Source organism: Trichosurus vulpecula, chromosome 9, assembly GCF_011100635.1.
Source record: "Trichosurus vulpecula isolate mTriVul1 chromosome 9, mTriVul1.pri, whole genome shotgun sequence".
Taxonomy (NCBI): domain Eukaryota; kingdom Metazoa; phylum Chordata; class Mammalia; order Diprotodontia; family Phalangeridae; genus Trichosurus; species Trichosurus vulpecula.
In genome coordinates, this window is record NC_050581.1 from 139,554,265 (window position 1) to 139,624,722 (window position 70,458).

Below are 70,458 nucleotides of genomic sequence, written 5' to 3' on the forward strand. Positions count from 1 at the left end.
TACAAGCTGCTGGAGGCAGCAAGCTGGCTCAGTGGATAAAGAGCACTGTGCCTGGAATCAAGACCTGATTTCAAATCTAGCCTCAGACTCTTACCAGCTGTGTGACCCTGGGCAAGTCACTTAACCTTGGTTTGCCTTAATCCACTGGAGAAGGAAATGGCAAACCATTCCAGTACCATTACCAAGAAAACCCCACGGACAGCATTGTTGTGATATGGTCCACAGTGTGACAAAATGTCAGATACGACTGAATGACAACACAGGTTGATACCCTCCATCCCCAAGCCGAATAGAGTACAAGTTGCTGGTGGCTTTTGTGCTCCTGCAGCTTGGCCCATAGTAAGCATCTCAAAAATGCCTGTGGAATGAATGCATGAAGCATATACAGGAAGCCTCCAGTTCTAGGTGCTGCATTCTAGGGAGGAGGCTCAAGAGTGTCCGGAGAAGGGTAGTTGGGATGATGAAGGGCATTGAGGCTGGATCATCTAAGCACCACTTAAAAGACTGGAGATCTTTAGCCTGGAGGAGAGAAGACTTTGGGAGGCCAGGATAGCTGTCTCCATATATTTAAAAGACTGTCATGTGCAAGAGGGATTAGACTCAATCTGCTGCCCCAGAGGGCAGAACCAGGAGAAATAGATAGAAATTGAAAAAGACTCATCTAGACTGAGCTAAGGAAATTCTTCCTAATGATTAGAGCTATCCCAAAGAAGATAACTTGCATATATTAGAATGGCAATAGGGATATAGTGAAAAGGGTATGTATAGTATGTTATTGTTGTTCAGCGGTTTTTCAGTCATGTCCAACTCTTCGTGACTCCATTTGGGGTTTTCTGGGCAAAGAAACTAGTTTGCCATTTCTTTCTCCAGCTCATTTTACAGATAAGGAAACTGAGGCAAACAGGGTAAAGTGACTTGCCCAGGGTCACACAGCCAGTAAGTGTCTGAGGCTGGATTTGAACTCAGGAAAATGAGTCTCCCTGACCCCAGTCCCAGTGCTCTATCCACTTCACCACCTTATATAGTATGTAGTATTAAGAGATTGGCAGACCCAAATTCTACTCTCTTTTCATATCTTTGTTATGCTTCAGTCAATATATGATGCAGGCAAAAGTCAACCTAACCCTAGATGACCCCTGAGGTCCCTCCCAATTCTGGAATTCTGTGGCCCCTCTTCCCATTCAGGGCAACTTAATTTAATGCCTCTGTCTCCTACTTAAGAACCATTTTCAGCAAACTGCTTCCTATAAATCCTGCTCCCCAGGATGAGATCATGATTTATTAATATTTTTGTGTAAATTAGTTTAACTGTGTTAGCCCATGCCAGGAATATTTGAAATTCTCCCTTTGAGATAATTCTCCCTTGGAGTTTCTTTCCTTGTAGATACTGTGGTGCCCAAGTGGGGTGAGGTTTGGGGTGATTGGTCTTCCTGGCCTTCTTCCAGTCACCTCACACCCACAGCACTGATTCTGCCTACATACAAGGCAGGCAGCTTCTCTCATCACTGTCCATTGGGCATCTTTCTACTCCTACTGCCGAGATGCTAATTCAAGCCTGGATTGCTTCTCACCTGGATTAGAGCAATAGCCTCTGGTCTCACCGTTCAATCCATCCTTTACACAGATATGAAAGACATCTTCCAATTCTAACCTGAAGCTTTCTGGGGCTCCCAGTGGCTTACAGGACAAAGTCAAAATTTCTGACTCTGGTATTCAGGACCTTCTGTGATCTGGCTCTGATTGACCTCCCCTGACTCTCCTCACACACTCTGCTCTCCAGCCATTCCTTGAACATATGCCATGTTTCCCCATCTCCCTGTCTTTGCTCAGGATGTCCCCTTCCCTCCCCTCACATTTTTTGGTAGAACTCCCAGTGTGGAAATTCCTTCTACTAATGCAAATCTGCTACTTCTAACCTTCGAGCACTGTCTGGAGACTCTGAGAGGTTAGGTGACTTGGTCAGAATCACATGGCTGGTACTTGGCAAGGGCAGGATTTGATTCCAATTTGCTCTGAATTTGAGGCAGCCTTCTATCCACTACACTGTACTACCTCTTTAGGACATTCTCTTTTAATCCTGAAGTCCTATGATCCTAAAATAGCACACCTTTCCCACCACCTGTCATTATTTCTTGTCATTCTACTCTCTTCAAGGCCACTTCCTCCAGGAAGTCTTGGGTTGCAAGGGCCATCTGCCATATCTGATCTCAGTGTATTCACTTTCATATTCTTGGCACAGTGGATAGAGAAGGGCCTGGAGTCCGGAGGCCCTGAGTTCAAATTTGGCCTCAGATACTGACTAGGTGTATGACCCTGGGCAAGTCACTTAACCCCTGTTTGCCTCAGTTTCCTCATCTGCAAAATGGGGATAATAATAACACCTACCTCCCAGAGTTTTTGTGAAAATGTATTATAAATTAAAAATTATATGTAATTTAATATAAATTATATATAATATATATTATATTATATATATAATGTAAATTATATATATAATATATATTATATTATATATATAATGTAAATTATATATATAATATAAATTATAAAGTGCTTAGCACAGTGCCTGGCACATAGTAAGCGCTATATAAATGTAAGTTACTATTATTAATTATTTTACAAAATATCTTTGTATATATCCTATCATTTTGCCAAATTAGGAGTGAGAAATGATTTACATTTGTATATCCATTCCTCCATCCCCATCCAGTTCCCTGTACATAGTAGGCACTTAAAAATATTTGTTGGATTAACTAATATGAATAAATGGTACCCTGAACAGCTGGGGTAGGGTAGGGGAAAGTGGGAAGAGTAGCTGGTTCCCTCTTGCTTCCCCTTCCTCTCCCTTGCCCAGTAGCTCAAAGAAAACTGACCCTGGCTCTCTACCTTCACCATCACTGATTAGGAAGCAGCAGTAATGCTGGTGGTGATTGCTGTTTCCCAGCCAGAGACCATGGAAGACAGTCCGAAGTTCCTGGCTAGGGCAACCCAACCAGCTGTCCATTGGCCAGATAACAGTCCTGGCAGTAGCCTTCAGAGAAAGAGGCTGAACTGGTTCCCAAGGACCCTGAGGGACCCAAAGGCTTACTCTGTCTCTCTATCTTTCTTTGGTCTATTTCTCTCATCTATTCTTTTTCCTTCAGTATCTCTCTATCTCTCTTCCTTTGGGGTCTTTCTCTAGTCTGTATTTCTCTCAAGTCTATTCTTTTTCCCTCAATATCTCTCTCTGGATTCTTTCTCTCTCTATCTCTCTTCCTTTGAGGTATTTCTCTAGTCTGTATTTATTTCAAGGTTATCCATTCTCCCTCAGTATCTCTGTCTCTGTTTCTGTCTCTCTGTCTGTCTCTCTATTTCTCTGTCTCTGTCTCTGTCTCTGTCTCTGTCTCTCTCTCTCTCTCTCTCTCTCTCTCTCTCCTTTTGAGGTCTTTCTGTAATCTGTATTTATTTCAAGGCTATCCATTCTCCCTCAGTATCTCTGTCTCTCTATGTCTGTCTCTCTCTGTCTCTGCCTCTCTCTCTCTCTTTTGAGATATTTCTCTAGTCTGTAATTATTTTAAGGCTATCCATTCTCCCACAGTATATCTTTCTCTTTCTTGAACTTGTCGCTTTCTCTGTAGCATGTGGTTGTGGAAAGAAAGCACAGGTCTTAAGAGTCAGGAAAACCTGGGCTCGGATGCCACTTCGGACCCTGCTAATCTGTAGGGCAAAAAGCAAGTTACTTAACTTCCAAGGCTCAATTTCATTATCTGAAAAAAGTGGTTAGTATCACCTTTCTCAGAGGGCTGTTAAGAAGTTCAGTTGAGACAGTGTACACAGAGCGTTTTTCAAAACTCAAAGTGTTAAATGAGATGTCTCAAAAATCTAAGTGCCATTTTAGGTTTTAATAGTTTAATGCCTTGTATAGATGTCTGCCATTAGCATGATTATCATTATAAATCTCTCACAATGATTTGCCTATCATTAGGTCTTTCATCCAGTCTCTAGATAAGTCATCCTCAAGTTAAGGCAACCTCAGGTATAATTAAGGGCAAAAGGCAGGAGGGAGAAAGTTTGGGATGATTAAAATATACCACATGTAGAGCTAAGAGATTTCTCTAGCTGGTAGGACAGGAGCAAATAATCACAGAATTTGAGTTGGAAGATGCCTCCACCGCCATCTAGCCTAACCCATATATAGAAAGAATCTCCATTGCAACCTAACAAACAATCCAGCCTCAGCTTTAAGACCTCCAAGGAGGGGAAGCTACCAGCTCCTGAGGCAGCCTAGTCCACTTTGGGAGAGCTCCATGTCTTCAGAAGTTTTTCCCAACATCAAGCGGAAACGAGCCTTTTTGCAGTTTCCACCCTTTGCTCCTGGTTCTGCTGTCTGGAGCCAAATATAACAAACCTAATCCTTCTCTCACATACCGGTCCTTCAAACACTTGGACACAACTATCATGTCCTGTTCTACCTGGCCCCCAACACCCCAATCTACTCTTCTGCAGGCTAAAAATGCCCAGTTCCTGAAGAAACTCTGGACCTTAAGAACGGGTTTGTTTTTGTTTTAATCAAGATGGAGCTGGTAAAGAGGTAGCCCATCGTAAGCAATTCAAAACTCATTTCAATTCTTTGAGTATTTACTGGGTACCTAGGGCCATAGTGGATGAAAGACCTCGCCTTGGGGCCAGGAAAGCCTGAGTTCAAGTCATGCTTCTGACGCATACTGGTCATGTGACCCTGGGCAAGTACTTTTAGCTCTCCGTGCTCTTGAAAACTCTCTAAAATTATACACTTCAGAGAAGTTGCCTGTATGCATCGGTAGAAGGAATTTCCTCATCTGGAAGGTCCCCTATAGCAATGAAATCCTGGGCCCAATCTCTATTCTTCTCCCTCATGCAGTGGACTAGGAGCCAGAGGGCTTTGGTTTTAACAGTGGTTGTGCCTATTGTAATTTGTGCAAACTAGGGCATGTCACTTCACCTTGGAGTTATAGTTTCCTCATTTGCAAAATGAAGGAGTTGGAAGAGACAACTTAGTGAGGTAGAAAGGGTTAGAGAAGGAGTCAAAGGATGCGGGTTCCAATCCTGCCTCTGCAATCTACTACCTGAGTGATCACAGATAACTCACTTCACTTGGGGTGACTCAGTTTCCTCTTCTGTAAAGTCAGGGAAGTGGTGATCTTGAAGATCTCTTCCGGATTTTTTTCTATGTCCCTATAAAAGAAGACACAGTCCTTGCTCTCCAAGAATTTCTTTTAGGAAGACAAGACGATTATGCAGGAAGCAGAGAACCCTGTGAAACAGCATCTGGTTAAGTACCAAATTCTTGCCACAAAGCAAGGGAACTCTAGGGGAGCTGGAAGGAGGCAGCTGTCTTTGTAGGCTGGTGTAACTGGGGATTGTCTTGGGGTGGGTGTGTTTGCTGTCTTATGCCACTGTTCAGCGCATAACTGTGAAAATTACAAAAACATCCCTCAACCTTGAACTTTCTCTAGGCCCTGAGGAAAATCTTGCCCTGCCTGGCTCTCTGTGACAATCTATTCCCAGCTTGACTTTATACTTGGCAGTTGTTTCAAGGATCAATGTGACCTTATAATGAGGATCCCTGGTTGGAGGGGAGTTTGTTTTCTCTAATGCCATAGCCTTTAAAATGTAAATCTGAGATATGTTAAAAATCGGTTATTACCCCGCGTTTAAATGGTTTCCTCTCTTTAAGAAAGGAAAGAGGGGAAAAAAAAAACCACTTCTTTTTCCTTCTCTAACAAGGAAAAAAATCCTACTGAGCCCTTGTTGTTTCATTTCCAAAGCAAGATTTAAAACTGATATCAAAATACAGAATTCATCCTTCCATCTTCCTTGCTGGAAGTTTCTTTAGATATGTTAATACCTCTGTCCTGATTTTCTGGCTCCTCGGAGTAAGCTTGGCAGTCGAGGCTAAAATGCAAGTGTCACAGCTGCTGCTACTTACTTTGCATTCGGTTGCTTGGTTTTTTTTTTTTTGCACTGAAACTGAACAGGGTTTATACATTTGTATTTACTTTGCATTAACTTATTTATGAATAAATTGTCTCCTTTGATAGAACATAAGTTCCTCCAGGGCAGGGATGCTTTCATTTGTGTATTTGTATCCCGTGCATAAAGAATACCTGTAGCTTGATTGGTAATTGTCCTTCGTAACATTTTTTATACCACTTGTCCTATGAAAGTTGCCGCTTTTGGCCCCTATGAGAAGTTTACTTTTTTGAGATTTCATTTTACTGTCCTGGGGGATATTCTGCACCATAGTAGAGAAGAAGGGGCTATGCACGTGGAATAAGGCACATAAAGTCAGGTTGAGTCGCTGTGTCAGTTGGATGTGTTAACTCTTTGGTTGTTGTTGCTACAAAGAAGGATCCAGTGGTAGAGAGGGAGGGCAGGATTGCAGTTAAAAGCAAAAGCTGTTCAGTCATTTTTCAGTTGTGTCTGACACTTCATGACCCCATTTGGGGTTTTCTTGGCAAAGATAATGGAGTGATTTGCCATTTCCTTCTCCAGCTTATTTTACAGATGAAGATATTGACAAAAACAGGTCTAAATGACTTGCCCAGGGTCACACATCCAGTAAATGTCTGAGACCAGATTTGCACTAAGAAAGGTAAGTTTTTCTGATTCCAGGCCCTGTACACTATCCACTCTGCCTCCCAGCTGCCCTATTTTTCAGTCAGGTCCAACTCTTGGTGACCCCATTTGGGATTTCCTCAGTAGAGATACTGGAGTGGTTTGCCATTTCCTTCTCCAGCTCATTTTCCAGATGAGGAAACTGAGGCAAACAGGGTGAAGTGACTTGCCCAGGGTCACACATCTAGTAAGAGTCTGAAGCCAGATTTAAACTGAAGTCTTTCTGACTCAAGGTCTGGCACTGAGTCTCCTGGCTGTCCCCATGTTTCCACGTTCCCTGTACCATTGAAATCATAGGCAGGATCAAAAAGGAGGAAAAAAGACAGACTTTTTACCCATAACTACAGGAATATATGGTATATCCCAGCTAGGATTTTAGGGATCCAATAATAGATAATGAGTTGTTGACATTAACTGGGTTAAGTTTTAGAAATCTGCCCCGCCCAGCACCTCACTGCTCCCAGCCTACCACTAACTGGCTTTTGCTCATGAGTCTTACAGCCTTCAAACATTAATTAATAGGCTTCCTAAGGCCAAAAATAAACTCAGAGAGACAAATTAGCAGCCACAGCCCTGCTCTGACCTATCCTTTTAAAAGGACTGATATTTCACTTGTAACCAGGGCAGCAAGTAGGTAAGAGGTCACAACCAAGCAATCTTACCCTGGCATTTAGCCTCTGGGAATTCAGACATGATTATAATTTCACAGCCTCTAGGTCCCTCGAGCTGAATATTTGGCAGCCTTGTTCCTTGTTCTTCTACTTTAACAGCTTAGACAAATGTCCCTTCATTTCTCCAAATACTGGACACTGAAAATCTCTCTTCTATTCAAGGATTTCACTCGCCATCTTACAGATGTAGGCTATGTTCTCTGGCATCAGATGTGTCTGCCACTTCATGGTAAACACGGAGACAGATGCTCAATCTTCATGCCTTGATGAGCAAGGAGCTGGCTCTATGGGAAAGTAATCAAAGGGATGTTATAAGGGGAAAATATGCCCCCAAATTTCTGGCAAATGCTAAGATGATATTGGTGCCAACAGGAATAATTATATTTTCTTGGTGGTCGGACTAGGATTCAAAGCAAGGTCATAAGACCCCAGCTATAAAGCTAGAAGGATTTCAGAAGTCACCTCCTCCAACCTTTCATTTTCCATTTTCCAAAATTGTGGCTGAGAGAGACAGCTTACCCAAGATCATATGGGTAGTAAAATGCAGAGCCAGGGCCTGAACTCTGGTCTTCCAATGACAAATCCAGGATGCTGCTAGAAGAGGTTCTGGAAAGTTGTTCAAAACTTTTATATTTAGAACTAATCAGCTCTTTCTTGATTCTTTTTTTTGAGGCAATGAGGATTAAGTGACTTGCCCAGGGTCACACAGACAGCAAGTGTCTGAGGCTGGATTTGAAGTTAGGTCTTCCTGACTCCAAGGCTGGTACCGTACTCGATTCACCACCTAGCTGCCCCTCAGCTCCAGTTTTGTGTGTTGGTAGGAGTTAAAGAGTGGCTAAACAGAGCTAAGAGGCAGCAAGGTGACAGTGTGGATAAAACACACTTGGCCTGAAATCAGGAAGATCCAAGTTCAAATACAGCTTCAGATACTTATTGACTGTGACCTTGGGCAAGTCACTTAACCTCTGTTTGCCCCAGTTTCCTCAACCATAAAATGGGGATAATAACAGCACCTACCTCATGTAGTTGTGAAATCAAATGGGATAATATTTGTAAAGCACTGAGCACATAGTAGGTGTTATGTAAGTATTATTATTATTATATTGTCATCATCATTCAGTAAATGTTTCTTAGCCAGGAGGAGTCTCAAAGAGGTAGAGATCCCTGTGGATTGTAGCAGCATCATTTAAACTTGAGTTACTAATGAACTAAGTGGCGCCTGAGTTCAAATCCGGCCTCAGACACTTACTGGCCATGTGACCCTGGGCAAGTCACTTAATTCTGTTTGCCTCAGTTTTCTCATCTGTAAAATGAGTTGGAGGAGGAAATGGCAAACTGCTCCAGTATCTTTGCTAAGAAAATCCCAAATGGAGTAATGAAGAGTTAGACATGACTGAACAACAAACTAATGAGTTGGAAAATTTATTGGGTTGAATTCCATCTACTTCTTCAACCTGCTCTGTGCGTGCATGTGTGTGTGTGTGTGTGTGTGTGTGTGTGTGTGTGTGGTGGGGAGAGAATCCTACAGAAAGTTGCTAAAGTGATTCCCCTCACACACACTGAATATACGTTCTTACATGATAAATATATATCTCATGCTATTTAATGACTGTCAAAGGCATTGGCTGAATTCGACATGAATCAATTGGAGACACCTCATTGCCCCTTAGAAGACAAATCCCAACTCTGATGACTTTATGCATGAAGAGAACAAAGAAGATTCTGTGGTGGTGGGGTGCAGAGAAGTCATTACCCACTAGGGGGATCTGAAAAGGCTTCATGGGGAAAGAGTGGGAGGGAGGACATTCTAGATTTAAGGAACATGGGTAAAATCATAGAAGAGAGATAGCCAAGTAACAGGGGAGGGGGAGAGGTGTGGCACAGAGACTGCTCATAGGGTTATGGAAGCTAGAAGCAACCTTAAAGTTCACTTCATTCTATGGCCTCATCTTATCAAAGAGGAAACTTCAGTCCCAAGAGGTTGTGATTTGTCCAATATCACATAAGTAATACGTAGGATTCAAAACTGGATTATAGGAACATAGTTTAAAGCTAGAAGGGATGGACACTGAGTTCAACTGCCTCATTTTATTTAGGAGGGAACTGAGACACAAAGTTTAAATGACTTGCCCATGGTCCCACAGCTGGTAAACATCTTAGGTAGGATTGGAATTTGGTCTTCCTGACTCCAAGTTCAGCACTCTATTTACTGGGTCACCTAGATTTCTAGGACTAACAAAGGTCATCTAGTACAACTCTCATTTTACAGATGAGGAAACTGAGGCTGGAAACTCAAGCCATTTGAGACTAAGTGACTTGCCCAAGGTTGCATGGGTAGAAATGGCAAAACCAGAATTTGGTGCCCTTTCTACTCCCCTACTATGTTCTTCTAGTTCAGTTTGGCTTCTTTGTAAAATGTGGAGGGGAGTAATATGCAACTGGAAATGTTAGCTGGGCTAGACTATGTCAGTCTGCAGATACCAAGAACGGAGTCTGACCTTTACTCGGTAGGTGATAGGGATCCTTGAGCAGAGGCATGGCACAGCCCGATCTGTGAGTAAGAAAGATTGTGCTTTTCTAACTCTGCCTTCGGGAGCCTAGCGTTACCTCTATATTATGGGTATATGACCTTCATGAAGGAAGACTTGATCAAATACCATGCTAAAAATCCTTGCCATACAGTGAAAATGAGAGTGGGTGAGCAAAAGGAATAACCAGAACTCAAGTAGAAAACAATAGCTTCACAGAAAGGTGTTCTGAATACTTCTTCTCCCAAGACGATTCCCTTTTGCTAACCTACCCACCTACTGGGCTCTTTCCAGATATCTTTAATCCAAGTGGGAGTGGGAATATTCTTGTACCTTGTTCTTGTACCTCAAATAAAGGTGGCTTAGTCCTTTCATCTCCTTCTTCTCTTTTAGCTTTTTTGTGTTTCTGTCTTTAGCAGGGTTTGTTTATCATATTGTAAGAGGAAAGAAAGACACAAAGATAAAAGCCAGGAAGGAGAGTAGCAAGGAGCGACTAAAAGAAAATGCCTGGAAATGAAGATGAGAGGAGCAAGGCCCAGGGAAGAAAGATTATTGTAGCAACCGACCCTGGGCTTGTGGGAAGGACAATTATCTTTGCAAATGAGCATAAGGTTATGGGAAAGGTAAGGCAGTGGAACTTATTGCTAATGACACCTTACAAACATTCAGAGCTGGAAGATATTTTCAAGCTCACTGGGTCCAATCCCCTCATTTTTCTGGGATCCAGAGAGGGCAAAGGACTTGCTGGGGATCACACCGACAGTAAATAACAGAGCTGGGATTCAGTGGCCTCTAAGGTCCTTTCCAGCTCTAAGATCTGGCCTATTCCAGCCTAACTGGTCTTCTTACACATTACACCATTGGATCTATTTGTCCAGCCCGAATTGCTCTCCTGACCTCTAGTCGCACATCTCTGTTTTCCTGTTGAACATCTCAAACTGGATGTCTCATAGACATCTTAAATTCAACCTGTCTAAAACAGAGCTCATTATGTTTCCCCCAAGCCCTCTCCTCTTTCCGACTTCCTCTATGACTGTCTAGGGAACCACTATTCTCCTAGTCATGCAGACTTGCAACAGATACATCATCTTTCACTCCTCATTCTCTCTCATCTCCCATATCCAAGTTGCTGAGTCTAACTGTTTATAACTTCAGAACATTTCTTGCATAAAGCCCCTTCTTTCCTCTGAATGTCCAAACTTGCTGCAAGCTGTCATCACCTCACACTTGGACTACTGCAAAAACCTAGTTGGCCTCCCTGCCTTGGGTCTCCCCATTCCAGTCCATCCTCTTCTACAAAGCCTTTCCCCATGCTCCTTAACCTCAGCACCTTCCCTCTGAGGTCATCTCCAGCTTAGCCTGTGTGTATCTTGTTTGTCCACAGTTGTTTGTATGTTGTCTCTGCTGTAAGACTGCTACACATATGTAAGATATTTCTTTTTTCTTTTCGAATAGTATTTTATTTTTCTAATTATATGTAAAGATAATTTTTGACATTCATTTTTAACAAAATTTTGAGTTCCATATTTTTCTCCCTCTCTTCCCTCCTCCTTCCTAAAATAGTAAGCAATTTGATATAGGTTATATATGTGCAAACATGTAAAACATATTTCCATATTAGTCATGTGGTAAAAGAAGAAACAGACCAAAAGGAAAAAATATACAAAAAAGAAAGTGAAGATAATATGCTTCAATCTGCACTCAGAGTCCTTTAGTTCTTCCTCTTAATGTGGATAGCATTTTCTTTCCACCATGAATCCTTTGCAATTGTCTTGGATCGTTGCATCGCTGAGAAGAACTAAGTCATTCATAGGTGATTGTCATACAATGTTGCTGTTACTGTGTACAATATTCTCTTGGTTCTGCTCATTTCACTTTGTATCAGTTCACTTATACCTATGTTTTTCTGAAATCTGCCTGCTCATCATTTCTTATTAGGATCTTTCTTTCTGTCACTTACCTTCATGAAACAATGTGCTCCCTGAGTCAAATGGCATGGACACAGGATCACAGAACTAGAGCTGGAAAGAACCTGCTTGGACCAAAAAGTCCAATCCAGCTCCTTGACATATGAGGAGACTAAGGCCAAACGAGGTAAGTAACTCACTCAAAGTCATGCGTAGCAAGTGGCAGAGCTGGGATTCCAACTTGGATCCTGGTATCTGGCCTCAGACTCTGCAACTCTGAGCACAGTACTTTTCCCACCTGACCTCACTGCTTTTCAGTTCACTTGCTCCAAGTCACAGTCCTACCAACAGTGTTTGTTTCCTCTCATTATACAGATGGGGAAACCAGACTAGAGAAGTATTCAGCAACTTCTGGTCTGGGCTCTGGTCTGGGCTCAGTCACTAACCACCTGTGTGACTATAGGCAACTCCCTTCATCTATCTGGGCTCTTGGTTTCTTCCTCGTACAAAATAAAGAGACTGGAAGATCTTGAAGGTTGATTCTAGTTTTAACAGACTGTAGGTCTATTATAGTAACACCAATGAAGCTTTACATAGGGAAAGAGCCAGAGCAGTCACAGATTTGCACCATAATTAGTCATCATTCTTACTGGAAATTAGCCTCAAGGGAAAGGAAAAATAAAGCAAATGACTAATTCAAAGGCAGTGGATGGAGGAACAGGCCTGAAGTCAGGAACACCTGAGTTGAAATCCAGCCTCAGACACTTACTAGGAGTGTGACTCTGGACAAGTCACTTCACCCTGTTTGCCTCAGTTTCCTCATCTGTCAAACGAGCTGGAGAAGGAAATGGCAAACTGTTCCAGTATCTTTGCCAAGAAAACCCCCAAATGGGGCCAGGAAGAGTCGGAGACCACTGAAACAACTGAACAGCAATGACAACTCGAGGTCCTGAAATGTACAGAAGATTCAAATTCCTATGGAAAATGCCCAGGAGAGAGAGCCCTATAAAGTACACATTAGCAGAGGAAGAAAACTCTGCTGCATTGGCAGAGAGAGGTAGATCGGTTATGTTGTTACACAGGTCAACAATCATTAAACAAACATTTATTAAATAGTGTCTATTTATGTTGGGCACTGTGCTAAAGGCTGGGGATATAAATATGAAAAACGAAAAGCAGTCTCTGTGCTCAAGGAGGGAAGACAACACACAAAAGGAAAAGGATGGAGCAGGGGGAGTAAGGAGAAGGTATCCAACATGGAGGCTTGGTGGGAAAGTCAGAGAAGTCCCAAAGTAGTGCAGCCAGATGGGAAACGAGATGCCTGGTGCCTTGGGTTCAGATCCTCCAATATCATCTTTACTGCTACGTAGGAAACCGTGGATCATAGACCTAGCCCTCAAAGGGATCGAAGAAGACAACTAGAACAACACCCTTATTTTATATAATTGAGACCAAGAGAAGTTAAGTCCATGATTTGTCCAGGTGGAAGATCTGGGATTTGAACACACAAGGCCTCTTTCCACTCCATGTGTGCCATGAACTTATGACTTTACATTTGGACATTCAATCTTCAACAAGTTAATTCACCTCTAGAAACTGGGTTTTGTAATTTACTGGCCTGGCCAGTGACAGATGTGTTGGTTCATGGTCCAGTCTACAAGATCAATTCCATTTGAGCCATTCATATCCTACTAGGAGTTGGAAGTCCTTTTTTCCATTTGCAAGCTATTATCTTTGTACTAAAGATGAGGATTTAGCTGTCTGTCTATGAAGGGAATCTGTGGCTGCCAGGACACTGCCTAGTTTCTCCCCTGTGCTACCTGACAGAAGAACAAACTTCTGAGCTCTCAGTAAGAAAGTAAAAAGAGTTTGTGGTAAAGTACAGAACAGGTCTCTGTGTGTTGGCAAAGATTTAAGAGTCACCATAGATAGAAAATGAAATGGGCCTAGATTTAAACAGGAAGAATGGAACAGGCTGGAATGTACTTGGGAGAATGTACAGTGGTTCAATTGCCCTAAAATTTGCCCTGAAATGAAAACCCACCTTTTTAAAATACCAATATTGTGCCAATAGTTATGCAAATCATGAACTATCACATCCTGCAAGGAATTTAAATTGTTCCTGACCTAAAGGGCAATGGAGAGACAGATGGTGAGTATAAGGAGGGTACAGCTTATCACTTGCCAATGGCTAACTCTGTGCCAAAAGTGTTATTTATCAACCGATCCAGGCTTATTAACCTTTTTTTGGTTCCATGGCCCCTTGGACAGTCTGAGGGACATCTATAGACATTTCAGAAGAAAGTTTTTAAATATATAAAATAATATACACAGGATTATGAAGGAAGTAAATTATACTGAAATATTATAAGAACATTAAAAACAAAACAAGAACTAGGTTAAAAACCTATGATCTAGAGGCATGATGAGAAAAGGAGGTGAGTCATGAAGAGGCATAACAAATAGACAGGTAACATGCTGTACCAGTATCCACATCATCAAGGAGAAAGCCCCAGAACATTGGGTTGATCCCTAGCGGAGGATATATGGGAGAATATGGACCAGTCAAGTGGGATGAGAATTCATGAAAGGAACAGATTGCGTTCCTCACAACTGGTGCAAGGCTTCACACTGATGAGTTTGTGGAAGTAACCAAGCATTGAAGAATAAAACACAATCACTGAACCCCAAATCTGGAAAAGGGCCTCAGGGATGATTGATTCCAACCCATATCTGAGAGGGAATACTCTCAAAAATAGACCTGCGAAGAGAGCATCATCTTTTTGATAAAAGGGAACTCATTATATTAGTTATGAAAAGCACTTGGCAAACCTGAAAGTGATTTATAAATGTGAGTTATTATTACTATTAATTACTTCTAGAAGCAGTCCATTCCACTTTTGGGTAGGTCTAATCTTCCTTAGTAAGAATTTCCCTAATAACAAGCCTTTCTTGGGGCAGCTAGGTGGCACGGTGAAAAGAGCACCAACCCTGGAGTCAGGAAGACCTGAATTCAAATCCAGCCTTAGACACCGGACACTTACTAGTTGTGTGACTTTGGGCAAGTCACTTAACCCCAATTGCACTGCCTCCCCCCCAAAAAAACAAGCCTTTCTTTCTCTCCCGCCTCCTTTCTTTCTCTCTGTGCCCTCCTCTCTTCCTCCTCTGCTTCTCTCTCTTATTCATTGCACTCCTCCCCTTCCATTTCTCCCTCTCACTTTCATATATTGTTCTTAGTGCTGCCCTCTAGGGTCAAAGGTTCCAAGATTCATCCTTCTTCCACAATGGAACACATTCAATTCTACATCTTCCATATCCACATCCTTGCAGATGTTTGAAGGTAGTCACCACCTTCAGTTACCATTCCTACCTGAAGTCTTCTTATCTCTAAGATAAACAATGTCAGTTTCTTCAACTCCATCTTTTATGGCATGGTTTTGAATACCCCTCATGATCTTGGTTGGGAACCTCTGGATGCACTCCAACTTTTCAGTGTCCTTTCTAAAATGCAGGGTCCAGAACAAGACCCCAAACTGGAGATGTGGTGTGATCAGGACAGAGCATGTTCTGGTATGACACAATTCTACCTACCCACTGTGCCCAGGGCTGATGACAAAAAGCAAAACCATGACATCCTTAATCAAACCTTTTTAATAAGAAAAATTAAAAACCACCACTACCACCCCAGTATTGTTTTCTAAATCTGCCAAGAACTCTGAAATTCCCTCTTGGTGGCATTACATTGTGCCCTCTGCTCCTCCCAAGGGCCCCTCCTTTTTGGGATGCTGGCAGTACTTCTGGATTTCATCAGCGATTCCCAGGCAGTGCAGGATGCGTTTCTTCTCCTTGGCCAGATCCTCTGAGGACATTTGACCCAAAAGTTTCTTGACAAATATATCTTGGTCCCTCAGGAAAATATTCTTGTTTCCTTGAGCTGGAGGAGGGATACTTTCCAGGCGACCAGACTCAAAAAGGAAATTAATATGCCGCTCGCGTTTCATGCCAGGGCCTCTTTCTTCAATCCAAGTCAGTGGCCTGCTCAAAGAGAAAGAAATCACGGAATTAGACCTTCCGTGAGAAGCATCAGTCTGTTGGAATTCAACAGGCCGAACAATCGTTATGGTTCCTCTCCTTCTTCCATGACTGCATTTCTCTAAAACTTCAGGTTGGTTTGATCTTGCTGCTACCTGCCAACCTCCACAAGGACATGATTACCATTCCTGACAAGACACCCCTGTCAACTGGCACATTATTAGCAAGTTTAACACTCAGGGAAGAGAACTCATTCTTCCATTCATTCTTTATCAAATGCTGACTCTGCATAGTCCTAGCGAAAGATTGGTGTCATGATGAAGGCTGAAGAACACACATGTCCATATGTTCCCCAAATGACCAAACCTCACATTTTTCACTGAATAAACAACCGTTTCTCCTTCCTCAAACTTTTCCTCCATGCTCATCACTTCAGCTTTGTTCAGTCATTTTTTCAGTTGTGTCTGACTCTTCATGACTCCATTTAAGGTTTTCTTGGCAAAGATAATGGAGTAATTTGCCATTCCCTTCTCCAGTTCATTTTTACAGATAAGGAAACTGAGGCAAACAGGGTTAAGTGACTTGCCTGGGGTCAACAGCCAGTAAGTGTGTAGGGCCAGATTTGAACTGAGGAAGATGAGACTTCTTGACCCTAAGCCTGGTGCTTTATCCACTATGTCAACAGCTGCCCCACTTGAGCAACAAGCCACTAAAACATAGCTAGGAGAACACACACGAAAGACTTCGAGGCGGGGGAATGTCTTTCTTTGATACTACTTGCCAAACCAATCCAACAAATATTTATTAATTAGCTGCTACGTGCAAGATAGCCATGGCATAGTGGATAAAGACTTTGGATCCATGGATACTTGGGTTCAAGTCTTGCCTCTGACATATAATAGCCGTAGGACCCTGTTCTGTACACAACTTTACCACAAACTCTTTTTAATTTCTTACTGAGAGCTCAGAATTTTGTTCTTCTACCAGGTAGCACAGGGGAGAAACTAGGCAATGTACTGGTAGCCACAGATTCCCTTCATAGACAGACAGCTAACCTCTCAGCATTCCAGACGACTCTTAGGCTCTGAGGTGCAGAGAAGGTGCTGCCCCACGTGAGAAGGGAGTTCCTTTAGTTAGGAGTTCCCTGGGACCTGAAATTACAGCTCTAGTCTCTAGTCTCTATCTCTACGTATGAGATACTGTGTTATAAGCCAGGGATACAAGGAAAACTATTTTTCACAAGAAAAATAAATATGAGATGTTCCATTTACCTTCTTTGTAAATTCAAAACAGGGAAGACAAAACTCTAATAAATAAAATAAATAATTTAAAATATGCTTTGGTTATATAGATAATGGCAATAATATTAGCCAGCATTTATAGGACTCCTTAATGTTTGCAAAACACTTTACACGTGTTATATCGTTTGAGGATGGCGTTATATATGAGAGAAGATGGTGGGTGAAGGAGAGACAAGTCAGAGAAGAAGAGGTGGGCTGTGGGTGACAGACAACATGACAGGGCTGCCCAGGAGAGGCCAAGTTGCTTAAGGCAAAGAGGAGTGTGAGGTACCGCGATTCTAAGATGTGGGTTGTCTGCCCTTTTTCACATTACATGGGCACTGTAAGTCCAGTGATTGTAGCAAAAGAATGTCAAAGCCCAGCAGATAAATCTGGTCCCTCGTGGAATCAAAGACCAAGAAGAACCCATAGAGAGACAATGGAGGAAAAAAAGAGAGTGAGGAACACTTTACACAGGAAATTGTACATAAACATAGAAAAACAAACATAGGGACAAAAGGAAAGAAAACAATGAAATAGAATTATCATGTAGTAACGTGTCCATCTCATGGTCTTTGCTACTTAAGACTTTTAAAATCCTGTTGTGTTAGCAAGAGGCACGTACGTGAATTAAACTTCCAATGAAGCCAATATTTTGTACTAATACTTCACAAATGTTTATCCTCATTAGGTGAATAAATAGCCATTTTTCAATGTTTTAAATAATTTTAAGCAATCTCAGGCCATTTGGTAAACTGAGATATGAATTATTTTTAAAAGTATACACATGGGGCAGCTAGGTGGCACAATGGATAGAACATTAGCCCTGGGGTCCAAAGAACCTGAGTTCAAATCTGGCTGCAGACACTTGACACTTACTAGCTATATGACCCTGAGCAAGTCACTTAACCCCAATTGCCATGCTAAAAAAAAAAGTATATACCAAACACTGTGATTATTCTTGTTTTCTCTGTTAGCACGTAGATCTTTCTCATAATTCAAGCTTTAATTGAACTTTAAAAAGAAAGCATAAAATGTTCTGGCTTTTTGTTTATAGAGTATTAGAAATCATGTATAGCTTCTGAATTGGTAAATATATGCTTTTTGCTTATAGAGTATTAGAAATTGTGTATAGCTTTTGAATTGGCAAATATGATATGTATATTTATCAATTCAAAAGCTATACATGATTTCTAATACTCTATAAACAAAAAGCCAGAACAGCTCATGATTTCTTTTTGAAGTTCAATAAATGTTTATTTAGTGAAAAAAAAATCCTGTTGTGTTTTCACAACCACAGACATGACTGGTGGGTCTCCCCGTATGATAGATAGAAATCACCTAAGGAACAAATCTGGCCCATGAGCCAATGGTTCCGTGTGTGTGTGTGTGTGTGTGTGTGTGTGTGTGTGTGTGTGTGTGTGCTCATGCTTTCTCCCAGCTCTTTTGTGTGGACCATGCTTTGTACCAAACAATCCAATAAAAGTGCCTGGGTTCCCACGCAGTAAATATCTGCCACTTTGCCCCTCCTTAAGAAAAACCCTCATATTCACAGTTTTCCCAACTCAAAGAAGATTCACTTTACTAACAGGGCCACTAGAGCCCTGACAGAGAAATTGAGCCTACCTCTCAACCACCAGCTCCTTGCTTCCCAACAGGCCAATCTACAGGAAGCCACTCACCAGAGGAGTGAAGCAACCTTTGTGTGTGTCAGCCACAGCTTTCTTCTTGAACATTAACTGGTGCCACAGGGGGTTTCAAAGATGTCTGCTGTTCCTCAGACCCCTCACTGAGGACTATTTTAGGGCTCTCCCCAGGCGCTGCTCCACTTTAGTCTGGCATGACAAACTCATCGATAACTCGAGGGAAGAAATGCTGTCCCCTGAGACAGCTCACAGAGGAGTCTTAACACAAAGTGACTAGTCCCAGGAAGAAGCATACTTTCAGCTGTTGCAACGACATCTGGCAGGAGCCTGAGGGAAGCCTCAGGTTTTAGATATAAAATCCACTCTCTCATTTCCCTATCTCAAGCAGGAAAGGCCAATTCTTCATAAGATAGTAAGAATGACCTCTCTTTACATCACACTTTGTTCCTGGACACACCAAATACGTCAACTCAACAGGTACTGACCAAGTCTGATGCAAGTCTCCTATTTGGACCAGCATTCAATTATTTCTTTGTTGCTCTTTAATACATCAATATTCACATCTGGTACTGTTCAGGAGCGCAAGTAATTCAGGAGCTGTACAAGTTTTCAGTTAGTCCTAAAAGCATTCTCTCATTAGTAAACTTCTATCTTGGCTATCCATTCTCTCATTTTCTCTTGCCTCCCCCATATTCGAAACGAGGAGAGGACCTGATGACTACAATTGTCAGGATCATTTTGTTATATTTGCATGTATCTAATATGTAAATTTAATTGTGTTGCTCGGCTTTCATAAGCTTGAGTGACATTCACATAAATGTATCAAGATCTGAGTAACTAGGTGGGTTTCACATAACTTTTTGTTTCATCAAAGTCTAGGGCTTTCTACTAATACTGGCTAAATATAAATTTGAGGAATTCCTAATTCTGGAAGAAAAGCCAAAAAAAAAAGTGACCAACCTCTTTGAATGGCTTTAAAAATCTCCTGATATTCTGACTCAGATGGGAAAAAGAAAAATGAAAGGGAAATACAACTGGTGAATGTAAAAAAAAAAGAAGCCCATAGAAACCATTGCACAGAGGGGCTTCAATGACCACGCAAGGGCAAGTTAATCAATCATTTCTCTAGAAATGATTGCCTCTTCAGAAGAGGCTGCAGAATAGAGTTCAAATCCTGTCTCAGATACTTACCTAGACGGCAGCTAGGTGGCGCCATAGTGCATAGAACAGTGAGCCTAGAGTCAGTAAGACTTCTTAAACCCGGCTTTAGACACTTACTAGCTGTGTGACCCTAGGCAAATCACTCAACTTCTGCCTCAGTTCCCTCATCTATAAAATGGAGATAGTAATAGCACCTATCTCACAGGGTCACTGTGAAGATCGAATGAAATAACACGTTTAAGGTGCTTTGCAAGGCAGAAAGCACTTCTAAATGTTAGCCAGTATCGCCACCACCACCACCATCACCACCATCATCATCATCATCACCATCATCATCATCGTTGTAGTCATAAGTAGAATACCTGGAGTCTTGAGAAACCTGGGTTTAACCCAGCTATGGAATTCTGGGAAAGTCATCTAACCACTCTGAGCTCCAGTTCCCTAATCTGTAAAATGGGAATAACCATACTTGCATTACCTACCTTATGTGGGTGCTTTATAAACCTGAGGTTGCTATGAACATAGAGTTATTGCTGTTATTACACAGTCAGGTCCATTTCTTTCCCTTTGCAGACAGAAAATCAGCATGACTATGATCATCCTTTAGATTACAATTGTTTTTGATTTCACCAACAGTCCTAAGAGTGGGGTGGCGGGGACAGCAAACAGCCAGGAAACTTTAGTGGTCTTTGAAGCTTTGGCTTTTCTTAACGCACAGTCATATTCTAGACCATACGCTCTAGAGCTCAGAGATCGCCTCGTCAGAGAATCGTGTCTAGTCGCACCTAGACCCAAAAACGAATCCTCCAAACAACATAACCAGCCATTGCTTGCAGATCTTTAGTAATGGGGAACCCCCATCAGTCATTCAACAGGCATTTTAAGCACCTACTATGTGCTACACTAGGCTAGGGAGAGAAGTAGTGTAGTGGCTAAAGCACTGGGCCTGGAGTCAGGAAGACCTGAATTCAAATCTGAGTACATGTCTGGCCTCAGACACTTACTAGCTGTGTGATCCTAGGCAAGTCACTTAACCCTGTTTACCTCAGTTTCATCATCTGTAAAATGAGTTGGAGAAGGAAATGGCAAACCACTCCAGTGTCTTTGCCAAGAAGACTGTAAACAGCAGTCATGAAGAGTCAGGTACGACTGAAAAATGACTTAACAACAACAGAATGTGTTAGGCACTTTCCTTTACCTTGTTCGTATTTTTTTCCTCTATGTTGTCTCCCCTATTAGACTGTGAGCTCCTGGAGCTGCCTGTCTTTCTTTTTCCAGCACTTAGCACAAAGCCTGACACATAGTAGGTACTTAATAAATGCTTACTGATTGAACAGGGATAAGAAAGAAAAAAAAAGGACTGTGCCTTCAGGGTGCTCATGGTCTAATGGGGAAAGATATTTATCAGGGGAGCTAACATTTACAGAAATGAGTATCTACAGAGTATCTACACAAGAAAGGGAAGGAAATGTTGGGATGAAAGAAGGTACAGTTAAGGCTGCTCATCCTCTTTGGGGACAGCTCCAGAGGTACGAAGTTAGGCAGTGATGCCTGGCATCAAGCCTCAATGTACCTCTTGGGCAACTCTCATCATTGACCCTAATCCCATCCTCTGGTGCCAAGCAAGAAAAGTCTCGTCCATTTCTGTGAGGTACCCCTCTAAATCCTTGAAGAAAGTTTATTAAAGGCAAAGTCAAAAGAAAAATGAAGGCTGAGAGGCTGTAAGAGACTATCTCTCTTCATTCTGAAGCCATACTCCAGCCATTCAAAATTCACCCATTTCACTTACAGCCCACCCAGGGCCCTGCCCTCTGATTGGCTGGCTTCTCTCAAAACTCCAGAGGGCACCCAGGCCAGATCTCATTCACTGGACACTCCTCTCCAGACTTTCTGCAGTGCCTCTTTATCTCACCCCTCCCCACCTTGGCTTTTCACTGCCTCTAGAATGGAAGTTCCTCAAGGGCAGAGAGATGGTCTTTCTGCTTGTATTTGTATTGCCAGTGCCTAGCACAGTGCCTAGAACACAGTAAGTACTAAATAAAGGCTCGCTGACTGGCAATAAACATGATTGCTATCTACAGAATCACAAACAAAATGGCCAAGGCAGAAATGGCCTTGATTGGCTAATTCAGAAACGTGGAAAATTGATGGGGTCATCCCCTGAAGTGCTTAAAAAGGCAGTTGGGGGACAAAATGAAGGCAGCTAATAGTGACTCACTACACAACAGAGCAGTAAGACCAGGTAACTCATCAGCCCAAGGCAGGCTACAGACTAAAACTACAGAAATCAATTCCAAAAAGGTTCAGATCAATTCAGGAATGCTGGGCTGGGGCCTGGCCTCTTTATAGTCTTGACAGGGCTTTCTTTGCACAAGGTTGGTGCTTATAGTCTGTCAAATTGATTTGGATGCTAATAGGCAAGTAGCTATTAGAAAGCAGAATGAAAAAAAGTTACATAGAGGTTTTATCCAATTAACAACCATGCTGTTTAATGAACTTGGCCACATGCCAAGTTTAACATGCCAACAGAAGAGTGTGCATGCATGCATGCATGTGTGTGTGCACAAGTGTGTACGTGCATGTGTGTGTGCGTGTGCATGTGTGTTACTACCTGTGTGACCTTGGATAAGTGCCTTCCCCAAGCTTCTGTTTCACCTGATAATGAAGAGATTATATCATTTAGAACAGGGCTGTCCAACGTTAGGTTATTTTAGGACCACATTAAAATAAAATAATTATTCCAGGGCTGCACCCAGAATAAAAAATACAGTACACTAATAGAAAGTGGGGGAACACGGGTCATCAGTACAACAGGTGAAGGCACAAAGCGCAAAAGCAAACACAAAACAACAAAGCGACAACACAACAGTATAAAGGTAGGTGCATACTGACTAGTCTGCATCTGCATCGTACAGACGGAACCCATCCCACAGATCAATTGAAAATTCCGTACGATATGTTCCGTCCGCAATACGGCTTAAAACACCAAAGAAAATTAACATCCATGAGATTATTTCTCAGTGATTGAATTAAAAATCTAATACGCATTCCATGCAAATTATTGTTTTATTTTTTCGCTCGTGAAAATTAAAACTCACAGGCGGGTTGCATAAAATCAGGCTGCGGGCGCATGCAGCCCATGGGCCGTATTTTGGACAGTCCTGATCTAGAAGGGCACTTTTACCTTTCAAAACATGAATGGGGCAAACAAGCAAGCTTAAACAGGACTTCTTATTTAGGGCTTCTTTCGGCCTCAAAATGCATAGATGTAGAGCTCTCACTTTAGTTAACACTCTTACTTTCAAGGAACACTGGTCCTTCAAGGAATTAAAAATCAGAACATTCTGAGAAGAGCAAGGTATAGCCCCCTCGTTCCCAAAAGTGTTTAACTAGAATGTAGGGAGGCCCACAGTTTATTTCTAGCCCTAATTAGTTGTGTGACTTTGGTCAGGCCAAGTTTACCTCTTTGCACGTCAGTTTTCTCTTCTGTTAAATGGAACAATGTTACACACATACTGACTATGTAAATAGAACGAACAAACATGCAAACCTGACTGCAGTTTGATGATGATCACCAAGGCTGCACCCAAAGAAAGGAGGAGAAAACGGAGCTCCCTTCCTTCTTTGCAGAGGTGGTGGGCTGTGGGGGAGAAGTGGGGGGCCCATCGCATATAGTGTCAGATTCAGTAGATGTGTTAGATAGTTTACTGAACTGCATTTCCCTACCTCTCTCTGTTAGTGCAGGACACTGCATATACTGTCAGATTCAGAATTGCATTTCCCCCACCCCTCTTTGTTAATTCTTTGCTCCAAGGGACAGTCTGCTGGTTAGGAGAAAAGAAATATATTAGGAAATGTTGACATAAAGAGAAAACATATTTTAAAAATCTCTGGAAAAAAATGTCAATTATCTGGGATAATGGTATCTGCCCTATTTCCTCCCAGGGTCACTATGAAGCCCCAGTGAGAACATAAGTGTGGAAATCCTAACAAGGATAAAGTCCTATACTACTATTTCCCTTTTTTTGGGAGAGACTTGGGTGTTTCTGAGAACGGAGAACAGATAGCCTTTGGATTCCCATGCATTCTTACAGGATTGAGACCTGAACCATGCCTTAAAAATCAACTGGTTGAATCCTCTCATTCTGTAGATGATGACACTGAGGGCCAGAGAGGGTAAGAAATTCTCCTAGAATCACACAGAACTTAGAATAGCAGAACCAAGATTTGAACCCAAGGTCTTCTAATTCTGGGCAGCTAGGTGGCTCAGTGGATAGAGCTCTATGACTGGAGTCAGGAAGACTCATCTTGAGTTCAAATCTGGCCTCAGACATTTACTAGTTCTGTGACCCTGGGCAAGTCACTTAACTTTGTTTGCCTCAGATTCCTCATCCATAAAATGAGCTGGGGAAGGAAATGGCAAACCTCTCCAGTACTTTTGCCAAGAAAACCCCAAATAGGATCACAAAAAATTGGACACGACTGAAAATGACTGAACAACAACTTTTAATTCTAAACCTAGTCTTCTCTTTCCACTCTAATGTGCCACCTCATAATACTCCCCATCTCCCAAATCACAGATAGTACTGTCCCGAACAACCAACGAAATAAGGGCTATAAAAGGGCGGGATGAGTTCAAGTTCCCACAGTCATCCCCAGCCCCACGCGCTCCCTGACCGACTCACCTCTTGTCCACCGTCTCCAAGTTTACAGTCACTTTCTGATATTGATTCTCCTTCTGTTCCTCCATGGTGGCTGAGATGAAGGCCAGCTCCCCAAAAAGACTCACCAGCCAGGACAGGCGGGCGATGCTACTGAACGCAAGAAAGCCGAAGCGGTCTTTCTCCAAGGGACCCCCTGTGGGAAGACCCAGAGAGCTGGCTAGCAATAAAGAACAGGATAGAAAGGCCAGAACAACTAACAAGCCGTGCCATTGCCAGGCGTCGGGGGTAAAACCCGGGAAGGAATGTGTAGAGGGCCGTGGTCTTCTCCATGCCTTGGTCACAGAATTTGCCAGGTATTTCAGGTATTCATTCCTCTGCTTTTCAGTTTTCTCATGTGCATATAACTACTTATTATAATTTACATTTATATACCTAGTCCTTGAGGGTTTACAAAGCACTTTATATACATGATCTTTATATACATTTTATATACATGATTTATGTACATGATCTTTATATACATTTGATCATCAAAATGACTCTGTGAGGTAGGTACTACTATTATTTTCACTTTACAGATGGGAATACTGAGGCACAAAGAGGCTAACTGCCTTGTCACACACCTAGTAAGGGGCTGAGACAGGGTGTGACCTCAGGTTTTCCTGACTCCAAATCCAGCACTGTATCACCTATGCCTCCTAGCTACTTGCAAAGCAGAAAGAATCTTAGCATCCTCTGGGAAGGGGAGGTCTAGAGAGAGGTCCCCCGCATAATTGGTAGATTTCCTATGGATTATTTATTGGAGGACACAAGGACATATGGATTCGACTATTGTTTGCTCTTGAAGGGGGCCAATGACATCATGAGGGTGAATCGGATTTAAGCGAGGCAGACTTGTGAGTTGTTTGGGAGTACACACACCGGTGTGCTCACTGGTCCACTGACCTCTAAAGCAATGATGTCAAACTCAAATAGAATTAATAATAATAATGATGATAATTAACATGCATATATTACCTACTATGTGCCAGGCTCTTTAAAATTATCTCATTTGATCCTCACAGCAACTCTGGGAGGTAGGAGCTATTATCATACCCATTTTACAGATATGGAAACTGAGGCAAACAGCAGTTAAGTGACTTGCCCAGGATCACACAACTAGTAAGTATCTGAGGCTGAATTTGAATTCAGGTCTTCCTAACTCCAGGTTCCTCTGTTCTATCCACTGTTCAACCTAGCTGCCAATGGAAGGGGGTGGGGAGCACTACACTGTACATGAGGATCCTTGCAGACCACATGTTGACTTAGATAACCACACATTTATCCATTTCTTTTTTACTAATACATCGACATTAAAATCAGATAAGAACTGTATTTTAATCTGGTTCAGACAGTGGCTGCTGAATGTTTGACATCCCCGAGTGACAGCACATTGGTGACAATCTCTGCTACCATGGCTAGCGTTTATTAAGAGCTTATTATGTGCTAAGTGCTAAAGATTCAAGGAAAGGTTAAAAATAAAGTTCTGGCCCCACCCTCAAGTGGCTCACATGCTAATGGGGATTCAGCAAGCAAATAACTTTGTGTATACAAGATGTGTGTGCGTGTGTGTGTGCATGCATGTGTGTGTGTGTGTGTGTGGTCAGATATCCAGCCACTCCATTTTAGAGATGTTTAAAGTTAGCATGAGAAAGGTTAAGTGACCTGACCAAGGTCATAAGGCTAGTGAGTGTCAGAGACAGGATTCAAACTCAGGAGTCCTGGCTTTTAGGACAGTGCACTTTCTACCACACCCCCCAGCTAAAGTAGTATAGATTATTTATAACTTCAATACACTACAATAACTTTGTGTATACAAGATGTGTGTGTGTGTGTGTGTGTGTGTTCAGTGTAGATGGGAAGTAATCTGAGAGGGAAGGTGCCAGCATTAAGGAGGCCCAATGCAGAATGAAGGATTCGAGCTGAGTCTAGAAGGAAGCCAGGAGGCAGAGATGAGGAGGTAGAGCATTCCAGGCATGGGGTGGCTAGCCAATGAAAGGGCACTTTAGTGGGAGGGGCCACAAAACCAACCCATTTGCTTTTTGTTAAACTGATTGATTCTGGCATAGTTAAAATATGCAGTATCCAATTGGGGTTTCACACAAGATTGCAGTCTTTGTTTCACATGTTTATTCGACGGTGTTTCTCTTGACGGTAATCAAGCTTATACGAATTAAGAAGAAAAAAGAAAAGAAACAAACCCGTAAAGTGGAGAGTTCCTTCCAACAGCTGTTTCCCACTCACTTCATTTTTCAAGAAAGCAAATTCTTCCGTCAGGAGCTCAATGTGTTCTTCGTGAAGGATTTTTCCTGTGCAGGGAACAAGGAGGGTCAAAGTGAGACATCCCAGACTGTATGGCATCTTCTCTGGAACAGAACAGGTGTAATGGAGAGCGGCTTAAGGAAAGGTACAATGATTGATAGAGACACACAAGAGGTGGGGGAGGAGTGATCAGGAGAAATCAGTATTCGTGGCTGCCATCCAAAGACTTGGGAGGTTCTGTCACATGACAGATGGGCAAGCCAGAATGTTCATAATGACTACAAAGGATGCGATGCACTGGATTCCTAAAAACAAAGGAAAACTATATCATACAAGTTTCTATATTGTGGACTGGAAATTTTTCGCACATTAATGAATGGGCTATTTCAGGATCAAAGAGCTGGAAGGAAGGTCAGATATCCAACCACTCCATTTTAGAGATGTTTAAAGTGAGAATGAGAAAGGTTGAGTGACCTGACCAAGGTCATAAGGCTAGTGAGTGTCAGAGACAGGATTCAAACTCAGGAGTCCTGGCTTTTAGGACAGTGCACTTTCTACCACACCCCCCAGCTAGAATAGTATAGATTATTTATAATTTCAATACACTATAATATCCATAATGCACTAGTAATATCAAATTAATCTCCTGGGGGTATTATATGGTCATTTAAGGTTTACAAAGTGGTTTTCTTAAAATAATCCTATGAGGAAGGTAGGACAGATAGTATTATCTCCGTTTTACAGATGAGGAAACTGAGGCTGAGAGAGGCCATTGGATGGACTCACAGGCACACAGCTACTAAGTGCTGGAGCCAGGACTCAAAACAAGACCTCCTGACTCCTAATCTGGTCCTTTTTTCCAGAAGTTCCCAAGCTTCTGACGTTTACCTTCACAGAACTCAGACACCAGTTTTCTATGTCTGGACACCCAGGTAGCACACAGTAGGAGAATGCACGTAGAAGATGGATATCTTATCCTAAATCCAGGTTCCCCTTTCCTCTCCATAAAAAAGGATCCAAGCACTGATCTCTACACTCCATTGTTGAATCCCAGGAGCGGCGGTAGCAAGCTGTCCCCCGAGTAAGCTGTCAGCTTCAGTCCTAAGCTAAAAGGCCACAGCTGCATTTCTTACAGGGGAGAATAAAAGGCCCATCTTGGAGCCCAGTACCTTGTGACCTGCTGTCGCAACTAATCACAGAGCTCAAGGCTGAGGCGGTTGAGAAAAGCCCCAGCTCAAACTAAGCTTGAGGCTCTTAGGTTGCTCCATGCCCTCTGGGGACTTGCTAACAGAACCAGTGGAGGCTGTTAAAGGGCCTCATTCCAACTGGACTTAGTTAATAATCAGGCATGCGCATTGATATGTTTAAAGCAAATAAGGGTCAAAATCCTGGCCTTCTTACACCTGTAACCTTAGATCTCATTTCTCTGGGCCTCAGTTTCCTCATCTGTAAAATAAGGGGGTTGGGCTGGGTGGCCTTTAAGTTCTCTCCAATTCTAAATGTATGTCATATTATACTTTCATGCGCAAATTATCCCCCCAGTCCCCAAACTAATCCCTGATACACTGCGGAACAAAACCCTATAAAACATGTCAGAGTTAAGGATGATAAAGTAGATTTAGTGCTAGAAGGAATCACTGGATAATAGGATCATAGGTTTAGAGCCAGAAGGGACCATCTAGTCCAACCCCCTCATCTTACAGATGGGGAAACTGAGGCCCAGAGAAGTTAAGGGACTTCAAGGTCACATGGGTTGGAGGGGAGTAGAACCAGATCTGGAATCCAAGTTCTTTAGTCAATTGACATACTCTTTCAGGCTGAGCTCCAGAGCATCTTGTCCAAGGCCTCAGTTTACAGAAAGGACACAAAAGTCCAAGCTGGAGAAATGACCTGCCTAAGGCAATCAAACCAATATGCAAATCTAAGTTATTAGAGACCAATCCAGGACTCTATTCATGACTGGGCATTGAATTTTTTTAAACATTTTTGGAACAGGGATTCAAATGGAGACAATTTTTTTAAAAACATTAGACAATCTGCTCTATATTTATATACATGGAAGCCTCCATAATACTCTAAGCACATATGTGCCTGGGCATTGATCAGAGAAGAAGCCAAAGGGGCACTTCACCCAAATCCAGGGAGACCTGCTCAGCTGTTCCTTCACAGAGAAGCCTGCCGCCTCACCAAGGAAAGACGGCCACAAAGCACATGCACACACGCAGGCACACAGCAGACTCTCAGTGAGCCTTTGTTTCCTTCGCTCCTTCACAAAAGGCAAATTATTAACAACAACAGCAACAATCAGCAATATTAAGGAGAGATTCCCAAAAAAAGCAAACGATTCCAAGTGGTGCTGTGTAAAGAGCCCTGGGTGGGGTGTCCAGGTACTTCTAGCTCCAGACTGACTGTCACTAACTAGCCGTATATCCTTAGGGAAGTTACTTACCTAGCCTGTGCCTCAGTTTCCTTACCTGTCAAATGGCTATAACTAATACCTTCCCAGCCTACCTTACATAAGGATAGTTTGTGTGAGAATCAAGTGAAAAGAAGGAGGAGGAGGAGGAGGAAGAGAAGGGAAAGAAAGAGGAGAAAGAGGAGAATGAGGAAGAGAAGGAGGAGGGGCAGGAAGGAAGGAAGGAAGGAAGAAAATAAGGGAAGGAGGGGAGATAGAGAAGGAGGGGGAGAGAGAGAGGGAAAAAGGAAGGAAGGATTTATTTAGTCTTTACTATGTGCCAGGCACTGTGCCAATGCTTTGCAATTATTATCTCCATTGATCCTCACAACAACCATGGGAGGTAGATGCTATTATCATCTTCATTTTATAGATGAGGAAACTGAGGCAAACAGAGGTTAAGTGACTTGCCCAGGGTCACATGGCTAGTAAGTATCTGAGGTTGGATTTGAACTCAGGCCTTCTTGACTCCAGACCCAGTATTTTATTCATTGAACTACTTAAGCTATAGTCCTAGTGATGACAATAATTATTATTATAGCATTTATATAGTGATTTAAGGCTTATAAAATGCTTTCTGTGTCTCATTGGATACATACAACAGCTCTGTAAGGAAGGTGCTATTATCATCCCTATTTTACAGACAAAGAAATTAAGGCTTAGAGATGTTAAAGCAACTTGCCCAGGGTTATACAGATGAGTGAGTGTTGGAGGCAAGATTCAAACTCAGATCTTCCTGATTCCAGGTCCAGTATTCTTTGCCTAGATAAACACTTAACAGCCCTTTGAAAAGTTAAAGGTATCACACATTAGCCCGGTGTCATTCATTCCATGTCCTGCCATCAGCAGACATCCAAGGAGGGACTCAGTGTCTGTCTACACTCAGCTCCACCCAGGGGGCCATGAGAAATGATTTCCCAAATGATGGCCCTAAAGCGCAGGAAGATGATCAGCCACCAAAGAAAGACTTGTACACACACAAAAGAGCAGGATTTTGAGCTGGAGAGACCTTAAACAGTAATTGAATCCAGATTCTTCACTTTGTAGATAAAGAAACTGAGGCACAGATTAGTAAAATGATACCTGAGGTCACCCAGATAATAAATCTCGGGGATGAGATTTGAATTCAGATCTTTTGACTCAAAATTCAATGCTCCAAATACTATGCTAGGGCCTGCAGGCAGCAGCACTCCTTAGTGCCCCAGAATCAAATAAAAATGTAATTATGAAATATTTAACAAAATAAACTTATAATAGAACATAGATAATGTTAATATGTAGTTTTCTAAGTCCAAATGCAGCCTGCTATCTCTATTTGATTTGATGCCACAGCTCTGTGCCATGCTGGCTCCTTAATTTGTTTGGTATATTGTACTTACTAAGGCAGAAAAATGTACTAATATGTTTTGTTTTATCTTATTTACTGTTTTACTGCTTGTGTTTTTAATTATTTTATTTTATTTTTAATTTATGGAATAAAACAAGCACTTCCATAAGATAGCACAATAAAAATGATGATTGCGCTAATTGTACTTACACATTTTAGAGATTCTCAGTGCAAAGCTGAAACTTATAAAAGGCCTGGGAAAACTTCTATTAGCATCAGGGAATGTACTGTATATGTACACTGGGCACTGAATGACTTAGCACTATTTTCCTCAGTAGAAAGTGTGAACATTGCAATGAAACTACAAAGGCATAGTGCTCTAGCAAACAAACAAACAAACAACACTGTATTTGAAGTCAGCAGACGTGGATTTGGAATCAAAGACCAGGGTTTGGTTCTGATTCCACCATGCACTAAATCTATGGCTGCGGATGGGCCATTTCATTTCCTTGGCACAATTTCCTCGGTTTCCTCACCTGTAAAATGAGAATAACCGTACCTGAACTACCTACTTCATAAGGTTGCTCCAGGGAATCGAGCAATGAAGCAACATAGAACATGCAAAGGAATATATAAATATCCATCATCGTTATGGAATTAGAATAATTCCACCAGAGTACAGCCCCGGTGGACACGAATAATGTCACCATAAAACCCAGGTAAGATAGGAGGCCTCCAGATGCAATTTGGAAAGGCATTTCTCCAGTCCTCTAGACAAAATTTTAGCCAAAGGGTTTGGTATCCAACATATTAAGAACAGTCATCACCTAAACGGTCAAATATGAGCTGGAGTTTTCAGACAAAGAAATCTAAGCTATCTATAGTCATATGAAAAAATGCTCTAAATTGCTAGATTAGAGAAATGCAAATTAAGACAACTCTGAGGTGCTATCTCAGATGGCCTATCAGATTGGCTAATATGATAAAAGATGAAAATGTTGGATGTTGGAGGGGATGTGGGAAAACTGGGACACTAATGCACTGTTGGTGGAGTTGTGAACTGCTCCAACCATTCCGAAGAGCAATTTGGAGTTATGTCCAAAGGGCTATAAAACTTGTGCCTACCCTTTGATCCAGCAATACCACTGCTAGGTCTATATCCCAAAGACATAAAAAAGGGAAAAGGACCTATTTGTACAAAAATATGTATAGCATTTCTTTTTGTGGTGGCTAAGAATTAGAAATGGAAGGGATTCCCATCAATTGGGGAAATGACTAAACAAGCTGTGGCATATGATTGTGATGGAATATTATTGTGCTATAAGAAATGATGAGCAGGATGATTTCAGAAAAACCTGGGAAGACTTACATGAACTGATGCAAAGAGAAGTGAGCAGAACCAGGAGAACACTGTACACAGCAACGGCAACATTGTAACTTAGCTCTTCTCAGCAATACAATGATCCAAGACCATCCCAAGGGACTAATGATGAAGCTATCATCAGCCTCCAGAGAAAGAAAGCGTATTATGTGGATTCAGACGGAGGCATGCTATTTTTCACTTTCTTTCTTTCTTTTTCTTTTATTCGAGTCTTCTCGTGCAAAATGACTAATACAGAAATTTTTTCCATGATTGCATATGTGTAACCTATATCTGATTGCTTACTGTCTTAGGGAGGAAGGAGGAAGGAGGGAGTGATAGAATTTGAAACTCAAAAACTTTATTTAAAAATATTTTTCAATTGTTTTAACATGGGGGAAAAATAAAATATATTAAATTTTTAAAAAAAGAATAGTCATCACCTTTCTCTTCTGCTTTCTTCCAGAGTTCCTGGGCTGACGCCAGAGACAAAGCCATGGGATATTCCACGAGGACATGTTTGCCAGCATCGAGAAACTGCCTTTGGAGTAAAAGAGACAAACATGGAAATTCAACTTCAAAAAAGTTCCCAAAATTCCAAACCAAGAGAGCAACGGACGTCAGGTGCCTTTTGTGAATGTGTGTGTGTATGTGTGTGTGTGTGCATGCGTGCATGTGTGTGTGTGTGTGTGTGTGTGTGTGTGTGTGTAAGAAGCTACAGGAAAAACTAGAAACCAGAAGATACAAAGAGGAGAAAGAATCCCCCAAAGATCTTCCATCCCCGGTAGTGACAGTAGTACTCTGAAGGTCCCATTCTGATGCCAAATCAATTTAATTCAATTCAAGGAGCACTTAGGAAGGACCTATCAGAGAGCTAGAGATGAGTGAAAAGGGCAAGGAGCTAAGCAAGCATCAGCTAGGCCTGGTTTGAACCCTGTCTCTTGACACTAGCTGGGTGAATATGAAGAAATCACTTAACACCTCTGACAATGTCCTCTCGTGCATAAAAAGGGCTAATAATACAAGTATCACTTACTGCTCAGTGTGGGTATCAAATGAGATGAAGGAGGTAAAGCATTGTATAAGCGTCAACTGTTAATTATGATAATGATCATGTGTGGGTTACTATGCTAGGTGCTGGGGGAGATAGAAAGTTTAGCTATGAGAGAGTTTCTGCCTTCTTGATGGTGCTTACAAAGAGATGTGACACACAGATCAAAGGAACACAGAATTTAGAATATGAAAGGACATGACAGAAAATCTAGTCAAATTCCCTCACTTTATAAAGAGGGAAAGTGAGACCCACTGGAGTTAGGTGATTCCTGCTTAGCTTAGCACCTGGCAAATAGTCGGCACTTAATAAATGTTTGTTGCTTGATTTGCTTTCCTAAATTCACCCACCTAATGAGTGGTAGAGGCAGGATTTGAGCCCAGGTGGTACAGTGGATAGAGTACTGGGCTTGGAACCGGGAAGACTCATCTCCTTGAGTTCAAATCTGGCCTCAGACACTTACTAGTAGTGTGACCCTGGGCAAATCATTTAAGCCTGTTTGCCTCAGTTTCCTCATCTGTAAAATGAGCTGGAGAAAGAAGCAGCAAACCACTCCAATAGTGTCTCTGTAAAGAAAGCCCCAAACAGGGTCACCAAGAGTTGGACACGACTGAACTGCAACAAGCCATTACCCCAAATGCAGGACTCTTTCAAGTATGATATATAGTAATATATGATAAGAGCAGTAGAAAGGTACAAAACAAAGAGGTTTGTGAGATCTGGGGAGGAAGAAGTAGAGCAGGACGTTAGTGTCTTAGAGGCTCAGGAACGACTTCCTGAATGAGGTGTCATTTGAATTGGTTTTTAAAGGTTGGGGAGGCATTTCAAAAGCTTAAGAGGGGAAGACAGATCATTCAGGCATCAGTAAGAACTAGGTAGGAAGGCAGGAAAGTGGGAAGCAAGTTGGCCAACTTGGATGTTGCCTACGGGAATAATGAGATAGGCTGGAAGGTTGGTACGGTGCCAGGCTATGGAGGGCCATGAATGCCAGCCAAAGGAGCCTGAACTTTACTAAGGAATCACAGATTTTTGAACACAGGAATGACCTGACTGCCATTAGTTTCTTCTTCCTTCTCTACCTCATAAGCCATAAGTAACATGGTTCCTGCCTACATTTCAATTCACCTTTGGAGTGGATTGGCATTCAAAGGAGTCGATATTCACAGCTCATTAGATGCTAGCATCTACCGAGTTCATTAGGCAGCTCCCGCTAGACATTCAGGACTGCGGTCCAGAGACACAGATACAAATAGGGACTGAAAACCAACCTGATATATGTCTCATGGCTAACGTTCTCACTGCAGATGTAGGCGACGTCAACTTCTGTGCTGGAAAGAGCATCTTGCAGAGAGATTTGCTTCGCCTCATTAATGTTACCAAGTTCTCGCCTAGGAAAGCCACAGGGAAAGAGGGAAGTGAGAATCGAAAATAAATAGGTCACCCAGTCTGAAAAACAAACACCATTGCCTTTCCATCCACCAAGAAGTCCAGGCCATGGGATTCAGGAATCGCAGAATTCTCTCCCTTCCTCCATCACATCCTCTCTCATTTTCAGGTCATTCCCCACTGAGTCCATCAATCTGATGGAAACACACTTCCATGGAAGCAGCTACAGACCACAGTCCTTTGTAGCTAGCTCACGGTAGCACAATCACACTCATGCACCAAAGTGGAATGGAGGAGAACCCCAGAGCAGACACCAACTCAGATCCCTTCGGCAGAGCTTTTCAGTTCCTGCTAGGAGGGATTCTGTTACATATTCTGCAAAACTGTCACTTCTTGGAAGCCAAATCACCCCACAAAGACGAGGATATGGCTATTTTACTCCTTTCCATTTGCATAGGGCTTTGATCTGCACAATCATCCCTTTAGATGGGCATGGCAAAGATTATTATCCCCATTTTCTGAATAAGGAAACTGAGGTCCAGAGAAGCAAAGTGACAAGGTTACAAAGTGGGAAAGAATTCAAGACTCCCATTTCCTGATCTTAGAATCTTAGACTATCCAAACTAGAGCTTCAATGTCACCTACTCTCACCTTCTAATTTTACAAATAAGGAAACTGAGGTCCACAGAGGTTAAGTGACTTGCCCAAAGGTCATACAGGTAGATAGTAGCAAAGGTGGGCCTTGAACCCAGTCTTCCTGACTGCCAATGCAGTGCTCTTTCAACTCTGCCATGCTGCTTCCTGACATGTAAAGCCCCCCTCCCACATATCTCAACAGTTCTGCCTGATTCCACATCACTGTGATGCCACACCATGTGTGTGGCCTTCCCAAAAGGCTACAGTCAAGTGAAATCAGTTTTGTGAGACACATCTGGGGTCATCCCAAGAGCTACTAATGAGGCTGACTCCCAGGCAAAATACGGTTTTGAGAGAAGCTCTAGCAGGTAATTTTAACAACAGTAACAAAGATGCTGAAAATCACAATAACAACTACTGGCATTTATATAGCGCTGTAAGGTTTGCAAAGCATACTGTAGCTAGTATCTAACTTGACCTCAGTAACACTCCAGGGAGGTGCATACTGCCATTTTACAGATGAAAAGACTGAGGCTCAAAAGACGTCACACAACTAGTAGTTTTAAGAAGTGCAACTCCAAGTGCAGTACGCTTTGTCCAACATCACATGGCTTCATTGCCAGGATATTCACTAGGGAACTAGAGAATGGGATGCTGGGTATGGCAGTGAACGCCCATAATCCCCCACTACCAGACAAGCTGATGTTGGTGGACTAAGGGAGCTCAGGAGTTCTGAGCTGTAATGGGCTAAGTTGATCAGGCATCTGCCCTAAGGCTAGCATCATCAGTATGGTGAGCCCCCAAGCTGCCTGAGAAAAGGCTGGTAGGAAGCCAGGTCAGAAACAAAGCAGGTCAAAGCTCCCATGCTGATCAGTAGAGGGATCTGGCCAATGAGTGGTTGCTGCAATTCTAGCCTGGGTGAGACAGGGAGACCTAGTCTCAAAAAAAAAATGTGGTGCTGCCCACCCACAGGCAAGTGTATGCCACACCCCATGGGGCAAAAGGCAATATGGAGTCATAGAGAGACTCAATCAACAAGCTTTTATCAGATGCCTACTATGTACCAGGCACTGTGTTAAATGCTATGGATACAAAGACAAAACCCAAACATTTAAGAAGCCTACATTCCATCAGGGGCAGGAAGTATAATATGTATACCTGTAAATTCTTAAATAATATATACAAAGTAACTACAAAACATTTAGGAGGAAGGCACCAACCACTGGAGGATCAGGAAAGGCATTGGGTAGAAGGCAGCATTTGTAATGAGCTTTGAGGTAGTTGGGCTTTTAAAAAGTGAAGAGAAAGGGTGTGTCAGGCATGAGGGACAGTAATGCAAATGTTTGGTAATGGGAGATGGAGTATTGTGTGTGAGGAATAAAAAGAAGTCAGTTTGGCTGGGCCACAGAGAACCTGAAGGTGACGGCTCACCTGTGCATTCAGAAGATTGGTCTCCTGAGCTAAAGGTGGAGAAGAGGTCCCAATGTCACCCTCCAGAAGTGAATGGATGAACGATTAAACCGATTACCAATCACTTCATATTTGTAGATCACTGTGCTAAGCGCTAGGGGTACAAATAGAAGACAGGACAGCCCCTGCTCATGTTCGAAGGGGAGCTAGCTACAACACACATGGAAGAGGCTGGCTGAAAGTCAGATGGAGAGGTCCTATGCTCCCTGGGATACGGAGGCAAAGCAGGTGGTTGTTGTTTAGTTGTTTTCAGTCATGTCCAACTCTTTGTGGCCCCATATGGGGTTTTCTTGGCAAAGATACTAGACTGGCTTATCATTTCCTTCTCCAGCTCATTCAACAGATGAGGAAACTGAGGCAAACAGGGTTAAGCGGTTTGCTAGGGTCACACAGTGTCTGAGGCCAGATTTAAACTCAGGAAGATGAGTCTTCCTAACTCCAGCCCCAGCACCCTAACCACTGTGCCACCTAGTTGCCCTCAAAGCAGATGATAATGCCTCTTATTTAATATCATCATTTCCACTAATAGAATCCTATCAGTTTCTGATATTGAACCATTTGATGGGACTTTGGTGGTAAGAACTTTCTTTTCTGGGTCTTCTCCACAGGGGCTGTTTCCTAGGATAATGGCTGTGGACACTGGGCTAGGAGCATTGCTATTCCAAAGGCTCTTTGGTCCAGGGTCCTGGCCTTTCTCCAGCAGGGCCGGGGGGGGGGGGGGTGGTGGTGATTTGACTTGCCTGACATCTGCTGCCTCCTGTGTCTCCCAGGTACCTTATGTGTGGCAGTTGGTGGGATGGCTGACCCCTTCTCCATAAGACTTGCTTCCCCAAATACTGGCTATAAGGGATGGGTTGGAGGCAGGACTGGTGGTCTGAGGGGTTCTGACATTCCTAGGGCTCTTGTGCTTATGTGCATGTGGGTGGCAGTTGGTCATCAGCTGTTGCTAGTGGTGACGAGGAAGGGGGACTCTTTCTCCACAATGATTTCAATCCACAATGATGGCTGCTGGGGCTGGGCTAGAAGGACTGGTAGTTTAGGGGTTCCCAGGCTCTTGGGTTCAGGATCCCAGGTTGTCTTCACTGACTAGGAAAACTCAAGGGAGTGGTAGTGGTTTGACCTGCCCTCTCTCTCTCCCCACTCTGTCTCTGTCTCTGTCTCTGTCTCTGTCTCTGTCTGTGTCTGTCTGTCTGTCTGCCTGTCTGTCTGTCTCTTTCTCTCTCCTTCCCCCCTTCTCTCTGTCTCTGCCTCTCTCTCTGTTTCTCCTGCCCTCTCTCCCAGAAGTGTTATAGCAAACTTATTTCCTACATGCTCACCAAACTCAGGAGAGGTATGTTAGAAAGAGTATAGCATCTGCCATCAGACCTGGCTTTGGGTCTTAACTCTAACACTCATTAGCTGAGTGACTGTGGGCCAGTCACTTAACATGTCTCAACCACAGTTTCTTCAAGAGCAGAGCAGGAATAATAACACTCTCACCACCAATTTTATAGGGCTGTCACACGCAAAAAAGCTTTAGAAACCTAAAAATGCTATGCCAATATGTTGTAAATATTTACATATATAATAATTCCATGCCACATAAAAGTCCTATGCCAATGTGTTATTGATTGCATACAGGTACAGACACATATGTGCGGGCATAGTAACAAAATTTCTAATATGAGTACCGATAGAGAATGTCAAAGCAATAAGAACACAGCTGTAGGGACATAAGGATTTTTTTCAAAGTACTTATCAAGCAATCAGACAATAACTATTTATTGAATGCTTATTTACTGTATGTAGGGTCTGGGACCCAACTTGGAAATCACTAACCTAGATACAAATCCAATCAGTTTCAGAGGGCTGGGAAGAAGCTGGGGACTCTGCAAATCCCTAATCCGCACAGATCCAGCCCTGCCAACGCCAACCACCACAACACCAAACATCCTTTCTGGCTGCAAAAGAATAAAAAGAGTTTGAAAAGAAGACATAGGCATTCAAGGAGAAGCTGCAAACAAACAAACAAACAAAATTTTTTTGAGGGGGGAAGGCAGGGCAATTGGGGTTAAGTGACTTGCCCAAGGTCACACAGCTAGTAAATGTGTCAAGTGTCTGAGGCCAGATTTGAAGTCAGGTCCTCCTGACTCCAGGGCCGGTGCTCTACTCACTGCGCCCCCTAGCTGCCCCAAAACAAACAAATTTTTTAAAAAGGAGAACACGAGATCACAAAGTTAGAGCTCTGATCCTCTTACTTTTTCTGATTATGAGGAAACTAAGTCCTACAGGAGCTAAGTGACCAGTTCACATAGGTAGGATCTGAACACAGGGCCTCTGACTCCTGAGTCAAAGCTCTTTCCATTGTATGATGCCGCTTTTAGGAGCTATCTAGTTCTCTGTAACTGACATAAACAAACATGAAGAACAACCAAGTGCAAGGTTATTGCTGTCTCCCTGTCCCTTGGAACCTCCAACATGGATAAAGCCTCTTCTGAAAGTCACAGCTCCAGCACTAAAAGTTTATTTCCTCCTTTTCCTGTCTCCCCATTCCACTGGAAAAAAGACTTGTCCATGGTTCTGTGAGGCAACAACCCAGGGCACCCTCAAACAGAAGGATCCCCCAATTCACCTTTGGATAATTCCATTAAAACCATCAAACACACCAAAGGGTTTTACTTCTTGAGATTATGACCCTGGGAGCATGGCCTGGCCCCTTCCTTCATCCTCTCCTGCACCCTTCTTCCAATATAAGCCACCCAATCATAAACTGCCCAAGCAACCACTATAAGAGTAAAATCTACTCTTCTCACAAATAAGCTGCTGCTGCTGATGGCGGTGGTGATGATGATGGTGATGATGATGATGATGGTGGTGGTGGTGATGATGATGATGATGGTGGTGGTGGTGGTGATGATGGTGATGATGATGATGGTGGTGGTGGTGATGATGATGATGATGGTGGTGATGACAGTGGCAGACAATTATAGCACACTGTAAGGCTCGCACTTCACCCGAATCATCTCGTAAAATTCCTTTAACTTTTACATCCTAGCCTCTGTATTCAGCCTGATGACAGACTGAAGCTTGGCAGGGGCTTAACACTTAAGTCTGACCTTGTCAATTCAAATTTGCTTTATCCCCACCTAGATGGCCTAAACCTCTTTGTCCCATTTCTTAGAGGTCATAAGATCACAATTATAGACCTAGAGGGGGTCTCAGAAGCCCACCTAGTTCAATTCCTTCATGCTATAAATAGGGAAACTCAGGCTCAATGAGGTTAAGTGACTTGCCATTGAAACCCAGATAATTAAGAAGCAGTGACCACATTTGAACCCAGGTTCTCTTACTTCAGACCCAAAGTTCTTACCACATCCATGACTGACATGGGTTTTATGACAGATTCAATGCTTGAGAAGAGAATTCACCTCTAAGACTTGGTTTTGCCATTTACGTGTGTTGCCAGCAGGCAGTGGTAGATGCCGTGGTCTCACTGGCTTGACCTTAACCATGAATTTTCTCTTAATGGGAGCCATTCTCCGTCCCAGCAAATAAGTGAAAAGCTGTTAATACATTTACAAACTATTATCTATTGAAGATGAAGATTTAGCTGTGTCTGTTCTCCTAAGAGAAGCCACCTAATTTCTCCCCTCTGGTAGAATAAAACTGTGAACCCTAATGAATCGCTCAATCAATCACTAAGCCTTTATCAAGAGGTATTTATGCACTAGGCACTTTGTTAAGCTCAGAGGATATGAAGAAAAATAAAACCATCTTTGTCCTTGAGGAGCTTACAGCCTAATAGGCTTTCCATATTAGGTCTATACAGGCTCTAATCAAAGTAAGTGCAAGGTAACCTTGGAGAGGACGGCACCAGGAGCTGGGGGCACCAGGAAAGACCTCCTGAAGAATGTGGCACTAGAGTGGGGTAGACAGAAGCTGGAGGTTCTCAGAGGGAGATATGAGGGGGGAGAGAGCATTCTGGGCATGGGGACAGCCAGGACAAAGGCATGAAGACAAAAGGTGGATTGGCATGTGTGACCCTGGACTACAGAGGGGGAAACTAAAAGGAAATGGGGTATAGCAAACCTTTGTACAGAAAAGTAGGTCTCTATGGGTTTACCGTGGCTAATTCTGGATAAACACTACAAAGAGACAATGAACTTGGGGGGGGGGTGAGTGTAGGGGGAGAAAAAGTCTGAATTTCCAGTTCCCTGAAGTGAATAAAAGTATGGCTTCATGCAAAAGGAATGAAAGTATATTACCAATACTATCCTCACCCCCCCCCCAAAAAAAACCTTTAAAAATTTCTAGTAATTAAGAACTGGAAATCACCAAAACTGTGCTAAACCTGATGTTACATCCACTGGCATTCTGGGTATACTTCAATGTCCAGCATCATATAAGAACAACGATAATAACAGTAACATCTAGTTATTAGTCATCAAGGAGCTAAGTGACCCTGGAGTTAATTTTACTTCTGTCACTTGCTGGCTGTGTGATCTTCAAAATTTTCCAAGGGTTTTACAAGTATTAGCTCATTTTATTCTCATAACACTCCTGGAAGAAAGGTATTGTTATTATCCCCAATTTACATATAAGACAACTGAGGCAGAAATTGGTTAAGCGACTTGCTCAGGGTCACCCGACTAATAAGTGACTGAGACCACATTTGAACCCAGGTCTTCCTGACTCCAGATCCAGCACTGTATCTACCGTGCCACCTAGCTATATGATCATACTTTGATGGATCCATGATCTCATTCATGGGGCCATTCCCTGCAAACCACAACTCATCCATGTCTTCTCAAACTGGGATTCTTTTATCCACGCCCTCAACAAGGAAGACACACTCCATAAACACAAGAAGACATAGCTTTTTGCTATACATGGCTAGATCAGGAAATCCGGCTATCTTTGGTTCTCCATTTCTAAGCTATTCATTGTACTGCCTTGAGTATAGCAGACATGACTAAATACCATTTCCATTCACGTATGAGCTTATTCATTACAAAGCACTTCTGTATTTCACTTGACTGTCAAAATTGTCCTGTGAGGTGGTTCAGGCCAATAGTTAAATTCCCCACACTCCATTTTAACAAAGGAGAAAACTATGACTCAGAAAGATTAAGTAATTCATCACCAAGATCACACAGCCAGCAACTGACAGAAGTGAAATTCCAACTGGGATCTCTTAGCTCCTTGATCACTCGAGTCCAGTGATTTTGAAGAAAAAAATATCTTGCCAAAGATGCATCTTCATCTCTAAGTGTTTAGCAATAGCTCTTCTGAAAGATTCCACAGACATAAAATGCACTGATTTCTCATTTCGGAAATATACTTGACATGTATAACCTATATCAAATTGCTTGATGTCACAGGGAGAGAGAAGGGGAGGGAGGAAGGGAGAGAATTTGAAACTCAAAAATTTTTGAGAATGAATGTTAAAAATTATTTTTACCTGTAATTGGAAAAAAATAAAATATTTTTTAAAAAGGCTTGGAAGGAGAACAATTTATACAAGAACACTACCATCATAAAGACAAACAATTTTGAAATGCTCAAAACCTCTAATCAATGCAATGACCAACCAATATCCCAGGGAATTCATGATGAAATACCACCCACATCTTGACAGAGAGGTTGTGACTGTTGCTTTGTCCTTGGTTCTCAAAGAAGACCATGACATCAGGAAGGTGATGCCATGACATGCAAATGAGTTGGATTTAAGTGAGGGAGGGCTGTGCCAAGTCACCAGCCTCACTTTTTCCTCCGGAGATGTGGACCAGGACAGCTAGAGATGGCCCTCTGATAGAGAGGTGATGGACTCTGGGGACAGACATATTTTTCTGGACATGGTTGATGCAGGAGTTTTGTTTGGCTTGAAAAAGTATATGTATTACAAGAGTTTTGTTGGTGTTGGTGTTTCCCCCCTCCCCAAATGGGGAGGGGGCAGTAGGAAAAAGAAAAATAATAATTTTGGTTCATTTAGAAAATTAATTTTAAAAATATTTACTTGGAACTCAATTTTTCCTTTTTCTTTTAAAAAAGTTGGAGCTTTGGCTCCACCACCTTGTGACCTGACTCATTCCAAAAGTGACAGACCATCTCATTCTCTAGAGGCTTTTCCTTTTTGAATCGCAGATTTTAAAGCTAAAAGAGACCTCAGATGCCATCTGACCCAACCCCTTCATTTTTCAGATGAGACAACTGAGGCACCGGGAGGTTAAGTAGCTTTCCCAAAGCCCCCAAGGTGGCAAGTGTCAGAGGTGGGGTTCACCTGTGACTCCTGGTCAGTGCACCTTCTTACTGCAATGCACCACCTCCAACATAAGGTACAGCCTTTCCTCTCTGACTCCTCACAGGATTTCAGAATAGCCACTTGAGTTCAGACATTACTGTTTTAGTTTCTCAAAGAAAAAAATCTGGATTTAAAAACCAACAACAAACCTGTCCTTGTTTTTATTTTTGAAACATCTGCCACTCTGAAGACTGGAAAGCAGAGAATGCAAAGGTTGGAGTAACTGTGCCCTCTGCTGGCCTCCTGACCAACTGCATTTCATATGTTCTGAGGGTAAAAAGTGAATTGATGTCTTTGTTTCAGGAAGGCTATCTCTTTCAGGAACCTAATCCAGTCTGTGGCTGTAGACGCGGTCAGAGAAATAGACACATCCCAAACACATCGTACAAGCCAAATATCTTACTGCATTCTCACCGCATTCCTACTTTTTCCCTCTTCCGCTCAAATCAGCTTTTCTCTCCGGAACTGAGCGTTTATTTTTTCTCACTACTCTGCTCCGGAGAACAACTCTGTGGATGGCTTTCATTCATTTCAAAAAAGGTCATTAAGATTTGCAAGTCTTTTGGCATGCCTACTTTGTAAATAAATGGAAATCTGAGACTTGGGCAAAGACCCGGAGTTAACAGTCGGAAGGTTTGAAACTGAGTCCTAGCTCTGAGTCAGCTGCTGTGTGGTCTTGGGAAAGTCCTTTCTTTTGTCTCTCTGGGCCCCACCATAAAATAGGCCTTGGAATACCTGTGTTCCTTCCCTCTCAGCATAATTGTGAGGGAAGTCCTTTGTAAATCATGAAGCCTTCTATAATTACAGTAACACAAATATGCTGCTGTTATTAGTCTACTAGACTGAGAACCTCTGATTTTAAGAAGCTGGGTGGCTATGTGACTAAGGCACTGAGCCTTCTCTGGGCCTCAGTTTCCTCATATGAAAATGGGGAGATAGGACTTAATGGCTTCTATGGTCTAGCTGTAAATCTATGATTTAAGAAATGGTGAGCAGACATTTAGAAAAGGAAGTAGTAACCAATCACCAAGGACCAGCACAGCTTCACTGAGAACACACTAACGAGTCTTCTTTTTTGGACAGAGTCACTGGACATATCAAGGGAATGCTATATTTTTGGCAAAGCATCAGAAACTTATTTCATGGTAATCTCACCAAAAAGATAAAGAGATGTGGGACAGTTAATAACAAAATTCTGTGCATTTGGAAGTAATTGCATAGGCCGACCCAACAAGCTGAGATCTTTGATGTAAACAGGCAATGGCACATTGAAATATGCATTTGACGCAAAGCTGGGAAGGCTCACTCACACACTGGATCAAAGAGTCAGGCTTCAAAAAGATCTCAAAAGACCAGACAAATCAGCCAAACTTATCCGATGAAATTGAAATCAGAAATGTGCAAAGTCTTACACTCGAATTCCAAAAATTATCTACACTGATACAAGATGGGGAAGAAAAGTGAGTCAATGGTTTATCTGAAAAAAATCTTGAAGTCCTAGTGAACTACAAGGTCAGTACATGTTAACAATGCAATAGGGCAGGTCAGAGAGCTAATGTGGCATTGGACCAGGCTCAGAACGGCACAATGTCCAGGAGTAGGGAGCGGATGGTCCTACTACATTCTACCTTGACCAGTACACATACGGTATTGCATCAATTCTTAGAGCTATATTAAAATATAGGAAGGACATATTCATAAGCAGATTAGTGGAGCAGTGGCTATGGCATTGGACCTAGAGTCAGGAAGACCTGAATTTAAATCCAGCATTGGACACTTACTAGCTGTGTGACCTTGGCCAAGTCACTTTGCCTCAGTTCTCTCAACTATAAAATGGGGGGTGATAATAGCATGCTATCTCCCAGGGTTGTTATGATGATCAAATGAGACAATACCTGTAAAGTGCTTTAAAATAGTTAAGGTGCTATATAAATGCAAGTTATCTTCATCATTATCATCATCATCATCATCATTATAAGCCAGAGAGTGTCCAGAAAAGAGCCACCAGGAAGGGGAAGGACATTGAGCTCATACCACATAAAAACTAACACAAGGTTTGTTGTTGCTCAGTCATTTCAGTTGTGTCCAGTTCTGTGTGACCCCTTTATCTTGGCAGAGACACTGGAGTGGCTTGCCATTTCCTTCTCCAGTTTTTTTTACAGATGAAGAAACTGAGGCAAACAAGGTGACATGACCTTTCCAAGGTCACACAGCCAGTTAGTGTCTGAGGCCAAATCTCAGGTCTTCCTGACTCCGGGCCTAGAGCTCTGTGGGGTCTATTTAACCTGAAGAAAAGAATGCAGAGGGGACTTGGTAATTCATGTCACGGTGATACGTTAACTACTGCTTCCTCTAATCGCAGATAACAGACCACAGAGATCACCAACGCAGAAGTGCAGGGGATCTTGATGGGAGACCAGAAGTCCTACTCCCTCACTTTAAGGATAAGAAAATAAGGCCCAAGAAGTTGAGGAACTTGTCTAACTGCCCAGCAATTAACAGCAGGGCCGAATTTGGAATCCAGGTCTCTGAATTCAAACCCATCACTCAGTTCACTGCAACAGGCACCTTCCATTATTTTGTGTGCTGTAACATGGAAGAGAGGCTAGACCTGGTCTGCTTGTTCCCTGAGGGCAAAATTAGGAATGACCAGGGGAAGGTGGAAAAAGGCAAATTTTAGTTTGGAATAAGCAAAAACTTTCTGACGTTCAGATCTGTTAAAAAATAGAAGAGCCCGCCTTCCTGAAGAGATTGTGGAAAGGCTTCAAAGAAATGCTGACTCCTTGCCCAGGAGATAGTTGAGGGCATTCTGGGTTAGGTAGAGGTTGTAAGAGATGTCCCTGGAGGTCCCATCCAAGATGGATGTCCTGGGATTCAGCGATCTGACATTGCCCACAGCTTCTCCCTGGCACTTCTCACCCTATTCCCTCAGCACCTTCATGCCATCACTTGTCTGGGACCTGCCCCTGCCATGGACTGGTAATCAGGCCTGTCCTCCCCTGCAATACCTAATGCTCCCAAATTACTGATACAGATTAAGCCGGCCAGTGGTCTCCAACTCCTGCCTCCATCTCTTCCCTACCCACATCCTCCTTAACCACATGAAATCTGGCTTCTATCCCATCACCTTCTCTAGTCTCTCCACTGTCAGCGATGGCCACCTTAGTGCAAACCTAAGGCTCCTTTCTCACCCTATTTCAGCCTTTTCAGGACCAAATGTCATAGCTTATTTTAGCTGGCCAAAAAAATGCTCTGAAAATCGGAGTTCAACAAGACTTTGCGATTGGTCTCTTGCATACATAACTGCATATACATGCATATCTACATATAGACAAGCGTACGGGTATACATACATATGTGTACACATGTCCATGTGGGCATGGAGATATTTCCTCATGCATATCTGTGCATCTACACATATACATGTGTAAATAGATGCATATATAGATATCATTATGTATCTATCTTCATACATGTGTCAGTTTGGATATGCATTTGGGAGCAGGTATGTATTCAGGGAACCAAGAACTCAGTCTTATTGAACCCGAATATTCATAACATTTTAGGTACGTACGTTTCTATGCATAAATGCACACACATATGTATAAATACACACGTGTGTATAAATACATACATACATAGATACATATATACACATACACACAGATACATATAAAACTAGATAGATAGATAGATCTCCTTCTTCTCAGAGAGCTCATTCATTCTCTTGTCAACCATCTACTCTATGATGACTACGATGTCCAAATCTCCTTGTCCAGTTCTGTTCCCACAGAAGAGTTCCATTCCTAGAACACTATCTGCCAGATATTTCCACTGGAGTGTGTTCCTATTGCCTGAGATTCCACAGATCAAAAAATGAGCCAGTTTCCTTGCTTCACACAAGGGTTCTTAATCTTGGAGTCTCCTTTGACCTGTTCATTACTTTTCGCTCTCTAAGTCAAATGACTTTCCTTCCAAAGGTTACCTGTAGTCCTTCTCTTCCTTTTCCCCACCTCCACAGCAGTCCTGGCTCAAATGACCTCATACTTGGATTTCTTCTTGGCCTCCCTGATGCCTGGATCTTACCACTTTACTTTTTCTTTTTGGAAAAATTTGAAACCTGCGTATATGTGTGTAGACACACACATACATATTGGAAGGTAGGAGGTATGTTTTACTAGGTTTGCTATTATGTACTACTACTGGGTGCTATTTTACTACTGGAGTAGAGATTGGTCTTTTCATTGGTCCGAATTCTGGTCTCTTTAGATTATTTTCCTTTTCATTATTATAGTCATAATGTAAATCAATGATGGCCAACACAAATAGAAAAGGGAAATTGTATGTAAGGATCCTTTCAGGCTGCATATTGACTGATAAGACCACATATTAACATTACCTATGTTCTGTTGTATTTTTATTTATTTTCTTAAATATTTCTCACTTATATCTGAATCTAGGGCAGGGTGGTGAGGGCCGGGCTAGCTGTGTGTTTGATACCACTGGTACAGACTGTTCTTTTGGTTTGGCTTACTCCGCTTTGAATGCAGTGATTGGCATTTCTGTAGCAATGACAGAGGGCTTTCCTCAGTTTAGAGGGAAATGCAGGCAAGCAGGATGGCTTTGAAAGTCACATGTTGAATATATTGAATACTGAAAAGGAAAAGCAACCTATACATAATAGACTTGTGGTTTCAGGTACAACCCTCTTTTTTCTATTCAACTTTGTATATGGAAACGTTCATTTGATTTGGTATTTGTTAAGTTCAGAATTTGTTAAATTAAGGAGGGAGAAAGGTGCTTTTCTCATGACGCTCCTGAGAAGCATGTCATAGCACAAGGATTATCACCTCCTTCTCAAAGATGAGGAAACTGAGGCACAAAGAATTTAAGTGACTTGCCCAAGGTCTCAAGTTAATAAGTAGCAGAATGGGACTTAAACCCAGTTCTCTGGACTCCAACCTCAGCAATCTTTCCACTAGACCACACCACAGATGTGGCTATTTAACAAATCCACTTAAAACATGGGAGAAAGAGTATTGGGACCAACGTGACTAGAAACACAGGGTGGTGCCTTGCATATGGTGGGATCCCAAAGAAGTATTCTTTAATGAACGCCCAGAAGAGAAGTAGAGATAGCCCAACTTCCCATTAAAGTCCCCCCCACCAAATTTGGGGGGAGAAAAGAATACAGAAATCTGTGGAATGGGTGCTTAACACACAGATTCTTTCTCCTCTTCCTGGGACAAAGAATTCCCCCTTCCCCCAAATGGGACTGTGGATCAAGGGGTAAACCTGGACAGGGGACACATCCTAGATTCTAGATTCTGAACCCTCTGAGGATGAGGACAAATAGTTTTTTGTTACCCTTCCCCACAGTGCCTACTTGGCACTTTGCATAAAGTATATAGACTATGAACATAAAAGGATATTTGAACCACATCCTGCCCAGAACGGGACCAGCGTGGCTTGATAACTGGTTGGTAATCAATCCCACCTTATGTATTATTTAATCATCTTATTCTTTCCTTTAAAAAAAGTTATCATCATTATTGTCATATAAACCTTAAGTATGTTCCTCAGATAACCTTGTGAGACTTGTAATACAAACATGGTTATCCCCCTTTCTAGAGGCTGGCTGTTTTGGGGGGTTTGGGTTGGTTGGTTTTTAGCAATGAAACAAAGATAATGATGATCGCCACAGGGTGGCGCTTTAGAAATGTTCTGAAACCCACAGATTTCAGGCTAGGAAGGAATGCATTCGTATATAGGAGTACCATTAAAAACGAGATCTTACAGCAAATATTACAAAGGGAAGTAACAGTAGGAAGTCATCTTTTCACAGACCACCATTAAGAAGACCAATGCAATTCTCAGCACTGATCAGGCCTCATTCAATCAGAAAAGAGAGCCTAGAGATCATGGAATCCAACACCTTTCATTTCACAGATGGGGAAACCGAGGGTGAGAGGAGGAAAAGTGATTTACCCAAGGTCACACGGCTAATAAAGGGAAAAGTCAGGATTTGGACCCGGGGACTCTGACTTCAGATCCAGAGCCCCTGTCTACTATTCAGCCTTAAACACTCATTTATTCTTCCATTCAATAGCTATTTACTGAATACGTTCTATAGCGAAGTATTATGCTCAGTGTTATGAGGTAGAAAAATATGAGTAAGGTATGTGGTCCCTATCCTGGAAATTTCAGGGGACTCTCAGCCTAGGATACAGACATCATAGGAATCACAGGGATATGATTAATAGTATATTAATTTTAGTAGTGATAATAGTAATGCTAATAGTAATTCCTGGCTAGATAGGGCCATAGACATTCTCTATTCTGACTCCCTTCATTTTACAGATAAAGAAAAAAAAACTATGGCACAGAGAAGGTGAGTGACCTGCTTAAAGTAACACAGCTAATTAGTGGAAGGTTTGAGATAGGAACCCAAGCGTCCTGACCCAGCCCAGTGCTCTTTTCAATACACACACACACATATATATGTATATATACATATATATGTGTGCATATGTGTGTACGCAATATGTGTGTGTATATATATATATATATTATATGTAAAATGCATAAAATTGTAACAGAATACAGAACATGAAAGTCCAAATCAGAGAGGAACAAAAAGAACCCTGAAGGGGTTCTGGGAAAATCATTTCTGTCTGGGGAGAGTAAGGAGGAGGTTGCATTTGGGCCATACACTTATCACACAGGAAAGTGTAGTGAAAATAACATTGGATCTGGTGCTATAACACGTGGGTTCTAACTATATGCCATGTCCTAGGTCCCAAACAGTGTGCACATATTAACTGACTCCTCAGTACAAACAAAGGCTACCGGGATTCACACAGCCTATTTCCAATGGGCTGGAACTCTGGATATGCTGGTAAATGTTTAACAACTAGCTCCCTGGGGGGGGGGGGGGCGGAAATGTGCCAACCAGAGACTTTTAAGTTTCATTTGCATTATTAAAATTGTCTCCATTGCTTTCTTAAGTCTCAACAATCAACAAAACAATAAATCAGGTCCTAATGTGTTGCATTTGCTGACGTCCAAAGTATAAATGCTCACACTGGAAATTTAACAACTGGCTCTTGGAAGCCATTCAAATGGGCTCTAACACACTTCTTCCTGGAACTAATTCCCATATATGACATAATTATAATTTCAAACAGCATAAATTTGAATACATGCAACCACTTCAAAACATTCATTGCTTGCATTAATCAGGAAATAAGAGCTGTACATCTATGAGCACACACACGCACACACACAGACAGACACACACACATATATATGTATGTATGTATGTGCATACACACACACACACACAATATATATATATATATAAAAACAAAACCAAATCTGTGATTTCATTGCTGTAGTTTGGAAACTCCCTCTAATAATACATATCAGCAATTTATCTGTAGTTTACAGTCTCAGTAGTGGACTAAAATTTTGTCATTCACTCATTCCTTCAATAGATATTTATTGAGTACTTTCTATGGCCAAAGTATTATGCTAATTGAGGAATGAGGCCTACGTTGTCAAATGCTATCAATGCATCAACTTATTTTGCCTAGCTGGACTTCCTATTAGAAGAGAGGATTTTAAGGGGAGAGACTGATGCAAAATCACAACAAAACACATAATTAAAATGTTGAAGAAGTAAAAAAAACTGTGCGTGACAACTCCTACTGCTTTTACTAGTATTTTGAACAAGGATGAAGGGGAAAGGGCCTTCCTGTCATCAGACTCAGCAATGCCTTCTTTAATAGTGACTTGGAAGGCAATGACTCCCTGTACCTCAATATGATGTGGTTTGGCAAAGTGTACCTCCTGACAAACTTTATTCCCTTCTAAATGTGCAGAATTTCACTAATATGTTTCCATTTCCTGACGGTCCTGAACAATGTGGACAAAGCAGGCAGGGACAGGGCCAAACTTGGGGGCAAAGTGTCAAAAGCTTGGGAAGGTCCCTCCTTTGCTAAACCTGATTCGTCCATCTCCTTTGGCGGGGTGGTGCGGTATGGGTAGGTGGAGCTAACAAGTCTTTTATTTCCCAGCTGCAATTGAGGTTTAAATGCAAATAACTGTTGTGAAGTAACCCAGTGACTGATTCACACTAGGGTGTAAGCAACTGATCTGTGGGGTGGCACAGAAAAGCACATCAGATATATCTGAAGCTGGTGAGTGAATGGTATAAGGCAGAAGGGGCTTGAAAAGGGAGATTGGTAGGAGTTGCAAGACACACTTTGCACTTATTCTAGGGTTGGGCCCTGCTAGGAACCATGTCTTACCCTTTCCATGGTCCTGAGCACACTGCTGGGCATAAAGTAGACAAGAAGCCAGGATCCTTCACTGGTTAACCAAGGATGAAGACTTGGGACCGAACCTGTGATTCCACTGACAGAAGGAATTCCCAGATGATGAAACTCCCTTCACCAACACAGGTTGACGCCTTCTCTGCAATTTTTAATCGCAAACTGCTGCCTAGGGACCTAAGAGGTTACATGACTTGACCAGGGTAGCAGAGGTAGATCTTGAACCTGGGTCTTCCTGACTTGCAGACAAGTTTTCTTTTTTTTCTTTTGATTTAATATTTCATTTTTTCCAATACATATAAAAGCAATTTCTATCATTTATTTTTTAAAATTTTGAATTCCAAATCCTCGCCCTGCCCCATCACTGAGAAGGCAAGAAATTTGATATAGATTATATATGAGCAGTCATACAAACCATATTTCTGTATTATTCTGTAGTGGAAGAAAAACAGACTATCCCAAACCCCCCCCCCCAAATAAACAACAAGAAAAATAAACTAAAAAATGTTTGCTTGAATCTGCATTCAGACTCCATCAGTTCTTTCTCTGGAGGTTCATAGCATTTTTTCATCCTGAGTCCTTCAGAACTGTCAGACCAGCTTTCTACCCACTATTCCAAGGTGCCTCACAGGTTAGCATTAGAGTGGAGGAAAGAAGGGTTATTTCTGAAAACAAGGACACGTCAGAAATGAAGATTAAGCCCTGTCAAAAGGCAGAGAGAACAGTAACTGGAGGAAAGCTCTCACATATCATTTCTCTGGCACCCCACCCAACAAGAAAGGACATTTCCCTTGAGAACCTGGGCCACACTCACAGGCTTACCTGGGTCTTGACTGGAGTCAGCAGGACTGTGCCAAGCTATGTTGTTGAAGGCTGGTATTGTGCAGCAGAGTCTGAGAAGACACAGCAGAAGAATAAAGGCTGTTGCAATGGGAGCAAATACTTCCAAAAAAATCCCAAGAGCTCAGTTACTCTCAGAAGAGGGAGCTTTGGGTACAGCTGCCATAGATAAATGAAGCTAGACAGGAACAGATAAACTTCCAGAGGACAGAAAGCAGGGGCCCCAGTTCTTCTTTCTCATGTGATAAAGTGATACGGACCACAGAAAGTGAGAGGGTGGGAAGGGAAAGGCTGGCACATGGTACAGATGGTTAAAACGATCAGGGGCAGAAGTCAAGCAGAAAAGGAAGTTTGGAGAAAGGAAAAGCCGTGATGCTACATTACACAACATTTTTTAAATTTCTTTAGAAAAGAACCTTCCCCTTGCACTCATCTGTGGTTCTTCTTTCAGAGTGCTGAAGAAAGAAAAGAAGAAATTGACAAAAGATGACAACAAAACTCCAAATCAATAAGCTTTTTAGCTTAAAGCATTTCTTAACTTACAAAGTCAGAGGCATTGAGAGGGCACAGTGGATAGAACAGTGGGTCTGAAGTTGGAAAAACCTGAGTTCAAAACCAGCCTCAGACACTTACTAGCTGTGCGACCCTGGGCAAGTCACTTAACCCTGTTTGCCTCAGTTTACTCATCTACAAAAGGAGTTGGAGGAGGAAATGGGAAACCATTCCAGTTTCTTTGCCAAGAAAATCCCAAAAAAGGGGTCATGAAGAATGGGGCATGACTGAAAGGATTGAACAACAACAACTTATTAGCTGTGTGTGACCCTGGGACATTTAGCCTCAGTTTGCCTCAGTTTCCTCAACTGTAAAACGGGGATAATAATAGCACCTACCTCCTAGGGTTCTTGTGAAGCTCAAATCCGATAGCTGGAGAATGCTTGACCTGATACCTGGCACATAGGACCCCCCCCCACCTTGGAACGGTGCCTTGCCTCTTCTACCACCATGAGCACAGTGTTGGGCACAGAGAAGGCATGAAATCAGAGTGTTTGACAGGGATGGGTTAAACATTCCATCCATCCAAAAATCTTTAAAAAAAACCCCTAAAACTAAAGTTCTGGGACTCTTCTAGGAGGTGAGATGGAAGGTTAGAGAATTAAATTTTAAAACAGAGCTGATTATATAAAATGGCAATAAATGATACACTTCAAGATGGTAGCGGATGGGCCCAAGAGATTATTTCCCATGTACCCACACCTGGTTCCTGCCATCACATCTCTCTCTTATCACTCCCACCTGCTGGTTCATTCTCTCTCCCCCTACCCTCTCCAATTTCACATTCCTCTCCAGGATGGGACAAAACGTGAGCCAATAACTCCATTGTGAAAAATCCTCAGAGATGAACTGAGCAAGCAGACTTTATGCCCAGAGCTTCAGGGTCCAGCAGCGGCTACATTTACAACAGAGGACTGAAGTTAGGCCATGTGTGTCCAAGGTTAGAGGAAAGCACAGAGAGCCTCGAGTAAGAAAAGCTAGATTTGGGGGCCCCCTCTTCTGCAATTTCCCAACTAGGAGAGCTTGATCAGATATTTTCACTTCTCTAGGACCAAGTTCCCTCTTGTAGAATGATGAAGCTGGATTCTAGGTCTTCTCAAAGGTTTCTTCTGAGTTGAAGGATCTGGTTCAACTTATTCTCAGCAGCCCCTCCGACAGAGTTGTGCAGAAAGAGACAGAGACGATATATTCATAGACAAAGTTTATGCCTCCATGCCTTGGCCAGCAACATCCCATAATCACTTCCTTTTGAAGTCTTCCCTTTGCCTTATTTAATGCCCTTGACTCAGGTAAAATGAAAGGTACAGAATAGGGATTGCATCCCTATCCCACCCCAGGCAGATGATTATATTTTAAGATCCTGAATAGATAAATCAGAAGTGTGGTTATAAAGTTAACCTTCGTTTCTCCCATTAATTACAATTCTTCTATACAACATGACTAATGTGAAAATATATTTAAAAGGAATGTATGCGTAGAGCCTATATCAGATTGTAGGCCGTCTTGGAGAGAGAGGAGAGGGGGAGGGGGAGAACATTTAAAACTCATGGAAGTAAATGTTGAAAACTAAAAATAAAAAAACTAAAAAAAAAAAAGAAAGTTAACCTTTGGTGCTCAGTGAGGTGAGAGATGAGAAATGATAGCTGAGTATCTGAAAATCTGTCATAGGTAAGAAGGATTAGACTTTGGGAGGGAGGTGTTGCTAAAGGACAGAACTTGGAGCAAGTAGGTAGAAGCTCCCAAGAGGTGGGTTAGGTTTTGATGTAAGAAATCACTTTCTAGAGATTGCCATCGTTCAGTCACGTACAACTCTTTGAGACCCAGTAGACCATACTGGAGTGGTTGGCCATTTCCTTCTCCAGAAGATTAAGGCAAACAGATGTGAAGTGAAATTGCCCAGGGTCACACAGCTAATAAGCATCTGAGGCTGGATTTGAACTCAGGTCTTCCTAACACCAGGCTCACCACTCTATCCACCGAGTTCCTAAGCCTCCTCCTTCTAAAGGTTTCTTGTTGTTCAGCTGTTTCAGTCCTGTCTGACTCTTTGTGATCCCATTTGGAGTTTTCTTGGCAAAGATACTGGAGCGGTTTGCCATTCCCTTCTCCAGTTCATTTGACAGATGAGGAAACTGAGGCAAACAGGGTGAAGTGACTTGCCCAAGGTCACACAGCTAGTAAGTGTCTGGGGCCAGATTTGAACTCAGGAAGATGAGTGTTCCTGACTCCAGGCCTGGTGCTCTACCCATTCCTCCATCTACCTGCTCTGAGTGCTCTAAAGGTTAGAGCTCTCTGAGACTGAAAAGGGCTTCCTTGGGTAGTGTTGGGTTCCCCTTATTAAAGTTCTCTGAGCAAAAGCTGGATGATCACTTCTCTGGCGTGTGCAGTGGGATTGGATTAGAGGGCCTTCTGAAGTCTCTTCCAATTCTGAAGCTCCTGATAAGCCCTATGAAACAAGACAGAAGAGCTAAGGGTGTTAACCTTCCCATCACTACCTGCATTTTAAATGAAAGCTCCAGGATCTAGGATCAGCCCTTTGGGTGAGAGTAGGAGAGGAGAACCATTGCCCCGTTCTGTTTCGCCACCACCACCTCTGCCTCCTGGAGGGGCTCCCAAGCCTGCCTCTGCCCATGGGCTGATGGCAGACTGGGTCGGCATCCTCTCTGCTGACTCCACCTTCTCCCCACTACAGTTTCCCAAGTCCATTTCCCGAGAGGAACCAAGTATGCGAAAACCTAGCATGCCATTTCAAATAGATTGCCGCCCCCTGATCTCCTGGATGCCAAAAAGCCAGATACAAGTTAAAAAAAAAGTCCTGCAGTTATCTGGCTATTTCCAAATATCTGAATGGCTGTCATGGGGATGACAAACCCCTAGATAAGAGACTGACTTTTCATTCAGGTGTCACAGAGAGTCCATTTGGACTTTGTTAAGATAAACAATACTAAGCCCACCTAAGCTTAAAACACGGGCAGTGAATAACTGTAGCTTTTTCTAAATCCTGAGTCAGCCCCTCAAACTTTGCCCAAGAAGCCCATATTGCCTTGGGTTGCAATGACTCAGATGAAAAGTTAAAGAAAAAAAAAGCCTGACTATTCTGCACAGTCACCCTCAGGTCACATGCTTTTCCCTTTGGGCCTGTTGTTTTCAGCCATTCAGTCGTGTCTGGGATAATCATAGCACCTACCTCTTCTGAAGACCAAATCTGATAGCTGGAGAAGGCTTGACATAATACCTGGCACATAGGACCCCCCACTTTGGAACACAAAGAATGTCCATGGGGTTTTCTTGGCAAAGATACTCAAGTGATTTGCTATTTCCTTCTCCAATGGATTAAGGCAAACAGAGGTTAAGTGACTTGCCAGGGTCACACAGCCAGTGAGTGTCTGATGCCAAATCTGAACTCAGCCTTCCTGACTCCAGGCCTCGTGCTCTATCCACTGAGCCACCTAGCTGCCTCTTGCTACTCTGCTACTTTCCTTGAGAGGGCAAAGTTAAAGGATTCATGAATATAGGAGGAAAAGCCCGGAATTTGAAGTCAGATGACCTGAATTTGAAATCCCAACTCTGTCACTTAACAAACTGTGTAATGCTGGGCAAGTCACTTAACTCCTCTAGGTCTCAGTTTCTACAACTGTAAAATGGGGAGGAGGGTGGAGTAGATGACCTCTGAGGTCCTTCTAGTTGTCAAATGGTTAATTTTCTAATCGATACTGTTAATAGCACGGATCGTGGGGCAGTTGAAAGGGGTGGATTTGGAGTCGGAGGACCTGGGTATGAACCCTACCTCTGCCACTGACTGTATGCGACATATGTGACCTTAGCTAAATTGTCTCCCTCTGGACCTCAGGATCCTGTTAGACCAGATGACCTCTTAGACACCATCCAGCTCTCACTTCTCCAACCCTAATGATAACAGAAAGTTAGAACTGCAAGGGACTTTTAAGATGGTGTAGTCCAACGCCCACCTTTTTATAAATAAGGAAACAGATGTCCAGAGAGGCTGACATTGGCTCAATAATAGCTAACGTTTATACAATGCTTACTACGTACCTGGCTAAGTATTTACTATTAGCATCTCATTCGACCCTCACAACAACCCTGGGTGGTAATGGCTACTATTGTCACTATTTTACAGATGGGGAAACTGAGGCAAACAGTGGTTAAGTAACTTGGCCAGGTCCACATCACTAGGAAATGTCTCAAGCCAAATTTGAACTCAGGTCTTCCTGACCTCTGGTCCCATACTTTATCTACTGAGTCACCAAGGTCACAGCTAGCCTGGAATAATCCCAGAAAAAAAGTCCCAGAAAAAAAAAAAGACTCCCAGAAAAGCTGGGAGTCTTATCTATAAAGCAAGTATTCTAAGGCAGGGGTGGGGAACTTGCAAGCTCAAGGCCATATGTGGCCTGCTAGGTCCTCAAGTGTGGCCCTTTGACTGAATCCAAACTTCACAGAACAATTCCTTTTTGTTAAGGGGATTAGAATCTAAAGACTACACGTGATACCCTGCTCCTGTGAATAAGAGTAGGGGCCTCCAGGGTCCAGGGGCTAAAATTTTTTAGGGAACTGGGTACAATGCTGTTCTGTCTGCTTCCATTTCCCCATGGTACCACCAAGGGTTCTTGTGAGGAAGGTGCTTTATAAATGCGAAAGGACCACAGAAATGAGAGACCACAGTATCACCAGATGAGAGCTGGGGGGCGGCGGGGCTCGGAGGTCATCTCATCCAGCTATCTCATTTTACAAGTGAGGAAACTAAGGCCTAGAAATAGGTAAGTAACTTATGCAAGATCACACAAGTAATTATCACGGAGAAGCAAAATGCTGATGGTCATACATGTTCATCTTATAATGTTAGCTACTACTGAGCAAATGACAACCTCTCTGGACCTGTTTCCTTATTTATAAAAAAAGAGAATGTTGGATTAAGGTCCCTTGCATTTCTAACTTTCTATTATTAACTGCCTAAAGACACAAAGGGGATCAATTCTGCCCAGAACAGGGCTTTTCATTAAGAAACAAACAAAAAAAGGTTGGGGGGAAGAGGTGAGAACAGACCCTCCCTCTTGCCTGAAGCAAGCAGCCCCAGTATATTTATTCCTCAGATTCTCTTCCCCTATATCTACCAAGAAAGAGTAAACTCACAAGTAGTGGTGGTGCAGTCATTAGTTCAAGAAAAATAAAAAAAGATCTGTTGATTTAGTTTTGAATTGGCAGATACCTTCCTTTTATTTTCTTTATAAACTTTTTTGATTTTTATTGTCAGTTCCAAATTCTCTCCTTCCTTCTACCCCATCCCCTATCCAATGAGAAAGCAAAAAATATGATAACCTTTTTACATACGAAGTCTGCAGATAGGCTTCAAGGTAAGTCACTCTAACTGGGCCTGAGGCTGATCATACAAGGTTCCATTGGTCCAAGCCACTGGCATGAACACTCCTGGTGCCTCTTGCTCTCCACCCTTCAACCCCCTGAGATTCCTGGCCAAAGGGGTTCCTGCTTTGGGCCTCAGGCCTCTCCTGAGATGATAAGAGAAACAAGCCACTGCCCAACTCTGGGCCTCAATTTCCCAGTCAGTAAAAAAAAAGGAGTTGGACTGGTCACTTCTCGGAGTCCTTCTATGACATTCTATGATACTAATGCTCTTCTTTTCTCTGCCCATTCCCTTTGAGTTTGGCTTTCTCTCTTTGTGTTAACGTAATTCCAAGACTCTACAACTTATGGTTAGAACTGATCTCACACCCCTTGGTTTTACACAAGGGGAAACTGAGATCCAAAGAATTTAAGGAACTTGCCCAAGGGCACACAAGTAGCAAACAGCAAAACCAGAATCAGAATCTGGGTCCCTAGACTGTGAGTCAGGTGCAATTTCTTTTGTTCCACACGAACTTTTGAAAGATCATCAATGCCTAGGCTGGTGTCAGTCATTAAGCATTTATTAAGCACCCCAGGGTGGTAGCAGTGTCAGACAAGACAAAGGGGTATATATGAAAGATTTTACAAAAATAGAAACAAGAAGATTTGGCAATATATTGGGATACGGAGGGTGAGAGAGAGTCTGAGTGACTGGAATGTAATGGCATCCACTACAAGCAAGTTAGGAAGAGGAGTTTGGGGGGAAAAGAGTTTAGTTTTGGACATGCTGAATTTAACACATCTGTGGTACATCCATTTTGAGATGTCCAACAGGTAGTGGGAGATGTGAGACTGGACGTCGGTAGAAAGGTTAGGGCTGGAGAATGCCTTTCGAGACTCATTAGTAGGGATGACAACTGAATCCACAGGATCCGATGGGATTGCCAGGTGAGTGCCCAGGCCCGAGCCTTTGGGTCACCCATGGTTAGTGGTCATGTTCAGTGGCATTCTATTAGAAGTAGGAAGGAGGCTTTTCGGATCATACTTGGAATTGAAAGGGACTTCAAATGTCACTTACTTCAACCCCTCGTTTTACAGGTGCGGAAACCGAGGCCCAGGGAGATAAAGTGACTTGTCCAGAGTCGCCCAGGTGGTAAGCCTCAGAGCTGAGAACTCTTGACTTAACACCGGTAATCTTTCCATCACCTAGTCCTGCTTGTCCACTTTTACAGATGAAGAAACTGAGTCTCTAAAGAGCTAAACGGAAGAGGAGGGAAGAGGAGCCAGGTCTTCTGGCTCCAGGGCTCTCTCCACCACCACAAGATGCAGTAACTGAACGCAAAGAGGGAGGGCAGTATCCCAGGATGGGCGACCTAAGGGAGCGGGAGCGTGTGCGAAGCCCGCGGAGGCTAGGGCGGCCCCTTAGCCCGGGGCCCCGTCTCAGCATCCCCCGGCGCCCTGATGCTCCCCCCACCCCCAAACGTATATTGCTCCCACCTTTCTCCTGGATCTGCGATCTAGACTACGCCTCCGCGAGCTCCACACGGTCTCTCCCACTCTTCCAAAGCAGCTAGGTGTTTGCAACCTATCACGCATCGCTCGCTCACCCGCCCCACGGCGGCCAGTCCTCCGCGGGAGAGCCTCCGCTAGCCAATGACAGTGCTGCCCCTGGACACTTCCCGGTTTCTGAAGGCGGCCAGCTCAGCGGCCTTGGCTAGGCCGAGAAGGAGTGGCCGGCGGAGATCCCGTGCTCGCCACCCATAGGTTGGCTCGGGCTGGGAGTGGGCTGGCTTCTCGTTCGCTGCTCGCCCGGGACGCAGTAATGTTTTGAGGCGCTTTGCGCAGGGCTGAAACTTGATCTCTTGAAGCAGTGCCCATTGGGTGAGGAGGAGCGGCTCATCAAAACTCCCCCGGTCCCAGACCTCTTTAACGGGCAGGCCCAAGACGTACCCGGGGAACCCGGACTGGCTCTGGAAATGACAGCTTCTCCGTCCCCTAAGAAAAGGGACCACAGTAATGTAAAGAAATGTAGCAGTGAAACAAATTAGAGCAGTAATTAGGGCAAAGCCGTGATCAAACTTGAGACGGGGGATTGAATAAATGAAAAAGTGCTGATTAATACTGACTACTCGTGGGACGCTGTAAGGTTCTGGGGATACCCAGTTATGCCCTCGTGGAGACGACATCCCAAATAAGCGAGGGCAACACAACATAGAGAGTGAGCGACCTTTGCCCTCTGGTCAGAGAGGTGGTGGAACATAGGTGCAGAATGAGGCATGGGCTGTCGGCTGGGTCCAGGTTCTAAGTACTGGTTTCTCTTCCTTACCTATGATTCTTTGTTATAAAGGAGACCTTTCTGGGGCAGCGAGAATGATGTGTGTTGTTTTGTTTTGTTTTTTAAAGCAACAACAAAACATTTATTTAAAAAAAAACCTTTTAAAAAAAATGTTTGACTCAGACTCCAAGGAGGGTATAAATAGGCTACAGCCAGTTACCAACTGTGACTTATATGCAAGAAATGACTTAGAGAGAGATCATAATACAGGATTTGAAGAGGAAGTGGGCTGGCCACAGAGCAAGTAAAACAAATAACATATGGAAAGTCCCAACTGCTTCCCAGGCACCCACAAACCAGAAACCATCTTGAAGAAAGCCTCTGGCATGTTGGATCGAACTTAGGTGAAGATTTTATAAGTGGATGCTGCCAAGAAGCACACAGAGCGAAGAGCTGAGGATAGGTTGAGATCTACACCATTGCCAAGAGTATTCAAATTAGGATGACCACATAGACCCACAGAAGTAATACCTACTCACATTTCAACAGTACTTTAAATCTTTGCAAAGCACTTTCCTCACCACCATATCCCAAGAGAGATGGATCATTCCCATCTTACATATGTGCAAACTGACTCAAAGAGATTGTATGGGGGCAGCTAGGTGGCACAATGGATAGGGTGGATAGGGTGGATAGGAGGACCTGAGTTCAAATGTGGCCTCAGACTCTTACTAGCTGTGTGACCCTGGGCAAGTTGCTTAACCCCAATAAGCCTCCAAAACCAAACCAAGAGATTGTGTGATATGGTCAGGATCACAGAGCTAGCAATATAGCATAAATAGCACTGGATTTAAGAGTAGGAAGAGACTTTAGAGACTAGTCCAACCCCTTCATTTGAGGAAACGGGTTCATGAGAGTTAAGTGACTCACTCAGCATCTCATGGGTAGAAAATAACAGGGCTGAGTTTTGAACGCCAATCTTTTGAATGAATCCAGTGTGCTTGTCACTATCGGCAGGCTTCAATTCCTGCCTTACCATTTACCATTCCTCGTGTGACTTTGGACAAGTCACTTGTGATTTAACAAGCATTTAAATTTTAAATGTTATAGAGTTGTCAAGAGGGGGAGGATTAGACTTGTCCTTTTAGTTCACTAAAGAGCAGTGTGTAGAACTGGCAGAGGATAATTCAGGTTTGATACCAGGAAAAATAGACTATTTACAACTGGTTACCAGTAAGTGGGATGGGCTGCCTTGGGAGGTCGTGGCCTCCAATCCCCAACTCCTATTGGAAGTCTTCAAGGAGAACCTGGATGACCACTTGAATATGTGTAACACGGACTCCTCGGGTATGGGGTTGACTAAATGGCTACTGGGGTCACTTCCAACTCAAATACTGTGTCATAAAAGACTTTCTGAATCTTAATTCTCATCTGTAAAATGATGAGGTTGGAATCAGTGATTTCTAAGATCCCCTAAAACTCTAATATCTTAGGGTCCTCTTAATGGTCAAGGCCGATCTCAAACCTGAGTATTTTAAAACTGTATCCTTAAAACTGTTTAACTAACAAAACCCCCACCCCATTTCTTAAGTGCTTTGTGTAAGGCACTATGCTATGTATCAGGGATACAGAAACAAAAATAAAATATCTCTGCCCTTAAAGAGTTTACATTCTACTGAAGGAGGGAGAGGCAGAACAAAACATCTACACATAATTAAACATTAATGTAGTTGTGTTGAGTGTTTTTAGAGCCATCTCATCTACGGGTCCCCACTCTGACCATGTCACCCTGGCCTCATTCAATAAACTCCAGGGGCTCCCTATCACCTCCCCAATCAAATATAAAATCCTCTGTTCGGCTTTTTAAAAAGCCCTTCATTGACTGTCTCCTGCCCACCTTTCCAATCTTCTTATGCCTTACTCCCTAGCCATGTATTCTGGTACCCTGGCCTCCTTGCTCTTCCTTATACAAGGCACTCCACTCCTGACTACAGGCATTTCCACTGACTGTCTCCGATGCCTGGAATTCTCTCCCTCATCTTTGCCTCCTGGTTTTCTTGGCTTTTTTTCAAGACTCAGCAAAAGTCCCCTCCCCCATCAATGCCTTTCTGTGAGATTAACTCTAGTTTATCCTGTATGTCTCTTGTTTGTACACAGTTTGCATAGGGTCTCTCCTTAACCTCATGAGCTCCTTTAATGCTGGAACTGTTTTTTCCTATTCTTTGTATCCCCAACGCATAGCACAGTACCTGGCAAAGTTACGTGATTAATAAATGTTTGTTGACTTGGCCCAGTAGTTCCAAGGTTACAACAGATTGGTGAGACACCAGGAAGTAATGAGACCTTCATGTGGGTCAAGATGTTAAGGAATTCCCTATGTAATTGGAGTTTTAGAACAGACCAGCTGTAATAGTAATTAAGGTGGGACTTTTTGTTGTTGACCTTTAGTGATTCTGGCCTTTGTTTGAATGGGGCAGATAAAGTGGGATGTTTTTGTATTTCTCAGCACTGAGACAATTGGGAGTCTTTGATTTGTATCTGATGTGATATTGGGGGTGGGTACTTCTCCACACCCAGCCTGGGTGAGGTTGCAGCCCTGAACAGGATATATAAGCGCAGAGGTTAGCATTCTCTCTTGGAGCTCTGAGCCACAGCAGGAGTAGCGTGTGACTCTGAGGGGCCAGCCGTTGTGAGCTCCCCGGCTGAATACCCAGATGTTGATAACACGAATTGTATTTGGTCTGTAATTCAGGGTGCTGCTTTTTTCCCCTGAACTAAGTAAATGATATTTTTATGCTCGATTAAAGTAAGATTGTTAACCCCTTAACGTTGCTTTCCTTAGTAAAGCAGATGAAAAGGACCTGGACTTGCAGCATTCTGTGAGCTGGTTGTTGTTGGCTTTACACCCTCACAGCAGCTGCTGGCCAGATTGTTGAAACACCGGTATCCTAGGATTCGTAGTTCAGAGAGGCAGACACTCCCCTCTTATCCTTGAGAGCAGTTTGGGATGATGGTAATGTTTGATATGGAAGGTGGAATCGAGTCATGTTCTGGAATTCTTAAAGGGACATATACAGTCTTCAAGGCACAGAAAGGAATCGGGGACCTCAAAAGCTGAGCAGGAACAATGGGGCTCAGCTTCCCCAGGCTTTAATGATCTAAACCACAAAGAATGGGCAACAGGCAAAGGGAGAAATTAAAAGGAGAGACTAAAAGAAAGAATAGAAGGAAGGCCATTGGCTCTTCCTTCCTTCCACATCTCCCTTCCCTCCTTAGATCCCCCAGCCCCAAGTATTTTGGGGCAACAGACTCAGACCAAAGCTCTGGGTTGTATCCAACTCATCAAAAACTGAAGATGGTTCCTCCTGCCACCCCCCCACCCTCCCAAAAAAGAAAATTCTGCTCTTTTCCCAGCTTCCTTTCTCCATATCTGTCTAGTAGAAGCAGATGCTCTAATACGCTCTTGTTGCTGTCTTTTACCTAAATGTTTCCTATATCATGATTTTTACCCCAGATATAAAAAGGCAGGAGTTAGCTTGGGATAAGCATCAATTTAAATTAGAGCATAGAACTCAACCTTTGTCTATGTGTTAGTAAATTTCCACCTTGAAAATCGGCAAATACTACAAACCAGGGCTTGATTTATTGATTGGTTAATTATAAAGACTTAAGAAAGTGATGTAGAGAACAAAAAAATACAGATTAACCTTAAAAGTGTTATGAGTATATTTCCCTCCCCCACCCCCAGAGCCAGCTGTTAAAACATTTACCAGCAGATTGTTACACCTATGTTCCTTCTTCCTTTGCCCTAGAAAAAGACTCTGCTTGATAACCAGGATGTGGGGGCAGTGTTGCTATAGCTGAACTGAGGATTCCCACCTGACATAAGGGTGAGAGTGTTCAGATCCTTGTAGCTACTGTGACCCACACCTCTGTAGTAAGACCAGTGCTGTAGAAGTGACCAGATCATAAGCAAAAGTGGGAACCAAGAGCTAGACAGCAAAGGCTGGAGACATCAGCTACTTAGGTGTCTGTGTTGCTCCATTATTTCATTCACATGTGACCCTTCGGGACTCCATTTGGGGCTTTCTTGGCAAAGATACTAGAGTGGTTTGCCATTTCCTTCTCAGATGGATCCATTTTATAGGGCAATCGGAGGTTAAGCAACTTGCCCAGGGTCATACAGTTAGGAAGTGTCTAAGGCTGGATTTGAACTCAGATCTTCCTGGCTCCAAGCCCAGGGCTCTATCCACTGAATCACCACCTACCTCAGGAGTCTGTAGGAATGGTAAACTAAGGGTAGGGAAATGTACCTTTCTCTATACTGTTTTTGTCTTCCCAGTTTAAACTCTGAGATCCAGAGCTCCAGGCACAACCACCCCCTCTCTCATTTCTCCTCCACACTTATGTTATAGGGCTTCAGGACCTTTCCATAGGCACTCCAAAGAGTAGAAAGGCTGGTCAGGAGGAGTTGCCAGTGACAGTTGGGTAGAGGACCCTACGGAGAGCAAAACCATTTTTTCCTTCTATTTTTTCTATGCCTAATACATTTTGTGGCTACAGTATGACTGTATTTTGCGAATGTGTACAGTCAGCTTCTCTTTGGTCTGTCCTCTTCCTTCCTGGAGGCATTCCAGTGACAGAAGAGAGATCACTCTGAAAAGAGAGAGACCTTGGGCAGACACGTGGCCCATAAACATGGGCCTCAGCATTTATTCTTCCATTTTAAGTGAGAGAGTCTGGAGGCCATGACCTTGTGGATTCTGAAAGGCCAGGAGAGTGAGCTACCAGTAGACCTGGGACTAGAATCTTCACCAGGGGTTTGCAAATTTCAACTTTGAGGTCCCAAGGAATAACATTCACGACCTAGTTCCTCCAGCAGTGATGCTGCCTTTGGATATGAACTTGGCGGGACCAATGCCATGCATATGCATTGTTGGAGGCCACTCAACCCAGAAACTGAGGTAGTACAGGAAGGAGTATATGGGTCTGCGGGAGCAGGGAAGGGAAAGAAGATGTGGGGGAAGGAAGAGCCAATAGCCTTCCTTTTACTCTTTCTTTTAGTCTGTTCTTTTCTCCCTTTGCCTGTTGCCCATTCTTTGTGGTTTAGATCATTAAGGCCTGGAGAAGCTGTGCCTCATTATATCTGCTCAGCTTTTCAGGTTTCTACTTCCTGTTTGTGCCTTGTAGACTGTATATGTCCCAAAATGTTGGGGTGAAGGGGAACTTGTACCCCTGTCATTGCAATATGTGAAAAGTAAACATCCCTTTAAAAGCTTTTTAAAAAGTGGGGTCACAAGACAGAGAAAGGAAAACCCAGATACAGGCTGATATAAGCAGAGATTTTCCTCTTTTATAAATAATCCTGAGCAATATTTTATTATTCTTTATTCTATGCTCAGGACTCAGCTAACATGGATTTTAACTTGCCGCAGAATTTTGTGATGTGGGAAACTGTCAAACATTCCTTCCAGAGAAACCATGAAGCCACCACTTGGCTGGTGGCTTGAATACAGTGCCCCCTGGTGGCCAAATAAGATATCACACTCCTTCTCTGGGTAATTAATACTTGTAAGACTGCCTTTCTCTAAGCTTAAAGATCATAGGCTATTGTACACTACTACTGCAACAACCATATTTCAAATGTCATATATATCCGTACGAGGTGGCACATGCAGTTCACAGGAATCACACAGAGTGGCTCAATGGATAGATGCGCCAGGCCTGAAGTCAGGAAGACTCATCTTCCTGAGTTCAAATCCAGCCTCAGACATAGGTATGACCGCAGGGATGTCACTTAACCCTGTTTGCCTCAGTTTCCTCATCTGTATATAATGAGCTGGAGAAGGAAATGGCAAAGTACTCCAAGAAGACCCCAAATTGGGTCATGAAGAATCATACAACTAAACCACCGGACGACACGCGGAGCACTGACAATGGAGGGGGATCAGGAAATGTCTCACGTAGGAGACTGAACCTGAGATATATTTTGAAGTCAGTGATTTAGGGATTCATGGGGGAGGGGTCACCTAGGCAAACACTGAGGTGGGAAATATAAAGTCAGGTACAGAGAAAAGCTAGAAAGTTAGGTTCGGCTAAAATAAAGAGTATATAAAGGTAAATAATACAGTAAGGAATGTCTGCAAAGGCAGGCAAGAGCCATGATGTAGAGCAATGGTGTCATGGTCAACTAGAAATGGAGGCTGTTACAAACTGAGGAGGGGCAGAGCCAAGATGGTGGCTGGAAAGCAGTGGCTTGCTTAAGCTCCCTGCCAGGTCCCTCCAAACACCTATAAAAATCGCTCTGAACAAATTCTAGAGCCGCAGAATCCACAAAATAGCAAAGGGAAGCAGGGCTCCAGCCCAGGACAGCCTGGATGGTCCCTGGGAAAGGCCTATCTCACGGAGCTGGGAGCGGAGCAGAGCAGAGCCCAATGTGGGCTGCACCAGAACCAACCAGACTGGGAGCCAGGTGGTACAGGCCATAGCGTCCAGAATCAGCGAGCTGTGGCAGTTACCAAACTACCAAACCCACAAACGCCAAAGACAACAGAGAAGGTTAGTGGGAAAAGCTGCTGCGGGGACAGAGTGAAAGGAATTGGTGACTGGCCATCCCCCCACCCCTCCCCGGGGGGGCGGAGGTGGTGCAGCTCTGAGGCTGCTTCCAGACCTACAACTGCAGTTGCTTTCAGCCCCAGGACCACCTGGTGGGAGGAATCAAGTGGCAGATTAGAGCTGGAGTGCAAAGCCTGCTTTGCCCTGCCTGGATCTGGGTGGCAATCCTGGTTGGCAGTTCTTGAGGGAGAGGGAGTGCTGGTGTGGCAGAGCTTGCTGTGTAGAAGTAGCCCTGAAAATAGCAGCGCAGCCCCTCAAGCTTGGGACAAAGTACTCTCTACTCTACAAGCAGTTGTACCCCAACAAAAAGCTCAAGTTTCAAGTACTTGGCTGGCAACGTGAACAGGTAGTGAAAACGGTCTCAGATTCAGACTCAGACTTTGGAATCTTTTACTGGTGACAAAGAAGACAAAAATATACAGCCAGAAGAAGTCAACAAAGTCAAAGAGCCTACATCAAAAACCCTCAAGAAAAATATAAATTCGTCTCAGGCCATGGAAGAGCTCAAAAAGGATTTGGAAAAGCAAGTAAGAGAAGCAGAGGAAAAATTGGGAAGAGAAATGAGAGTGATGCAAGAAAACCATGAAAAACAAGTCAATGACTGGCTAAAGGAGACCCAAAAATATACTGAAGAAAATAACACCTTAAAAAATAGACTAACTCAAATGGCAAAAGAGCTCCAAAAAGCTAATGAAGAGAAGAATGCCTTGAAAGGCAGAATTAGCCAAATGGAAAAGGAGGTCCAAAAGACCACTGAAGAAAACACTAGCTTAAAAATTAGACTGGAGCAAGTGGAACCTAGTGACTTTATGAGAAATCAAGATATTATAAAACAGAACCAAAGGAATGAAAAAATGGAAGACAAAGTGAAATATCTCATTGGAAAAACCACTGACCTGGAAAATAGATCCAGGAGAGATAATATAAAAATTATTGGACTACCTGAAAGCCATGATCAAAAAAAGAGCCTAGATATGATCTTTCAAGAAATTATTAAGGAGAACTGCCCTGATATTCTAGAACCAGAGGGTAAAATAGAAATTGAAAGAATCTACCAATCGTCTCCTGAAAAAGATCCCCAAAAGAAAACTCCTAGGAATATTGTCACCAAATTCCAGAGCTCCCAGGTCAAGGAGAAAATACTGCAAGCAGTCAGAAAGAAACAATTTGAGTATTGTGGAAACATAATCAGGATAACACAAGATCTAGCAGCTTCTACATTAAGGGATCAAAGGGCTTCGAATATGACATTTCAGAGGTCAATGGAGCTAGGATTAAAACCAAGAATCACCTACCTAGCAAAACTGAGTATAATGCTCCAAGGCAAAATATGGATTTTCAATAAAATAGAGGACTTTCAAGCTTTCTCAGTGAAAAGACCAGAGCTGAATAGAAAATCTGACTTTCAAACACAAGAATCAAGAAAAGCATGAAAAGGTAAACAAGAAAGAGAAATCATAAGGGACTTACTAAAGTTGAACTGTTTTGTTTACATTCCTACATGGAAAGATCATGTGTGTAATTCATGAGACCTCAGTATCAGGGTAGCTTCAGGGAGTATACATACATGTATATATACACACACACAGAGGGCACAGGGTGAGTTGAATATGAAGGGATGATATCTTAAAAAATCAAATAAAATTAAGGGGTGAGAGAGGAATATATTGAGAGAGGCAGAAAGGGAGAGATAGAATGGGGTAAATTATCTCACATAAAAGTGGCAAGAAAAAGCAGTTCTCTTGGAAGGGAAGAGGGGTCAGGTGAGGGGGAATGAGTGAATCTTGCTCTCATCAAATTTGACTTGAGGAGGGAATAACATACACACTCAATTGGGTATCTTACCCCACAGTAAAGTAGGGGGAAGGCAATCAAAAAAGGGGAACGATAGAAGGGAGGGCAGATAGGGGGAGGAGGTAATCAAAAGCACACACTTTTGAAAGGGGACAGGGTCAAAGGAGAAAATGGAATAAAGGGGGACTGGATAGGAGGGAGCAAAATATAGTTAGTCTTTCACAACATGAGTATTATGGAAGGGTTTTACATAGTGATACACATGTGGCCTATGTTGAATTGCTTGCCTTCTTAGGGAGGGTGGGTGGGGAGGGAAGACGGGAGAGAATTAAGTTTTAAAAGCAGATGTTCAAAAAAAAAGTTGTTTTTGCATGCAACTGGGAAATAAGATATCCAGGCAATGGGCTTAGAAATCTATCTTGCCCTACAAGAAAGTAAGGGAAAAGAGGATGGGGTGAGTGGGGTGACAGAAGGGAGGGCTGACTGAGGAATGGGGCAATCAGAATATATGCCATCTTGGAGTGGGCAGGGGAGGGTAGAAATGGGGAGAAAATTTGTAATTCAAAATCTTGTGGAAATCAATGCTGAAAACTAAAAATATTAAATAAATAATAATAATAAAAGAAACGGAGGCCACAAAACTGTAAAGCAGCTGCATATTGACTTAATTTTAAAATGTGATATTATTTATGTTTTATTGCATCTTGATTTGTTAAATATTTCCCAGTTACATCTTAATCTGGTTTTGGCCTCATTCCCAAGTGTTGTGGGGCTGCTTGGGCCTTCAGGCCATGTGTTTTGACACCTCCATTTTAGAGAACTCTAAATATCAGGCTAAGTTTTTTTTTTATTTTATACTAGAAGCAATAGGAATCCACTGAAAATTTTTAAGTGCAATAGTGATGTGGACAGATCTGTGTTTTAGTACTACCAATTGATAGCTATGTGAAGACTAGATTGGCTAGGAGAAAGACCGATCAGGAGGTTACTGCCAGACAAGCGGCAGATGAGTGCCTGAATAAGAGTGGTGGCTAGAAAGTGATGGATACAAGAGATATTGTGTAGGTAGAATCAGTAAGACTTGGCAAGATCAAAAAATGGGAAGCGAGAGAGAGGGAAAGAATCAAGGATGACCCCAAAGCTGCAAAACTGGGTTACCAGCATAGTGAGACCCTCAGCAGAAATAGGGAAGTCTGGAGGAGGAGTGAGTTTGGGGGTGGGAAGCAAACGTAATGATCCATTTTTGCACAATGTGTCGAATTTGAAATACCTGTGGGACACATCCAGGTAGAGCTGTCCAATGGAGAGTTGGAAATACAAGACTGGAGTTCCAGAGAGAGATTAATCTGGTGATGTAAATGTGGAGGTCATCTCCATAGAGATAGTCATCGAACCCATGGGAGATGAAGAGATCAGCAAGGTAGAAGAAGTTCCATGACAGAGCCTATAGAAAACTTCTTGAGATCTGTGTCAGATTTGCCAGGGAAGCAAAGATCGTGAAACCGCCTTTTTCAGAAATTATTTAGTTCCTATCCCAGCTACAGCCTTACTAAATTTGGGACTTGGCAGCAAGATGATGTCAGGGAGTATTTGAGCACAGAATACCCTCCCTTCAAGGATGAGGAAGGTCACAAAGGACCTAGAAATGTCCAGTCAAAGAAGGGCTGAGGACAAAGTTGGTCACTTTACTTGGCTCTTGAGAAGGTTCATTTAACAACCAACTTATTAAGCACCCACTTTGTGAACAGCAATGTTTGTCCTGGAGAAAATACACAGCATAGATAAGGACAAAAAAATTCCAGCAAATTCAATTTCCATCAGTTCTTTAGAAGACCCTCACAACTCTAGAGCACACAGAAACAACCTCTTGAGTTCCAGATTTCATCAGTGGAGCTGGTAA

At 42.7% G+C, this 70,458-nt stretch overlaps 1 protein-coding gene across 2 annotated transcripts; it reads right to left on the reverse strand.

The window, feature by feature from the left end:
* Positions 1–15,375: 15,375 nt before the first annotated feature.
* Positions 15,376–59,550, reverse strand: BLVRA (biliverdin reductase A). 2 transcript variants are annotated; one of them, XM_036739488.1, is made up of 8 exons: positions 59,372–59,550; positions 51,950–52,020; positions 38,330–38,451; positions 34,288–34,407; positions 32,412–32,509; positions 26,766–26,873; positions 24,547–24,718; positions 15,376–15,777 (listed from the first exon to the last, which is right to left on the reverse strand). In XM_036739488.1, the coding sequence occupies exons 3-8, from the start codon at positions 38,440–38,442 to the stop codon at positions 15,480–15,482; spliced, it is 909 nt and encodes a 302-aa protein (XP_036595383.1). In that variant the 5' UTR covers positions 38,443–38,451; positions 51,950–52,020; positions 59,372–59,550; the 3' UTR covers positions 15,376–15,479. The 2 variants fall into 2 exon arrangements, with proteins under 2 accessions (XP_036595383.1, XP_036595381.1); XM_036739486.1 differs by lacking the exons at positions 51,950–52,020; positions 59,372–59,550 and adding an exon at positions 51,104–51,252.
* Between the last annotated feature and the right edge of the window lie 10,908 nt (positions 59,551–70,458).

Coding starts and splice junctions, on each gene's coding strand:
- BLVRA (XM_036739486.1), bottom strand. CDS start 51,136: ATGCCCAGCAGTGTGCTCAGGACCATGGAAAGG. Junction 38,452..51,103: donor TGCTCAGGACCATGGAAAGG/GTAAGACATGGT, acceptor ATTCTTTTGCAG/CCAGAAAGGATGTTTGGTGT. Junction 26,874..32,411: donor GAAGAAAGCAGAAGAGAAAG/GTGATGACTATT, acceptor TTCCCTGCACAG/GAAAAATCCTTCACGAAGAA.